The 72,089-nt window shown below is 27.4% G+C and overlaps 1 protein-coding gene across 10 annotated transcripts; it reads right to left on the reverse strand.

Annotated features, from left to right (window-relative positions):
* Window positions 1-4,083: 4,083 nt before the first annotated feature.
* On the reverse strand, window positions 4,084-36,451 carry LOC135925795 (dnaJ homolog subfamily C member 2-like). 10 transcript variants are annotated; one of them, XR_010571730.1, is made up of 16 exons: window positions 36,383-36,451; window positions 36,209-36,333; window positions 36,094-36,169; window positions 35,965-36,057; window positions 35,756-35,921; window positions 34,638-34,718; window positions 34,515-34,580; window positions 34,380-34,471; window positions 28,689-28,804; window positions 28,598-28,651; window positions 28,260-28,556; window positions 28,054-28,217; window positions 27,893-28,004; window positions 4,759-4,974; window positions 4,611-4,716; window positions 4,084-4,152 (listed from the first exon to the last, which is right to left on the reverse strand). XR_010571730.1 is itself a non-coding variant. In XM_065461280.1 (15 exons), exons 1-15 carry the CDS (start codon window positions 36,408-36,410, stop codon window positions 4,675-4,677), a joined length of 1,722 nt encoding a protein of 573 aa, XP_065317352.1. In that variant the 5' UTR covers window positions 36,411-36,451; the 3' UTR covers window positions 4,371-4,674. The 10 variants fall into 10 exon arrangements, 8 of the variants coding, with proteins under 8 accessions (XP_065317352.1, XP_065317353.1, XP_065317351.1 ...); XR_010571729.1 differs by lacking the exon at window positions 4,084-4,152 and adding an exon at window positions 4,263-4,330; XM_065461280.1 differs by lacking the exon at window positions 4,084-4,152 and having other exon boundaries at window positions 4,371-4,716; window positions 28,689-28,798.
* Window positions 36,452-72,089: the final 35,638 nt, after the last annotated feature.

Here is a 72,089-nt window from a genome sequence, read left to right on the forward strand (position 1 = left end):
TGTCATTATCATAAAGATTATTAAACCTATAACATGATAATTTTGTTAGACTTGGTTCTTGTAAGTAATGATTAATAATTCAATATTAAATTCTAAAATAATCTGTCTTTGTTTTTCCTTTTACTAAATTTAAAATTTTTTTTATTACGTATGATATGAAGTTCCAATGCTTGTTACTTGACGGAAAAAAATATATTGTGCTACTTGTAAATAAATATAATATTAAAATATATTAAATTACTTGAATTTGCTTATAAAATTATGAAGCCCAGCAGCAATGTAACAATTTAAGAAAAGAAAATCAATTTGAACCGGAAATTATAACAATCAGACATTTTCACAAAATTTTAATTTAAAAAATAAATTTAATTAAAAATTAATTTATCACAACATATTAAAAATAAAATTAATTATTTGAATATATCTTTAAAAGTAACTAGTTACTTTTGGCAGTTACATTTCAAAAATTATAACTAGTTACAGTTACTAATTACAATTTTAAAAATATAACTAGTTACAGTTATTTTTTAGCCAAAATGTAACTAGTTACCTTAACATCACTACTAATTAAACAATAAAAATATATTTACAATATATATTTAATTGTTATTTACTATTTTATTAGTTCATAAAAATATATTTCATTTTAATATCGTATATATTATTTATTTTATTTCTAAACAGTTTTTTAAATAAAATTAAAAATTTAAAACCCATTTTGGTCTGTTTTAATTACGATTTAGAAATAATCTTGGCAGTGGATGCATCTAACAAGGGGGTTGGAGGGGCATTATTGCATTTAGTTGAGGGTATGGAAAGACCAATTTTATTTTTCTCAAGAGTTTTTCGAGACGTGGAAACGAGGTATTCTGTGATTGAAAAGGAGGCCTTGGCTGTTATTTTTGGTTTGACAAAATGTCGTGAATATTTGATTGGTAAAAAATTTGTAATTTTTACCGACCATAAGCTTTTAATCCACTTATTCAAGAAGGATAATAGGGAGTTAATGTTATCTCCCCGTTTGCAAAGTTGATTGTTATTGGTAGGAAGTTTTAAAGTGGAAATTAAATATCGGAGAGGGAAAGAGAATCATTTGCCTGATATTTTGTCTAGATTAGGTTCTGGCTGTGCAGATCCTGAAGTGATAATATAAGTATTGGTAGAGAGGAGGCCTTAGTGCGTACTCTGTCATATATTTTAAAAAGAGGTCCTACCATTTGGGAGGATCTGAAAACAAATACTTTGAACGACAAGGATTTAAGTCGGGTAAAATAGAGTTTAACGGGGGAAAAACAAACATGATTCTTATAAAAAAATACAAAAGGAATTGTCAATTGTTGATGATTGTATTATGAGGGGAAACAGGGCCGTAATTCCTTGTAAATTACGTAGTAAAATTATGAATTTATTGCATGCAGGACATCAAGGTCGAGACAAGATGAAATCTTGAGTTCGGGAATATATATGGTGTCCTGGTATGGGCAATGATATTGAACGGATTACAAGGAAATTCGTTCCTTGTAATACCTGTGCCCCTATGCCCCGTAAAGAGGTAGGTCTAACGTAGAGGTAGGTCTAACGTGGCCACGATCAAAGAAACCAAGGTATTCTTAAAACCAGGTATATCATTAGGTGAAATGTAATATATTTGATATCGATAGAAGGTATTCTTAAACCCAATGATATAAGTAATTGTTAATGATTTGATAATCAAATAAAGAGGGTACTCTTAAACCCATGTATATAATTATTGAAATGGAATAGATTTGATATTGTAAGAAGGGTGTTCTTAAACCCATTTATATAAAATGATGTGATACCTAATATTGTAACGAGGGTGTCCTTAAACCCATATAGATTGGATACCTGATATTTTAACGAGGGTGTCCTTAAACCCTTTTATATAAGTAATAGTTGATGTGTTAATCGAAAGAGAACTTAATGATGTGTTAATCAAAAGAGAACTTAAATTAATTCTTGTAATTTTGACGAATTTCGTTTTGTTAAACTAATTCTTATAATTTCAAAGAATTTCGTTTTGTTAATAATACCACATTTTTTCATATAGCTGTAAAAATTTATGCAAAATTAGACAATAGTCAGACTACATGTGTCAAAAATTTATTTCCAGATCAATGTGGCTTAATTTTTTTATTAAGAAATCATCAAAAAGGATAGCAAAATTTTAATATAAAACATGTTGGTAGAAAAAATTAAATTGTTTGTACCACTGATAATAAAATGACGGTTGATATGGATAAAAAGGAAAGATTTGAAATGGATAAATAATTATAATATGTTATTTATTAAAATTAATGGTCATTGAGAAAAAATTAAATTGTGTATACCACGGATAAAATGACTGTTTATGATATAGATAAAAAAATATTTTTTTTGTTAATACAAAGAGACATTGTTGTTGAACAATGTGTAAAATTTTTAAAAAAATAAAAACTTATATAAAATGGGACATTAATGACTTGTTGTTAATTATGAATTTTTTTGTATGTATCTTATCAGTATTGTTAAGAGAATATTGAAATGTGTTGATAAAAAAAGTTTTATTATTTATATAATTGAACCTGTGTCAGTTATATTTAATTTGTTATTACAAAGTTTTTTTTTTAAATTTATTAATTGTAATAATTGATTTTTTTTAAATTCCTTAAATAATTTAAATTCCTTAAATAATTTAAATTGATATCATTCAACATGATAAAAAAGAAATAATAAAAAATGATAACAGGAAAATTCTGACGTAGATAGTCAGTAGTTTAAAATAAAAATAAAAAAATTTTTTTTTATCAATGAACGTTACCAACTATGGATCCAGCCAACAATTACCTGATGATTATCGTTATTCAATTCAAGCCAACGATTTCCTTATGACTATTGTTATTCAAATCAAGCCAAAGATTACTTGATGACTATCTTTCAGAGTTGTTAAAGGATCTAGATATAAAAATGTGGTATCTGTATCTAGATAGATTTTTGATTAAAATATCGGTATCTAGATATTATTTTAGACGATGTATCTGTATCTAGATCCATTTAAAAAGTATCTTTTAACAACTCTGCTATCTTTATTAAAATCAATCTCAAGATTATATAAATATGGGAGTAAAAATGAGGAATCCAGAATTCGAATATTAAGAAATAAAGAAAATTTATAAATTTTGTTGTAAAATGTGGATATAACAATAATTCTTATAGATATTTGTATATTTAAATTTTTGTAGGGAGTCACTGGCCCATAAAGGGGTGGTATGTCCTAGTGGGTAAGATATTTCTTTGTTTATATGAATATTTTTATATAATATCAATCATTAGTGATTGACATTTCATTTTATTATGATTTATGTAAAATGAAGTTTTTTGATTCATTATTATATTTCTCTTGACTTTTCAAAAAAGATTTTTATTATAGATTATTTTTCAAAGATAATAAAGATTTAAAAATTATTGTGAATTTGTCGAAATTAAGTTTAGCTATTAGTTTAGCAATTATTTGTTTTCCAATTTTTGTTACATCTTTGTAATATTTGTTGTGTCAATATGTTATATATTTTAATAAAAGTTTTTCAGTTATCTTATAATGAAATTAAGAGAAAGTCCAAGCCCAGAAATAAAGTTCCATGCTTATAAATAAGTACAAATTAGAAGTCAGTTTTTCAAAAAAAATCTTATAGAATTTAATTGTTTATCATTTATCTCAAAATTTCTGCAAAACTATCGATTATCTCCCTATTAATTATGCATATTATATCATATTTAGTTACGCCATTTATACTATAGTATATTGTATCGTTAATAAGTGATCATAATAGAAATATGAGCCGGGGAGGGATCTTTGACTTAAAATTTGGATAAAAGATTTGTTCTCATTTCCAAAAGAACAGGAGGTTGCTACTATAACATTAATATTCTCAATTTAAAATGAGTGCCCCCCCCCCAACAGTCATTAATAATATAAGATAAAATTATAATATATATATTATGCAAAGTAAAATATTAATTTTATTATAAAAAAAATTGTCAGGGAGATTTTATTTACAATATATAAATATTCTATTCAATAAAACTGGCATATTCAAGATTTCTGTCCTTTTTCAAACACAAATTTTATTGGATATTTATTTGTATTGAAGAAATCTGGCCGGATTACATATTTAAAAATATAATTTTAGTTTTATTTATTTTAAGAAAATTAAATATGATTTTAAAAAACACCTTTTTTTTCTCAAATTCTTAGTCATTATTTTAAAAAAAGTTTTATAATAACATATTGAATTCATTTTGGGGGAGGAGGCGGAGAAGTGTTGAAGGAAATCTTTTATTAAATAAAAATGATATTTACGAAATTTGCGAGAAATAATTTCAAACAAGATTTATTATAAACTTTAATTTGATTAACATACATTTATAAAAATATTTTAAAACTTTAATTAGATATAATAAAATAAAAATTTTAAATGAGCTTTTCAAAATGTAACTAGTAATTAAAGTCCTCAAAAAAGGTATCTAGTTGATTGAAAACAATAAATCTAATGATATAATATCAATTTATAATATAAAAGGCTATTTTTTTGACAAATAATTTTATATATAACTTGCATAATTCAAGTATCATATTTATTATTAAATGTTGAGCATTTCCACTTTTAATTAGACTCTTTAAATAGGATTTTTTCGTTTTTTGACTATTTCTGCTAATTCCTGTGATGGTAAAATGTAAAAAATATATTAAAATTAATAAACTTTGTAACGCATCATGCACTCAAGTTTAGTTTTTGATTTAACGATTTCGGCTATTTTTTGCCATCTATCATGATCTTTAAAGGATATTGTTTTTATACCTTTCTCTAGCAGTTTTTGTTCATCGCATGTCCATTTAATAGGGATTGAGTCAATTTTAATATTTTGATTTTGTTCTTTTAGAGTATTATTGGATTTTGAGGAATAGTCATCAAAAACCTTAAATATATTTATATTTAAATATTTATCAATAGGCGTATCGTTAGCTAGGTGGTGAGGCTCCTTCCCCTTCTAAAAAATAATCCGATTTTTAAAAATTAGCACCAATTTTGTAAAGGCATTATTACAATTAATTAGATTTTTTATCGGGTCGAGATGATTATGGATGATTCTATACAAATTCGATTATTTTAATAAAATTTTGCAAACTGAGAGAACACCATTAGAAAGCACTGAATTCAAAATCTTAGCCTCTTATTACTAATAGTTCCTGAGATATTAATAGTCAAAATGGCCAAAAATAACTCTTTCGAAAAATAAAAAATTTATATTATTTTGTAACTATATTAAAAGCCTTATAGTGAATATTAAAGATTTTTATAAAATTATAATGGAGCGGTTTTTATTAACGTTATAAATTTTAAACCTGAAAGTTTCAGGTGTTTGGCTTTCCAAATTTATTTAAATTTAATATTTTTTTATTCACTTACATTATATCCACTTGCAAGAAATTTTTAACTTGGACAGCCATGGATGTATTAGTTATTACGATAAAAAAAATAATTAAATATTTTTTTCAAAAATAAATGGAGCTCTATATAAAATAACGCATTTTTGTTAAAATTTTATTTTTTTAAAGATATTTTTCCATTTTCAAACATAAATAATAAGATTTTCGAGTAAAAATATTATAAAAATCTTATTTAAGTCGCCGATGAGAGACTTACTTATTATTATTATAGATAACTTGTAAAAATTTATTGTTTTTGTAATAAAGGATTAAATTTACTAAAAAGATGTTTTGAGTAATTATAAAAATAATTTTTATATTTAAATAAATTGGGGCCGGGCCGGGTCGGTAAATTTTTTAAAAAAAATTTCGGGTTCGGGCCGGCAAAACTTTTTTAAAAAAAATTTCAGGCCGGGCCGGGCTTGAAAAATTAGGCCCGATGCAGATCACTAATTAATATATCAAAGATTTCTTTTTAGAAATACCAAACTTTCCAATTTACCAGAGGTCAGCCTGCGGTGATGGTAACTGTCAATATCACCAGCTTCACTAAAAACAGATTCTGAAGAGATTATCACACTTTTATAAACAGAATGTGCAAAAAAATAATAATATGGCAGAATGTTTATTAATTAATTTTTATTATTTAAAAAATGTACATATAAATAAATTTTGATTTTATTTATAAAAAAAAATTATTTTAGATATAACTTATTTTTTAAATTTTATGATGTTAAAGACGCTATTTTATATCGGATCGGATAGGAAAATTTTATAATATTGGCCGATAATCGATATTTTAAAATGGGTGAAATATTAGCCCGATCCGAATCGGTACATCCATATTAATTATATTTTTTCATAAAATTATTGATGTATAAATATAAATGCTCAAATCCTTTTTAAAGAATCTAAGCACTTTAATTATAAAATGAATCTGCCAAAAGTTATGACATGGGTGACTCAATTTCCAAATATTAAGGCGGGAAACACTATATTTCTGATCAATGACGTAAGCGTTTAACAGTAAAAAATCTAAAAATAACAGCGAATATGAAATAAATAATATCACCACATCATCTACAATAATAGATACAAAATCAATAATACTTTAAATGAAATTGGAATATCTACTATTAATAAAAAAATACTTATTGAAAAAGAGATAGCGAAAATATCAAGTTATTTTAGAAATAAAAATTAGCAATCGAGATAAATTTTTCTTATTGTAGAAGAGAAAGACTAAATTAGTAAATCTCAATACCTGTGATATAAAAATTCATTAGTGTTTCCAATCAGTTTAACAAAGCTCAATACTTAAATTCCAATTAGCAGATGTTTGTTGTGGAGAATATAGTAAATCCATGTGAGGATCTGTTAATCGATGAAATTAGAGGATAATTGACATGTATGTAAGAAAACGATAGGTGGTTAGGATTTGTGCAAAAGGTAGATGCAAATAGAAATAAATTTTCTCCACTCTAAAGGACGAGCACATTCTTTTGTTTATCAATACCAGATCTCCTTTTAATATAAAAATATTATATTTTAACAGTGAGCCCATCAAAGACGACTGGGCGTACTTATTAATTGTAAAATGAAATTATCAAGGCGTCAAAAATATAGAAGCGCCATCTATTTTTGAAAAAATATTCTTTTTAAAAAATCGTATTAATAAAAAATCCAAGGCTGTCCTAAGTTTCAATTTTTTGCATATAATAATATAGGTGGATAATAAAATTAAATTTAAAGAAATTTGAAAAGAGAAACGCCAAGAACTTTCAGGCTCAAAATTTATAACTTAAATAAAAACCGCAAGATTATTATTTTATAAAAATCCTTAATATTTAATAAAAGACCTTTAATATAATTACAAAATGATATAAAATTCATAATTCTTATTTTTAGCATCATTATTTTTCAACTTATCTTAATTATTAAAAATAATATTTTTCAAAAAAAGGTCATTATTGTGACTTTTGACCATAGATATCTCAGAAACAATTAGTAATAGGAGGCTAAAGTTTTGGATTCGATACTTTCTAATGATGTTCATGAAATTGCCCTTATTCCTCTTTTTTTTAAAATATTGGCCGCTAATATCAAATTTATATTTTGATGCTATAACATGGCATCTTAATTTAAAAATATTATAGCATTGATATTTAATTTTTAATACTTAAGAATATATACAAGATTTCTAATTTTTATAAATTTTTTATTAAGGAATAAATTTCTCATAAATTATGGAACGAATGTGAAAAGATCAAAAAATTTTAAAAGAGAGATCAATAAAGCGCTTACAATACCAGAAAAATTTAATCCCATTTCTTATGATAAAATTAAAGCTAAATTTTATTAAATTCAACCGAATCGTAAATATTAAACAAAACATTTCACTCGATTATTAATATGAATTTAAAATATGAAAAACAAATGGATATATAGCATGAATCTATGACAATCAATAGTGAATGATTAGTGCTATGCACAAGCTGTTCAAAGTCCGAAACGAAGCTCGAGTTCGAACAATAAAGACTTTTTCTCGAAAGCACGAAAATTAAATGTTAAATATCTTCAATAATCATTATGCTTCGTCGAAATGTCAATCAATTACATATCATTTTTGATCATTTCACTTATTCATTTACGCGATTTCCATTTACCAAATTAACAATTACCTGTGATTGTGATTTATATTGTGACTAGCTAAATTCTATTACTTACATCATATTCTATCATAAAATCTGTATTAATATTTTATATTTAGCCAACATAAAATCTAAAATATTAATTTGTTAACAGTTATGAAATATTTTCATTTTGATCTATTCAATTAAATATCCTCAGATTTATATATTTATAAAAATGGGGGTTAAATATACTTATTAAAGGAGGCAATATGAATAAATACAAAATATTTTAATTTTTTCTTATAGGTATTATAATATTTAAACTCAAATGCAAATTTTTTTAAATCGAGTTCGGGTCGAACGGGGACAAAAAATTTTTTTTAAATTCGAACACGGGCTTCAAAAAGCTGGGCTTCAGACTAATAACCGGCCCAACTGGATAATGCATTGCTGAAGTTATCCATGGAAAAATATACACTTTTGCTTTATACAAGTATATTTACCTGTTAAATATATTCTAGAAATTATTTTATAAATTTGATTCAAATCCGTTTAAAGTCAAATATTTAAAATATATTTTGATAATATTTTACACGTAATTATAGATATAAAACAAAAATGAACATTTTTCAATTCATATTACTAAAAATTTATGTCATTCGATTATCAGTAAGCGGTCGGTTTTGAGTTCGGCAATCGGTCAAATCACAATTTTTAAATTATCTTATGGAATAATGCTTAACACGTAAATATACGCATATAATACAAAAATGAAAATTTCCATGGATAACGCTAGCAATGCAGTATATAGTAATTTGGTAGGGAGCTGGTTATGGGTCAAATCACGGTATTTTTGAAATATTTTTGAGATAATTATTTACACGTATATTGAGATATTAAACAAAAATGAACATTTTTCAATTGATATTACTAGAAAATTTGCTCAATCGAATATTTAATAAGCGGTCAGTTTTGAATTCGGCATTAGGTCAAATTCACAATATTTTTAAAGTATTTTTGAGACATAACATGTAGATATACGCATATAAAAAAAATAAATATTTTTACATGAATAATGCCAGCAATGCAAGATTTCGGTTATCGGTCAAATCACAATATTTTTAAAATATTTTTTAGGATAATTTTTAATATGCAATTAGAGCTGCCTACAACAAAAATAAACGTTTCAATAAATATCACCAGATGCAGCATTTGGCATCGGCCGGTTTCGAATCGGCAATCGGTTAAATCTCGTGCTGTGAAGTAACGTCAAAAAAAACGTCGTTACTAACGACTTACTTTTTTAACGACGTTACTTTTTTGAGTAACGGTAATGCAAAACGTTACTTTACTCGTTACTTTATATTTTTTCAAAAAATATCAATAAAAAGAAAAACATATTTTATTGTATTATAAAATTACTTTTATTTATTTTTTATTTTTTATGTCTTAATATTAATAATTTAAGCCGAGTTTTAATTCATATCAACCACTTCCAACATATTTTTTTTAAATTCTCGTTGTTAAATTATCTGTCGAAATTAATATTCAAAAGTAAATATAATTGTAATAGAAACAATTAGCCTCAAAGGCAATTAAATATATGATGAATTTTAAATATATATATTATTAATTGTGTACGTCGATTAAATGTTTGTTTTGTAAAAGATATATATACAGCGGTACAAAATATAAAAGAGTTAAAATTATAATAAAATTTGGTATCACTATAATGGCGCAGTCGTTTCAAATGGAGAAATATAATATAAAGGAGTGCAATATGGAAGTTTATTTATCAAAGATGGAATTCATATTTAAAATCGCAAAAATAGAAGACAAAAAATCATTTTTATTAGCGAATATTGGATTATAGGTTTATTCTAAATTATTTAATTTGTGTTTGCCAAAGACATTAGAGGAAATATCATATGACATAATTAAACTTTTAAAAAATTATTATATGAAGTGAAGAAGACGAATTTCATGTTAGAAAGATATTTTTTTTTTAAAATGGAACAAGAAAAAGATGAAACTATCGTAGAGTATATTAATAAATTAAAGATAAAGGCGAAGACGTGTGAATTTAAAGATATGTATAATACAGTATTGCGGGACAAATTAGTGTCAGGAATTAATAATGGAAAAATATTAATGAAATTAATTAACACGCAGGACTTGACATGGGAAAGTGCAATACAAATCGCGACCGCAATGGAGACTACAGAAATAATGTCGTATGAAAAATTATCTGCAGGGAAGGAGATAAATAAAATCTCAAAAACAGTAACAAGGGAGCAGTATGACAAGTACAAACCAGTATCAAAAATTATTTGCTATTGTTGTGGATTAGGAGATCACATAAAACCTAAGTGCCCTAATTTGAATGCCATCTGCCATAATTGTGGGATAAAAGGACATTTACAAAAGGTATGCAGAAGGAATCGTGGGAAGAAAGAATATATTCGAACGATAGATGTTCCAGAAAATGAGCGAGAAATTTTTGAGGATTGGGAATTTCCAGAGGAGTCTCGAGAAAAATTTGAGGTGAAATTATTGATAGATAAAATTTATATTAAATTTTTAATTGACACAGGATCGGCAGTCTCCATTTTGAATAAAGAAGACGTTTATCGTTTAAAAATACCAGTAACAAAAACGGATATTATTTTAAAATCTTATAATAATGTAATGATCAATATTAAAGGTAAATGTATATTACCCGTTAATTAAATAAAGTTATAAATCATGAATTTATTATTGTAAACAATGGGATAAATTTGATAGGTAGAAACCTAATAAACAAATTAAAATTAATAAAAATAAATCAATGTAATATAGTTAATGAGGTTTGGGAGGATAATATTGTACATAAATTTTCCTTATTATTTACTAAAAAATTAGGTTTACGAAGAGGGTTTAGTTTAAGGCCAGTTTAGCGGTAAAATCCAACCCTCAGTTTCAATGTATGAAAAGTAGACCGATACCATTTGCGTGGAAGGCAAAACTCGAAACGGAATTACAACGACTGGAATCCATGGGAGTTTTAGAAAGACTAAAATACTCGAATATCGCTTCTCCGATTGTGCCTGTATTGAAGAAAGATGGATCTTTACGAATTTGCGGTGATTTCAGACAAACGGTTAATACAAATATTTTGATAGATAAATATCCTTTACCCAGAATTAATGAATTATTAGCCACACTAGGTAATGGGTGTAAATATACAGTATTAGATTTATCCGAAGCGTATTTTCAAATAGAGCTAGATGAGGAGGCAAAAAAGCTGTTAGTAATCAACACGCCTAGTGTATTGTATCGTTTCACACGACTTCCGTTTGGGGTAGCCTCAGCGCCAGCGATTTTTCAACAAGCAATGGATTCATTATTAAAGGGATTACCTGGAGTAGCGGTATATTTGGACGATATAATAATTACGGGGGAATCAATTGAGAGTCATAAGAAAAATTTGATAAATGTATTAAAGACGTTAGAAATAAACGGTATGAAATTAAATCTAAAAAAATGTGATTTTTTTAAAGAAAAGATTGAATTCTTAGGTCATACCGTTAGCGAAGAGGGAATTACGACAACAAATAAGAATGTCAATGCAATTTTAGACGCACCGTTACCTAAAAACGTTAAACAATTACATGCTTTTATCGGTTTAATAAATTATTATCAAAAATTTATAAACAATTTTTCGACTATTGCCGCTCCATTATATAGGCTTTTAAGGAAAGATGTGCCATGGAAATGGACAAATAATGAAACAATTGTAATAAATAAATTTAAGAAATTAATATCAGAAGCACCAATTTTAACACATTATAATCCGGAAAAACCGATAATTCTAGCTGCTGATGCGTCTCAACATGGAATAGGATCAGTTATATCTCATATCATTAACAACGAGGAAAAACTGATTGGATACGCGTCTCGAACATTAAATGCTGCCGAACGAAATTACAGTCAGATAGAGCGTGAGGCTTTAGCAATTATATTTGGATTAATTAAATTTAAACAATATTTAATTGGCAGACATTTCATTATCATTACTGACCATAAACCCCTAATATCGTTACTTAATCCACATAAAAGAATAACAGATATGTCATCAAGATTAGTAAGATGGTCATTACTACTAGCAAATTATGATTATGAATTGCAACTTCGAGGGACAAAAAAAAATAGTAATGCGGATATGCTTTCCCGGTTTCCAATTGACGGTAAACCATCTGCTTGGGAAGAGTTAGATATTAATTTAATAGTATCGGATGCTCCACAATTTATTTCAGAGTTAGATATAAAAGCACACACAAGAAATGACCCGGTATTATCAAAGGTTTCACGTTACCTTACAACTGGATGGCCAAAGATAATAGAGGAAAATCTAAAACCGTTTTTTCAGCGCCGAAATGAACTCACGATGGAGGCAGGGTGTATATTATGGGGATTAAGAACCATAATTCCAAAAAAAAATTACAAGTAAATATTTTGTCTTTTTACATATGGGGCATCAGGGTTATACTGAAACAAAATTATTGGCACAAGAGAACGTTTGGTGGCCGAATATTAACGAAGATATCGAATTACACGGTAAGAATTGTGAATTATGTCAAACAAATAATCCTGGCAATAAAACTATCATAGGGAAATGGCCCTCCGCAAAAAAACCATGGGGAAGAATCAGAGTTGTTAAAGTAGCGCGCTATCTTTTTTGGTAGCTATAGCTAATAGCCGCTACTTTTTTTTAAATTATTTAATTTTTTAGCGCGCTACTTTTTTTAAAAGTAGCTAAGTAGCGCGCTACTTAGCTACTTTTAAAAAATATAATGAATGTATGTATAAACATGAAAATTTAAATATAATATCATAATTAATTATAATTTTTATAATTTATTATTTAATTTTGAAATTTAAATTTTCAATTTTTAATTTATATTTTCAATCTGTGTTAATAATCTAAAATGGCATCGCCCATGGATAACCAAATCCTTGAAAATGATTCAGACATGGAAGATTCAATGGAAGAAAATGTACTTAATAGCTCTAATAACGATTTCCCATTCCCTAGATTTGAAAAATTTTTTAAAATAAATATTAAAACAAAAACTGGATTCAAATTCCTGTGCTTAAAATGTAAAAAAAAATATCATCAAATCAATCGAGTAGCTATAACCTGAAGAAACACCTAAAGGTAAATTGTTATTTTTACATTATAATATTATTTATTTTATTAGACTTGCTATAAGGAAATAGAGAAACATATAAAAAATTTTGGTATAGGAGAATCTTCATTCAAAAAGACAAATACTATCCAAACCAAATTAACTGATAATAAACATGCCAATATTTCACAAAAATTGGCTGATAAAGTAATTGTTGATTTTATTATTGACACAGTTCATGTCCTTGGTTGCGATAGGCTAATGGCGAAGCTGAATAATCTTACTCCAACAAACATAGATTGCCGAGTATCTACCACGAAGACATCCTCAAATAATTTTTTTGAAATTAAAGATGATTTAATAGAAAATCCAATTGATCTTTTTTTTCAATCAAAAAATATTGGAATGAATATTTTTGATAATTTTTCATATATTAAAAATTTATAGATAAAATTAAATACCCCCTTGCCCTCAAGTGCTAGTGTCGAGAGATTATTTAGTAAAGCAAAGCTTATACTTTCTGATCGTCGCTCTAGACTTGGGGATGATAATATTGAAATGATATTAAAATGCAACAAATTAAAATAAATATTTATTTATATTGCTTATTTTTTTATAATCTAAACTAACTATATTTTTATATTTATAAATGTTGATTTTTAAATATTATTTATTATACATTTACATTATAAGCAAAAAAAAAAATATAAAAAAATTTGTTTCATTTTTTTCTAAATTTTTTTTTATAAAAGTAGCTAATAGCGCGCTATTTTTTTTGACAAATAGCGAAAGCCGTAACGCGCTACTTTTTTTGACAAATAGCTATATCGGTAGCGCGCTACTTTTAAAAATAGCGTTTAACAACTCTGGGAAGAATTCATTTAGATTTTGCCGGACCAATTAACGGAGATATATATCTAGTTATTATAGATAGTTTTAGTAAATGGCATGAAATACAAAAAATGACGACGAATAATTTTACTGAAGTAAGAAAATTGTTGTTAAGACTTTTTGCTATTTTCGGTTACCCCAATACGATTGTTACGGATAATGGCCCCCCATTTCAAAGTATAGAATTTAGTTTATTTTGCAAACAATTATCAATTAAAAATGTATATAGTGTCCCATACCACCCTAGAACCAACGGAGAAGCGGAGCGGTTAGTACAAACTTTTATAAATTTTTTAAAAAAACATAATGATTATAATAAAATACAAGATTTTTTGTTTAATTATCGAAATACGCCACAAATAACCATAAAACAATCACCAAGTTCAATTATGCTTAAATTTCAACCCATAGGACCTTTACAATTAATAAAACCAATTTATCCTCATCCATATTTACCTCAGTTACCAGGTTTTTTTAATATAAATGAAAAAATATATGCAAAAGATTTTAAAAAAGATAATTGGATACCAGGTATCATCGTTAAAAGAACAGGACCAATGACGTTTTTAGTTGGAACTAAATTAGGGGTATAGAGAAGACATATTAATCAGTTAAAACATAGGTTCGACAACTCTGATTTAAAAAATAGAGAGGAGGGAAGAGAAGAAGAAACGATGCAAACTACACCACAAATGAATGAAAATGATCATATACAAAATTCGATAGCAAAAGACATTGAGCCTATACAAAACTCAATGACCAAAGACATTGATTCTATACACAAATTGGTGACCAAAGACATTGACCCAATACAAGACTCAATAAACAAAGACACCATCATAAATGATAAGATGAAAATCGACAGTAATGAGCAAACGGTGGTAGAGAACGAAAATACAAGCAGCCGTTATCCAAAACGGATAAGAAAACAATTTATACCGTTTCAAATCGAGAGCCCAAAAAAGGAGAGAATAGATGTAATAGAAACAATTAGCCTCAAAGGCAATTAAATATATGATGAATTTTAAATATATATATTATTATTTGTGTACGACGATTAATTGTTTGTTTTGTAAAAGATATATATATACTGCGGTACAAAATATAAAGAGTTAAAATTATAATAAAATTTGGTATCACTATAATAATATTATCAATTAATTTATTTTAAAAGAATATTATGTCCATAGTACTTACTTCTTCAGATGAAGAAGATTTAACCCTTCCCTGGCCCCAATTTGAATACTATTTTAAACCAATTAAGAAAATTAATGGTACCAAGTTTACACTTTGTAAATGTAAATTATGTCCCAACGCAAATATTTTAACGTCAATGTCAAGTAACTCAAACTTAAAAAAACAGTAAAGAATGAATTAATATATAATTATTTTAAACATATAAAAAACTTAATCATGAAATGATTTTTAAAAAATTTATTTAAATTTCATTATAGATTTTATTATTAAAATACTATATATACAGCATCTTATTATTTAATCATGTATTTATTTTAATGATAGTACACAATAAAATAAATTTGAAATGTATAAATTTTATACAGATTATTATATTAAAAATTTAATATACATAAATATTTTTTAAAAAATAAGATTACAATAAAATTTAAGTATTCTTGTTACTCATAATGGTATTTAAAAAAATATATATAATTTAACAATTATATTTATAACTAATACAAATGAGTATATTATCAAAATATAAATAACTTTTATTGCAAATGCAATACCTTTATAAAAAACATATAAATATTATAACTAAGAGTTTATTATAATTAAGTTTTGCATATAAAAATTTTAACACTAAAAGAACATATTATAATCATATTTTAATTTTATTATTTGGATTTAAAAAGTGAGAACTCTGAGATAGATTTGGTTATTTAACCCTTTTAAAGTTGAAAATGACCTTTCTTTAGTGCACGTATTAATATGTAAGGTAATAAAATAAAATAAACAGTCTAAAGTGTAATTCACATAAAAAAGGTCTGCAAATCATTTTATGGTCTCAAAGAGTGCTCTATTCTGTCAAGATTTTTATATCAAAATTTGAAATTTTGTTTTAGAGAACTGAACCTAGATATTTTTCCTGATTCCTTTTTATATGATAATTCTGATCTGATAAAGATAAGAAATTGAAAAATTATCTTTGGCAATTATAATTTCAATTTTAATGTTTTCCAATAAGCTTAGTGAGGGATTAAAAATGGGATCTATTGTGTATCCCAAAAATTGTCTGTACAACTGTGGATTCTTAGTCAGCTTATCATTGGTATATAAAAATATATATTCTATAGATTGATAATATTGTCTTTTTAAAAAGTTCTTATTTCAGGATGACGGTACACTGGTTACACCCAGGCACTCTTGAGAGGGTTTCAGTCTGCTTAGCTTGTAGAAGGCTAAACCAAAAATATACATATGATTATCTAGCAAAAATAATCTTTGAAATTTTTACCATATATAAGATACAAAATAAAGTGACCAAATGCATTACCAATAATGCTAGAAATTATTTAAAAGCCTTCAAGTAAAAAAAATTATATAATATATTTATTAAAAATTTATTAGAGTATATGAACAAGGAGAGGAATCGGAGGATGATGAAATAGTTCCTCTGCCATTATTTGTATTTGAAGATCAAAATATTAATGATAGTATTGTATACTTACCTGAGCATCATTCCTGTTCAGCACACACTTTAAATCTTATTGCAAGTATTGACACTGAAAAGGCACTCAATTATATCCATTATAAAACCATTTCAAAAATTACATTTTCTAAATGTAAGCTTTTGTGGAATAAACATGGGCAATCTTCTAACTGTGCAGCCATTTTTAAGGAAAATATGAAAAGATATTTGATTAAACCTGTTAAAACAAGATGGAATTATTTCTATAACTCTGTAAAATTAATAAATAGTCTTAAGATGATTTACCAAAAATTTGATGAATCTTGCAACAAATCTGGATTACGGAGATTTTCAGATAACGACAAGTCGTTCATAGATGAATATTGTATGGTTAGTGTTAATTAAAATATGATATGTATATATATGATTTTATAGGTTATGGAACCGATAGCTACGGCTCTTTCAATTTTAGAGAGCGAAGAAAATATGCATTTGGGATATCTCACTCCCACTATAACCATTATAATATCAAAACTTAAAAAATTGTCTTTAAATAATTTTAATTTTTGTAAGCCGCTTATTGATTCAATCCTGGAAGCCATAGATAAAAAGTATACAGTTCAAATATTGCGTATAATTTATATTTGACTATCAAATTTCAATAGATTCAAACACATCTATGATGATGAATATATACTATCGGCAATAATTCACCCACTATTTAAATTGGATTGGCCCTGGATAAAATTAGAGGTCAATAAAGGAAGAATGCTAGAACTTATTTCCAGTTTGAGAAAAGATATTGATAAAGAAAGAACAGGCTTGATTCCTTTATACAACACACACTAGAATATTTATAGATAATGATAAAAAATTTTTTGATGAGGAAATGAATGAAGATCTCTGTGAAGATGATTTTTCAAGCTTTTTTCAAAATAAAGATATTTCCTTAAATATTTTTAATAAATTCCCCGAATTGAAATTTTTTTTTATTAAATATAACACCACTCTCCCATCCTTTGGGCCAATTGAACGTGTGATTAGCACGGCGAAAGCTGTGTTGAGTACTAAGCGCTCATGTTTATCTGATCAAAATTTTGAAAATCAATTGTTGTTAAAAATAAATAAAAAATTGTTTACATAAAGATGTTATCTTATAATATATTATTTTTGTATAATTTTATTCATATTATAATTATATATGAAAATTTTATTATAAAAAGATCTTATCATATATGTTCTTTTTGTATAGTTTTATTTTATTATATATTGTCGGAAAAAAAAATATTCTTTTGCATTATATATAACATTTAATTTTTTTAAGTAACGAGTAGCCCGTTACTTTTTTGAAAAGTCGGTAACGCGCGTTCCTTTTGTAAAATGGTAACGCTTTCCATTTTTCAGATGTAACTAGTAACGGTAACGCGTTTATTTTTTGTAGTAACGTTGCATTAGTTAAATCACAATATTTAGGATAATGTTTTACACGTAAATATAAGCATCTAAAAAACAAAAATGAAGAGATTCGATCAATAACGCCAGCAATATGTACCTTACAAGTTTGCTGTAATTTTTCAATTCTAAATCTACTCATAAATTAAATGTCAAAGAAACATTTTTTTTAATTTTTAGGTTTTCCACATGTATCTACACCCAAATACAAAAAAGTATAACCAATAATCATTCGGGTTTCTTAAAATGATATTTTCATATTTATGTATTTAACACTTTACTAACTTTTATAATTGAAAAATATTAGTTAATTTATAATTCTAATTTTATGTAATAAAAAATTGATTTAAATATACTTAAAAGTTTCGAAAATTATTTTAAAAATAAAATTATATATATTAAAATTTTGATTAATTAGTAGTGCTGTAAACGTTATTACAAAAAAGAAACGCGTTACCGTTACTCGTTACCTTTTCAAAAAAGGAACGCGCGTTACCAACTTTTCAAAAAAATAACGGGCTACTCGTTACTTAAAAAAATTAAATATATACAAAAATAATATTTATTTATATAATAAAATACAACTATACAAAATGAATATATAATATCGTCTTATAAAAAAAATATTAATATATTTAATTATAATATAAATAAAACTATACAAAAAGAATATATAAGATCGTTTTATAAAAAAAAATATTAATATATTTAATTATAATATAAATAAAATTAAACAAAAATAATATATTATAAGATAACATCTTTATGTAACAATTTTATTTATTTTTAGCAACAATTAATTTCAAAATTTTGATCAGACAAACAAGAGCACTTAGTGCTCAACACAACTGGTTAAATAATGGGATGTTATATAGTATTTTTAATAATAAATAAAATTCTCTGTAAAATTTTGTTATTGGATAAATCCTGGCTACGCCACTATATCATATATATATGGTGAATTCCATATCAAATCGACAAAAAAAAGTCAATTTTCAACCCGAACCCCTTCAATTTTTCTTAAATTTTGTATACTGATAGTATATACTATAACTAAGAAAAAAATGAAATTTTACCTTCCAAAACGTTTAACCGCTAAGATATGGCCGTTTAAAGCACCGAAAAATGGTACATTTTGACAAAATGCACCTCATTTTCAAATATCCAGAGAAATAATTATGTCAGAATATTTATCGATGAGAGCGGGTTTTCAATATCAATGAGGCGGTTATATGGATATTCATAAATAAATAAAGGCTATTAAAAACAGGGATGTGAACCCGGACCCTGAACCCTCGTATTTTGGCTGAACCCGGACCCTTTTAAAAAGTGTAGGGTCCAAGGGTTCAGGGTGTTAAAAATTTTTAACTTAAAATTTTTTTTTTTAATTAATGTAAAAATATAATTTTTAAAAAATAATATAAAATTTTTATAATTTTATTAATTTTTAAAAAAATAATATAAAATTTTTATAATTTTATTAATTTTTAAAAAATAATATAAAATTTTTATAATTTTATTAATTTTTAAAAAATAATGCAAAATTTTTATAATTTTTTTCGTGGAATCTCCGTAAAAAATAGTCACTTTAAAACTATAATTGATAAAGCAAGGGATGTTGTAAAATATTTAAGAACTCCCACAATTGTTAGAATATTAAAATCCATGAAAAGGTAAATGGCAATTTTAGATTGCACAACACGTTGGTCCTCTATGTGTATGATGCTAGAGCGATTATTAAGTTTGTAAGATTTCTGTAATGATTTTATCATAGGAGCATGTGAAATCATTTTTTCAGAAGATGATTGGAATCAAGTAAAAGAGCTTACTAGTGTGCTGGTTCCTTTAAAAATAACAACATTAAGAGTGCAAGCTGAACAATTATGTTTATCGGATTTTTATGGCATATGGTTAAGATGTCGATTAGAGTTAGGGAGATTAACAAGTTCTTTTTCAAATGAAGTAGTAAAAAATACGAAAATAAGAGAGCAACAAAATTTACAAAATAGTGTTGTATATGCTTCGATATATTTAGACCCGTGATATCAGGTTTTATTAAGTAGTGAGGAAAAACAAATGGCTATAGACCATCTTAAAGATTTATGGCATACCCAAAACTCTATTATTTACAATACATTGGTGGTTACAACAATATCTACTGGTTGTAGCGATAACAATGATAATGATAACGATATTGATGATCTGGAAATTTTACTATTAGATAGAGAAAAAAATTAAATTATCATCTGATAGAAAGGAGCAAAAATATCTATTGTATCTTTAATAGAAAAGTTCTCGGAAGTTATGAGAATAAATAGAGATGCAAACTTTTTAAAATTCTGGGAGGAAAATTCTTCAATATATCCAGAATTATATACCTTTTCTAGAATCGTCATGGCTGTACCGGCGACACAAGTACAATAATTTATGTATTATAAAAATGACTATCTATTTTAGGTAAGCGTAGAACGTGGATTTTCATCGTTGACTAATTTACGTGGAAATCTGAAGGATGATATTTTAGAAGATATCATGATTGTGCGATTGAATAAAATATTTAAAATATAAATTATCTCATTTCGAATTATAAATGTGTATATATTGAAGTATAATAAAAAATGAATGAAAATAGTCTTATTTTGAGTCATTATTTTTATGTTCCTCTTAACCCGGACCCGAACCCTGGACCCGGGTCCTTTTTAAATTTATTACCGGACCCGAACCCGGACCCTTTTTTTTGTCGAAGGGTTCACATCCCTGATTAAAAATGTTCAAGGAATAAAGACAATAAATTATACTATAATCGCGGCTCTCACAATTGCAGGAATATTTAGATTAGAAGTTCTTGATGGCCCTTGCAATGCTATATATTTTAGCAACTTTGTAAATGAAATATTAAATCATTTTGAAGAAGGTAGATTAATATGATTTTTGTAATGAATAATGTTCCATTTCATCATAATCATACAATTAAGGGAATACATTGAAATATTAACCAACTTACAGTCCGAATCTTAATCCTACTGAAAATGTGTTTTTTCAATGGAAGGATTTTGTAAGAAATCAAAATCCTAGTAACGAGGAAGAATTAATTCGTTTCATAGAGCATGGAAAAAGAGGAATATATCTGAGAAGAATGCCAAAAATAATTTTAGAAATATGGAGACCTATATTCCGAAATGTAGAAGAGGAGAAATTTTTAATAATAAAAAATTTTGCTTCTTACTATATTACATATATATCGTAATTGAAATTACATAATTTGATATGCAAAAAATTATAATAAAAAAATTGTCTACCAAAAATTTAGTGAAAATTAAATACAAGGAGAAATAAACATAAAAAGAATATTGTATGCATGATGAAAAAAAGTGAAGAATTGTTTAAAAAAATGGAGCAGAGAGGTGAAAAAAAATAACGGAAAATTTATAAATTATTTTTAAAAAGACAAAAGAATTATCAAAAATGAGAAGAAAAATAAATTAAGAAGAGATACATAAAAGTAAAGAAATCGCAAAAAGTTAGAAATAATATATGAAGGAATGACAAAAAAAATTTAAAAAATTACAACATTCCTTTAGTGAATGGAAATTTTCCTTTTTTGATTGACACTTTTCCTTTCTTTTGGGGAATTTTCCTTTTTTGATTGACACTTTTCCTCTTTTGATTGGACCTTTTCCTTTTTTGTTTGACACTTTTCCTTTTTTAATTGAACTTTTTCCTTTTTTATTTGACACTTTTTTTTTAATAGGACTTTTTCCTTTTTTTAGGAATTTTTTTTTTGATTGACACTTTTCCTTTTTTGTTTAGGCCTTTTCCTTTTTTGATTGAACCTCTTCCTTTTATGATTGACCCTTTTCCTTTTTTTGATCGGACCTTTTCCTTTTATGATTGAAACTTTTCCTTTTTTGAATGGTAAACCCTGTAATTATATATATTTTTTAATTTTATAAATAATCTAGTCCATTAACTACCAAGGTTCTTTTTTTTATTTATTAAATTTTTGTTGTTTAATTTTATACAGTTAATATTCTATAATATTATAATTTATTTTATAAAGAATATATGTCATTAGTATTATTTCTTTAGATGAAGATTTTTACCTCTGCCTTGCCCCCAGTATGAAATATTTTTTACACAAATGAATAAAATTAAAAGCATCAAGTCTACACTGTAATTGTAGATTGTGCACTAATTCAAATATTTCACACTCGATGTGCAACTCAAATCTTAAAAAACATATGAAGGTAAAATTATGCATATTCAGATTAATTCTGATAAAAAAATTTAAAAAATTGTTAACGATCTGAATAATGATTCTTGTAAAAATAATCTAATAAGTTTTTTTTGAAAATAAAGATCATTCATTAAATATTGTTAATAAATTATCCCAATTAAAATTTTTATTTAATAAATACAATACAACTCTCCCATCCTCTGCACCAGTTGAACGCGTGTTTAGCGCATCTAAAGCTATGTTGAAGCGCTCTTGTTTATTTGAATAAAATTTTGAAAATAAATTGTTGTTAAAAATAAATATTACAAAAAGATCATATCTTATAATATATTATTTGTGTAAACTTTTATTTTTATTATCTTTGAGGTAAAATTCTTTTATATATATTTATTGTTAAACTAGAGTAACCGTTCCTTTTTCACAAGATAACGAGTAATGCATTTAATTTTTGAAGTAACGTTTACAGCACTAGTCAACAAACCCTGAAACCCTTTTTAAATTTTTTATCTCTGAACTCAACCTTGAATATAATTGCAATTATGGAATTAATTACATATAGAAAGCTGAAATATTAGTTTTTATTTTAAATATTTTTATATATTAAATATGTTATCGTTGAGATTTACATTTAAAAAGAAATATTAGTTTTATATTTAAGTGTATTTGTTTGAGAATAAAAGAATAAATTGATAAAAAAAATTAATATAATGTTTTAAGAGAGGCAACTAAATAATGTACACTTATAATGCTAAAATAGGTGTAAATAATATTCATTATGTTTAGTTGACATAAAAATTAAGAAGTCTAACGACGCGCCTGACTTGTAAATATTCTGAATTTTTTATTAACGAGAAAATCTTTTCTTTCAAAACTATTCAAAAACAATTTTGACTTAAAATATAATATAATTAGAGATCTGCAAATTCCGGCTTGCGGGTCGGGTCAGGCATTTTGAATATAAAATTTTTTGGGCAGGGTCGAACATTTTATATAAAAAAAATAAGGCAGGGTCTTGCAAATCTGATTTTTCGTTAATTTTAATAGGCCAGTCAGCACGGGCATTATAATTTTGATATTTTTTAAATTTCAAGCTAATATTTTTATTGATACTATATCGCCGGGGTGACTTAATGGGTTAGATGTATGCTTGGAAACAGAACGACGCAGAGGACGCAGGTTCAATCCTGGTAAGGAGCAAAAACACTTTCAGGTTTTTCTTCGATGACTGATGTGTAAAGACAAATGGTAAGATGAATTTGGAGCTTAGAGATGACACCCCGGTCACCGACAGGCCTGGACAGCCGGGTGCTTAGGCTACTTGTCCAATAAACAAAATGAAGGAAACAAATGAAAATATGAATATGAAAACTAGGGCGTTCCCTCCAAGCGACGCGCAGGGTGTAGACCTCCATCCTGTGAAAAGTAAAGTAAAGGTCAAAGCAAATAAGACAATATTAGCAAGTTTGAATATTGGGACGCTTAATGGTAAAACGAGAGAATTGGCATCAATGTTGAACAAGAGAAAAGTTGATATAGCGTGCATACAAAAGACGAAATGGAAAGGTCAGAAGACTTTAATGATTAAAGATGGGTATAAATTGTACTATAATGCAATTGTTAGCAATAGGAACGGTGTAGGCATCATCCTCAGTCAAGATCTAACCTCCTCAGTAGTAGAAGTCAACAGGACCTCTGATAGACTAATGAAGATAAAACTGCATTGGTCAATCAATACTACATATCCTTTCAGTATATGCTCCTCAAACGGGTTCAAGGAAGAAGAGAAAGATGACTTTAGAGCTATCCTTGATGAAGCGTAATGGAAATCCCTAAGGATGATCTAGTCATAATAGGTGATGACTTAAATGCGCATGTGGGAAAAACAAGAGATAGCTACAAAAGGCATCATGGTGGTTTTGGATATGGAGAAAGGAATGATGAAGGAGGGCATGTACTGAAATTTGTGCAAGCCTTCGACCTTGCCTTAACCAACACCTATTATAGGAAAAAAGACAGTCATTTAATAACATATGAAAGTGGTACAAGGAAAACACAGATAGATTACATGCTAATCTCTTGCAGAAGATTAAAAGATGTAATAGACTGCAAAGTCATCTAAGGAGAAGATATTGCTGCGCAACACAAGCTACTAGTCATGGATTTTTACATCGCAAATAAATCCACTCAAAAAAAGATAAAACTGGAACCATGCATCAAATGGGGTAAATTAAAAACAATGATAGATGCCTTTGCAATCAATGCAAACATTGAAACAATAGATTCCTCACAAGTCAGTGAAAAAATTAGACAGACCTTTCATCCAGATTAATAGACACTGCCAAATCAACACTAGGCTTGACAAGGGGAGGTAACAAATCATACAAAGAACTATGGTGGTGGAATGAAGAGGTACAAACCACTATACAGGAGAAAAAAACCCTTTATAAAATATGGTACAAATCCAAAAACCCAGATGACAAGGCAAGATACAAAAAATCCAAGAGAATAGCTACAAAGGCGGTGGCTAGGTCAAAATCCATGGCATACGATGACATGTATGAAGAACTACATACCAAAGATGGGCAAAATAAAATATACAGATTAGCCAAACAGCTAGAAAAGAATACTAGGGATATAAACGGAGCTCCAAAAGTAATCAAGAATAAAGATGGGAAATTGATAATAAAGGAAAAAGAAATAATGAATAGATGGAAAGAATATTTTCAGGAGCTTCTCAACTTTAATCCCCACATACTATATCTAGATAAACACTCCCCATGTCAAAACCTTGTACAACCAATAACAGAACAATAAATAATTGTATGCCTCGAGCATATGATAAACAACAAAGCTAGGGGTCCAGATGATATTCTTATAGCACTAGGAGATGATGGAATACATTTCCTCACAAATCTATACAATAAAATACTTGGAAATGAAGAGGTTCCTCAAAAATGGAGGCAGAGCTATCTAGTTCCTATCTTCAAAAATAAAGGGGATCCACAAAATTGTCAAAATTACAGGGGCATAAAACTAATGTCACACTGTCTAAAACTATACGAAAAAATAATTTAAAAAAAATTAAGAGACATAATCGAAATAGGAGTGACTCAGTTTGGTTTTATGCCTGGGAGATCAACAACTGATGCTATCCACACAATTAGGCAGATGAGTGAAAAATAGAGGGAAAAGAACAAAAAGCTACACATGGTCTTTCTCGATCTAGAAAAGGCATTCCAAGAAAACTTATCTGGTGGGCGCTACGCCACAAAAAGGTTCCCGAAAAATTTATAAGAATAATACAGGATATGTATATGGGTCATATAACAATGGTCCATAGCACAACAGGTACTTCAGCAGGCTTCACAATAGCCGAATGAGTTCATCAAGAGTCGGCTCTCAGCCCACTTCTCTTCATTACAGTAATAGATGTATTAGCACAGTCTATACCTCATACAGTCCCGGGGAATATGATATTTGCAGATGATATTGTGATACTTGCCATCCAAGGATGAAATGAAAGAAAGATTGGTGAGTTGGATAAATATCCTAGAAAAGCACGGACTAAAAGTAAATAGAGAAAAGACGGAGTATATGGTGATAGGTGGAGATGAAACAGAGAGTATTGATATAAATGAATGGCAGATATCGGCAATTCAATGCAAATATTTGGGCTCCACTGTACAAACAAAAGGCACAATAGAAAAAAAGATAAAGAGTAAAATTAATCAAGGGTGGTTAAAGTGGAGATATTAATCTGGAGTGCTATTTGACAATAGAATCCCACACAAATTAAAGGAAAAAATTTACAGTTCCATAGTACAACCAACTATTCTATATAGTTCGGAAACATGGCCAACCAAGGTGAGACGAGAGAAGTCTACAAACTACTGAGGATGATTGCTGTGGTAACAAGAAAGGATAAAGTGAGACTTAGGTGGTATGGGCACACAATGAGAAGGCCTATGAACTACATAGGAAATAAGGTTGAGAGTTTGGAAGTGATGTGCAAACGTAAAAGAGGAAGGCCAAAACTTCAATGGGGCCATAAAGTTAGAGCCAATATAAAGAAGTATAAATTAGATAAAAGAGATTGTATGAATAACATAAAGTGGAGACAGAAGATGAAGGAGCTTACCACCAGAAAAGGTGAAAGCTAAAGAGAAAAAAAAAATTTTTTATTGATACTATCTAAATAAATTACAATATGCTTATTTCTTTGTATTTCAAGAGCTGTCTAACAAAAATAATAAATCTATAAATGTAGATTCACAAAATATTAAACAAGTTATTTATGATATGATCCGATTACAAATACAGATATCAAATACGATTGATTTGCAAAAAAGTTGTCTTAGAATAGGTAACCACATAGGAAAGATATAAGAGCCTTAATTGAGATTAGGAAAAAATTAGATAAAGATATCAAAAATTGATGGTCATGATTCGTCGGACAGAGGGTGGATATTTCGTAAAATATTAACGGCCGGGCTTGGAAAAAATCTTTAAAAAGCCTAAACAAGCTGGGCCTTGCAAATCTCTAATATAAATATTTAAAAAATAAATTTAAATTATAAATAATGATTAAAAAAAATATTAGCTTAGTCATGACTAGGGATGTACCGATATTATTTATCGGATCGAGCCGATATTTTACCGATTTTAAAATATCGGTTATCGGCCAATATTATAAAATTTTCCGATCCGATCCAATATAAAATGGCGTCTTTATCAAAAATAATTTTTTTTGAAAAAATTATATCTAAAATCATTTATTTTTATAAATAAAATCGAAATCTATTTTTATGTATATTTTTTTAATAATAATAATTAATCAATTAATATTCTGCCATATTGCTATTTTTTTGCACATTCTGTTTATAAAAATGTGCGATAATCTTTTCAAATCTGTTTTTAGTGAAGCTGGTGATATTGACACATCCCCGCAGGCTGATTTCTAATAAATTGGAAATTTTGTTATTTCTAAAAAGAAATCTTCGATATATTAATGTTAAATATTATTTTAAATTTCATAATATATATTAATGTTATTACTTATTATATAAAAGAAATTTAACAATAAAAATATTTTATATACTTTTAGAATTGCAATTTAATTGAATATAAACTATAACTGATCATTATAATATATTTAAATGACATAAGTTATTGTATAGTTAAATTATTGATTTTATACTAATATAAAGTGTATTAAAAATTAAAACCATTGGTATCTTTACAGAATACAAAATTAAATATGATCGGTAATCGGCCGATATCAATTTAATATCTGGAATATCGGATCGGATTGGCCTCCAAAAAGTGGTATCGGTACACCCCTAGTCATGACATTGATAAAAATATATATTTATTTACATTATTTGACTTTTCTAAACTTTTAAGTTCTTTGAATTTATCAATGATATCCTTTGAGGTTTTGGGTCTATCAATATAACGTTTGGATAAATAATGAGCTATAACTTCCCATCTAAACATATTACTTAATGATAAAACAACAGGGATATCTATAAAAAAACCTTGAAATGGTTCCTGAAGGGTATAGTTCAGTTGCCTTAATTAAGTCTTTAATTTCATGTTCAGTCCATATATGATGAGCACAATTAATATGGCTAGTATGAGCATTATTAACAGCCAAATGCTGAGTTTTTTCTTTTATAAATTCATGTGTCATATCTTTTAACTAAGTTCATAAAAGATAAAACATTGTAAAAATAAAACTAACTTTTTCTTTTAAAATTTGAACCAATGGTTCAAAATAGGTATCGTTATCTTTGAATAATTTAAATTTTCTATTAATATCGATTAAATCATCTAAAGAGAGCCAATTGGTAAGATTATCAATTTGTATTAAAAATTCAACGTTATCATGAAAACCCAAATTTTGATATAAATTAATGGTATTTGTATCCATTTGGGAATTACTTTTAGCTAATATATAATTCGTTAATAATTTTTTTTGACATTTTAAGGCTCTTTTTCTATCATTTTGAATGTCTATTTTTTGTTTTTTTTCTTCTTCCTAAAACATTAAATATTATATAAAGTTATAACTATTGGTGCCTCTTTTGAATTGTGAGCGATATCTGATTCGTCCTTAATTTCAAAATTATTAAACTATAAAAAGTAAAGTATAAATTTTATAGATTGTTACCTCTTCTGAAAATCTGGTTTTCATTGCCATTTGCTTAGCCAATTTATAAGCATTTTTTCGCTCTTTCGCTTCTAATTTTATACGTTCGATTCTAGGATCATTTTTGTATGCTATATCTTAATTATGTAAAAAGTTTAAAATATAAATTATATATCAGGCAATTAGCTAACCTTTTCAACTTTATTTTAAGATTGGTATTATATAGGAATTCCCTCCAATTTATAAGGATATACAGTATTAAAAGTTGAGATATGGGTTAAAAGTTTTTTTTAATGCAAATTTTAAAGAGTTTTTTAATGTTTTGGTATATATTGTAGAAAATTTATCATTGTGATTAAATCATTATATTGAAAAAATAGTTGAGTTTATGTCGCCATCGATTATAGTGATTGGGCTACACCCTTGATCCAGATCAGATCGAATGAAAAGTTAAAGCTGTGCGCAGAATTTGAAGTTACTCACAATCCTTGGGTTGTGGAGGTTAAATATCCACTTCCAAGAATTTAAGAAATTTTAGCAAATATTTCTCTAAAGTTGACTTCTCCACAGTTTATATAGAATTACCTCGAAGAGAGGGCATAAGTAAGCTATTTACGATAACTACTTCTAAAGGTTTATTAACCTTTTTCCGGATATCCTTTGGCCTTTGTGCCCATTTTTCAAGGCACAATGGCTTCCGTTTCCCAGTTTAGAAGGAGATCTATTACATGCATGGTGTATTGATTATAGGCATCACTCCTGAACAACATAACCATCGCTTAGGTGAGATTTTTAAACGAATTCTCTCTAAGGCTTAAGAGCCAGTCGAGAGAAGTTGTCTACTTGGGTCAAAAAATTAAAGCGGTCGAGGTAAAACCCCTAGGTAAAAAATTTTAAAGATACAGCTAACAAGCATCAACATTATTACAATAGATTTGTGAAGAGTTTGCTAAAATAGTTGATCCATTATATCAATTTAAAAGAATCTCAATTTTGAATGGAGGGAAGCCAAGCAAACTACTTTTGAGTTATTATAATAAAAATTGGTGAGGATGGTTTACCAATAATTTGGGCCGTTGATGCCTCTAATAAAGGTGTAGGCGGTGCTTCATTACATCTAATATATAATATAGAAAGACCAATTATGTTTTTCTCATGGGTTTTCTGCGATGTGGGAACACGCTATCGTTTTTGAATAGGAGGCCCTGGAGGTCATATATGAGTTAACCAAATACCGAAGGTATTTAATCAAAAATTTGTGATCTATACAGATTGTAAACCATTAATTCACTTATTTAAACGTGATAATAAGGAATTAATGTTATAACCGGCACCTTAGTGGTGGTTATTGCTCGTAGGGCGTTTCAATTTTATTTAAATATCAGCAACGTAAGGAAAATTGCTTGTGGTATTTTATACAGGTTAGGACTGGGCAGTGAAATAACAAATATTTGCAAATGGGGAGGCTGTGTTAATTCATTCCTTATCACATATGGTAAAAGGTGGTCCCACTACCTCGAATGAACTTAAAACACATAGTTTGAAAGATAAAAATCAAATTGATTAAAATTATGTTCAACACTAGAAAAGAGTCAAAATAATTATATAAAAAATACAGAATTGTCTATAGTGGACTATTGTATAACGTAAGGTAACCGAGTCGTTATTCCATGGAAAACTAAATAAAATATTAATTATTACATGCAGGTCATCAAGGTATAGAAATGAAACAATAGACCAGCGAATATATATGTTGTCCTGGCATGAATAACAACAATTACAAAAAAATGTATTTCCTGTAATACCTATACCACCATGCTTCATAAAGATGTGAACAGTATTTGGCCAAATAGATGGGAACGAATTCACGTCGATTTTCTTATTTAAACTTTCCTAGTCGTAGATTAATATTCAAAATGAATTTAATATGAAGGTGTCCGTGGCTTAACAAGCATTTTTTATGAAAAATATTACAAAATTTATGGGTCAAATTCGGTCCGAAACCATAGTCTCTTATAGAGGTCCAACTTTCATTCGCAAAAGCTTTAAATAGTTCTGTAAAGAAAAAAGCAAAACATATTTTGATGCCACCATATCAACTTAGCTCTAATGGGCAGGCTGAGAGAATGGTTGCCATTGCTGAAAAGGCAGAATATGAAAATGGCGAGGTTTGGATCACTAATTTATATTACAATAATTCTAAAAACAGCGAGAGTGTTACTCTGACTAAAAAAAATTGGGTTGAAGAACCCGAGTTTTTTTTTTAATCTAGTAAAACTAAAGGGCGGTATTAATGCTCTTCCCAAGGTAGACAAAGGGCTAAAATATACAATCGGCCAAATAGAATGGGTAAAATTTAATAATAATAATATAATAAATCATGAGAAAAGGGTAACATAATTGAAAAATTAGGTAATAAGTTATATCCAGTTTGAAGATGGGATGAAAGGTATTCGTCACCATGATCAAACTAAACACTGTATAAAATAAATAAAATGTTTTTTATAAATTAAACATAATGTCTGAATTACTAAGGAAAGCTTAATGAGCATTGTATAAATTAATCTTTAAAACATAGGTATAATAAATATAAGACGTATGGTCTTCATATGTTATATTGGTGTTCAGTTATAATGGTGGAAAACTACTCAATGAACATTTGGACAGACATTGCTTAAATATTTGGATAATGTTCAATCAAGCCACCTCTTATTATGTGGACCATAATTTACAATCAAATCAAGCGCTCATATATTTGGACAACTATTATTAAGCAGCCACCACCAATGTATTTGATCTAAGATGTTCCAGACACTGCTCATGGTTGTGGTCCATGATGTCCAAACTAAGATGCTGCGAAGCAACAAATGCCCAAATATTTATGAGATTATAGTGGCCAACAAACCCTGGTGCAAAAAGAAGATACAAATTTAAATTAAAAAATAAATTATTATGTAATAGGCAAATTGTACCATTTTATGGAATATTTTGGCCTGTTATGGGTAGGCGTGTTGTATTTGTTTATACATTGTATTTTATTGATTAAAGGGATAAATGTCATATTTTTTAGTCCATTGATTGGTTTTATAGCTATCAATATTTTATAAATTGAATACAGGAAAATGAACATGTCGTCTTGTAGTTATTTTTGGATATTATTTTTTTATTATAACATATTGCAGCTAAAGTCATTATTGTTTTTGTTGATGAATTTATTTTTATAGAAGACAATATTATATAAACTGATATATAGAAATATTTCATCCAAAATAAACTACTTTTACACTTTGTACATACACTCATAACTATAAATACAAGTGCTGTAAAATAATGTCGTTACCTTTTTTGAGGAAAAGGAACGCCATTCGTTACTCGTGCTGAGTTTTTTTCTTCAGATAACATCAAGGTTTTTCATTTTTATTTTAACTACATTTTTGTTGTTGAATTTTATAGTCAGTTAATCTAATTAATAATAAATCAATCAAGGTATCGTGGGTCTAGAATTGGGGTGCTCCACTTGATATTTCTAAGATTTTTGAGTTAGGGGGTGGATTTTAATTGATTAATTTCCAATAAATATATAAATACTAGATTTAAAAATATTGACTTCTGGACTAAAACACCTGCAATTTTGAGTCATTTTTGTAATTTTTGCTATATAAGCACTATATATGATATTATAATATTTTATAATAAACTGTTGTGCACATTTAAAAGAAAAATTTTTAATATGTAAATTTTTATATTCAAATTCAATATTAAAAAAAGATTACATTAAGATAAATTTTTGATTAGAAATATAAACATAACATATCTATATAATAAAAATATATTTTTAAAAGAACAATAATAATATTTAAAAAGGAAAGAAAACTTTAAAAAAATATATATTCAGGTTAGGTTGGCCTTTCTCATAGGTAAAACCTTCCTTTGGATCACCTGTGATAAAAAGGTAACCTTTGCCTATTGTTTTGAATAATTAGGCTTGAGGTTCAAATGAACCACAGTGTCTGAAACTATTGGAATGAACAAAGGATTGTTTAGGTGGCGATATATATTTATCTTTGTGTTTTTTGCCTTTATGATGGAATTGACAGAAAAAAATCTGGTAAAAGGAACTACACATGTATAATCCCATGCGAGGACTATAAAATATGAATGAAAAAAATTATCAGTTAAAAATTATAATTTTTTATTCAGTTAAATTATTACTTCTAATAATAAATTAGAATTAAATAGATTGTCTATATTATATAATATGATGATTTATAATAGTTAACTCCATTTATTTTGCTTTTATTTAAATTCTCATAAATAAAATTGATAAGAAATATTTTGAACAAAAATATAATTCATAAAATGTGTATTTTGATTTTATTAAATAAAATTATCATGCAATAATTTTTTAGACTATAACTTGTTTAACTTATATTTTATATTTAAATGTAAACTTTAAAATCGTTTTTCCCAGTTTTAACAATTTTGAAGTGAACCAGTATAAAACATTTTTTAAAAGAAAATTAAGGATATTAAATCTACATTTTGAAAGTGTAGATTGTGATTTCAAATACATCAATTTCCAGCAGCTCAAACCTAAAAACATATATGAAAGCAAAGATATGAATTTAGATAAAATTATGATAAAAATAAATTTTATGAGGATATGACATGAAGCCTAATTCAATTCAATTGAAAGTATGTTTAGCACAGCAAAAGCTATGTTGAACTTAATAAGTGCTCTGTTGATCTGATCATAATTTTTAAAATCAATTGTTAAAAATAAATATAAATGAATACAAAAAGAACTTTCTTAAATATATTATTTTTGATTCTCAATTGAGCTATGTTAAACTTAATAAGTGCTCTGTTGATCTGATCAAAAATTTCAAAATCAATTGTTAAAATAAATATAAATTAATACAAAAAGAACTTTAAATATATTATTTTTGAATAATTTATTTTTATTATCTATGGCAAAAAAAAGATAAATAAAAAGAAAATTTATATATTTTGTATATGTTAAATAACAAGTAATATGTAATTTTTTGATAGTAAGTAATGTTTTCCTTTTTTTACAAGGTGATGAGTAATGGTAATATGTTCCTTTTTTGAACTAACATGCACCAATAAATATTTCAATAATATTTCCCAATGTAGTTTGTATAAAAAAAATAAGTAATATTAAATGATTTATCGTTATTTTAAGAATAATAGTCCTTATTTTTAATAAGAAAACTTAATGACAATATAATGTAAAATTAAGTTATATTAATTATTTCTTTCGTTATTTTAAGAATAATGATTTTTAGTATGAAAATTTAATGATGCTATCATGTAAAAATTAAGGAATATTTAAACACATGCCCATAAATTATAATTAATAATTTAAAAAATTATGAATAATATTACCTAATTTATTCATTTATATTATTCATTTACTATTATATAACACATATATTTATTATTCTAATCTGCTTATTCATCATAAAAATTATCAAAATACAATTCTAGGTCAAATCCAATAAAAATATACAATTTCTGAACCTGTGTCTCCCTAAGAAAATTATTCTAGTTATGTCCCTGATATAAATAATCAATAAATTGCAATACTATGCCACAATGACCATAAATAGAATAAATAATAAATTTCCCTAGAAGTTTATTCTCTTATAATACTAACTAGAAACATATTCTGCTTAAAAAAAAATGTACCAACTAATTTTCTAATCCGATTAATTTCATCTTTTTTTAATTTTTGTCTATCAATTTTGTTTTGTTTTTCAATCCATTTCCTTTCATCACGACTTTAATAATCATTATTTTAAATATTAAAACAATATATTTTACTTTTCTCCTTTCGTTTTATCTTCCTTATCTAAATATGAAAATTCTCTCCATGATTGAAAATCGTACCTATACATTTTAAAGTTTTATGCATATAAATATTAAAAAATGTATTAGCACAAATACCAAAAGGAATAAAAATTGTTGACTTCTTCACTTGAGGCATTGATATATTTTAAAGTTGGTACAGGTTGTATTGTTGACCATCTATATTTCATTATCATATTAATTGGAAATTATAAAAATATTTAAAAAGTTTTAGGTCAATTATATCCCTAAATTATATATAAAAAATTGGCCAGATTTATAAAGTAGTTAATATTTAATATATGTAGCACTGGTTAGAAAGAATTATTTAGGGTAGTTATGCATCTGTATTATTCAATGTATATATACTTAGTCAGTGGCGTAGCTACGGGGGTGGTTTTCAGGTTTGGACCCCTCCCAGAGCAAAATTATTTTTTTAGATTATACGTTCAAAAGACTTAAAAGTGACTTTATATCAAATAAATACCATTAATATTTATATTTTTTGGTTTTGATGTTTGTGAAAGGATAATATATTACTATTGAAATTATTCTGGGTAGTATTATTATAAAGTCATGAGAATAATCTACTAAATTATAATAACATATTATTGATGCAGTTAAAAAATATATTTATTATATATTATCGAAGATATGGTTATGATTTTTAAGATAAACCCGGCCGAAGGCTGGGCAAAAGGGCTGAAGGCCCGTTAAAGGGGGTCTGGGGGCAAAGCCCACCAGGCATTTATATGTATGGACCCCCTCTAAGGAAAATTTCTAGCTACACCACTGTACTTAGTCATCTTATTGATGGAGTTTATTTATGCATAAATTATTCTTAGTTTTATATCATTAATCCATGTATTTATTCCTTTATTTGATAATATTAATTATTTTAGTTTTGACTTTTGGTGTTAAACACCTACATTTTGTGTTTTTTGTTAATAAGTAATCTAAAAACTTAAATCCTCATCATTATTGGTTATTTGTTTATAGGATATTTCTGGAGTTTAGCCAGGCCAAGTAACCTTAGTAAATAATTTGAATTGGGAAGGCCAGATATAAATTTGGGCCATGCCAGGCAAAAATGAAATCCTAAATAGGTAAGGTACAAAAATGTTGTTATTGATAGACCTTTATTATAAAAATTTTAAATGATATAAATTTTAAAATTTATATTTACTAAAATTATAAAATATAAAAGAATGTAAAACCTGGAATTTCTATTAAAAACAGGATCAAATACATTTAAAAAGTGATCATATTGACAAGAAATATCATTATGTATAGGCATAAATGTTTCAGGTATATCATTATTAAATAATGGGTCAACACTATCATATGATCTTCTTTTAATTGGATCACTTAAAATTTCAAAAGCTATAAAATAAAATATAAGAATAAACATTTTTAAAAAAAATACCTTTTATGATACATGGAAAATAATCATTTGAATCATGTTTAATGTTATGTTTATACCTTTTATCTGGATGGTGATTTAAGGCTTTTTTTTTATCTTAAACAAATATATAATAATTTTAAAATAAATTACAAGCTTTTTTGATATCTTCTTCTGTTGAATTATAACGCATATCTTCTAAACCTAAAATTTTATAATGATCTTGATTCTATAATTAAATATATAAAAAATACAATTCGTTTCATACCTTCCAATTTTTTGGATCAAGGCTTAAAAGATATAATAATTCTTCATTAATAAAATTTTTAACATATTTTTCTGAATATATATTATGTAACATTAAAGAAAAAGGAATTTTCTCTAATATATCCCCTTAATGTAGACAAATAAATTATTATATAATTCAATCATAATAAAATACTATATTGCTCGTAAGGAAAAATTTCCATTTAAGAATAAATAAAATTTTTGATAAAATAGTGAATATTGGTTGGCATACAGAAATGTCAAATATGTGACGTTATCAATGACATAATAAAATGTCATTGGACGTTTTATAATTAAAAATATTTAGAAATTTAAAAGCTCCAATTACCTCCATCACCCTACAAAATAATAAAGTATTAATTAATAAAGATTAACGAATAGCGTATTTTATTATCTGGGCATTTTTGAATCTATATAACCTAAAATAGTGAGCAGGGTAGTTTTAATATATAGTTGAGTTCATTCGACTCCGACTCAGAGCCGATGGTGGCTATGACAGCTAGCTTAGTTCCAACTCGAGTCGTAGACTCTAGTTTTGAATAGGATTAGTTATTCGTTAACTCGTGTAATGAAACAATGACATATTCTATAAAAAACTTAATTTTATATTGTGAACTAGAGTTGTTTAATTCAGAATTAAAAAAATATCCTTAAGCACCTATATTTAACCATTTACTGCCTAAGTGCACAAACAGGGGCGTAGCTAGCCTTTACTATCTCAGGGGGCTCAACTAAAAAATCTTATGGGGGGGGGGGGGGGGCTTCGCCTCCATACCCCCCAATTTGTTTTATATTAATATATTATACTTTTTAAAAATTTACTAACTCTAAATAATTATTCTGAATGTCATTTATTATATTTTGTATGCAAAATAAACTAGCATATAAATCATTAAAATAATACAAGACATATCTAAAAATAATATTTTTTAATAAAAAATCTATTTATTACAGTATAAAATATTTTCGATTGCTGATATAAAAAAATTTGAGTCTAAAGAATTACAAGTGATAAAAGAGGTTAATTTATTCATATATATGCGTCGATTGATAATAGTTTTTAAAAATTACATAAAGCAATAATATAATTCTTAGCAACTTACATTGACAAAAGCTTATGAAACTAATATAACTTCTGTTACCATTTTAGACAATGATTTATAGAATGGACTAATAAGGAAAAATTTATAGGCCTAAACTAAATCAACAATTCTTGAAGAAGAAAGTATAAATGACTAATCAAAACCATAAAAAAAATATGGTGATGAGAGCTTCCTCTTAGATGACATGATGGAAGCTAGATAAGTAATCGAGAAAATTAATGTGAGATATCAAATTTCTAAAAGATTATTTTCCATTTAATGATATATAAACGACTACACAGTTGACCATTATTGCTTATCTAAAATATACTAGCAGCTATAGTAATAATCTTAAATTACATAGCCACACAATAAATAAATGCTAATTAATTTACAGTCATAGCGATGACACCCACGAATATTTATATCAGAATTTATTATGTTAGATAAATTGTAAAACAAAAACACTTTAATAATATCGAAAATATACTTGTATTAAAATAACTTTTGGAAAAAGAAAATAATAGCTTTCCTAAAAACACGTAAAAAAGAGAAGAAAAGTTATCTAATTTATTACATCCATTGTAGGATGAATAATAAAATGTTTCGTTTTAAAATAATTTTAATCAATAGATGGCGTTAAATACTTGAATTCAAATTGTTATAATATTTATTATCAAAAGCATTAATTAGTAAAATTATTATAATAATATCTGTAATATATTATATAACTCTCAAATACGTCTATAAAAGGGGCATTTTATCTAATATTTTATAATCAACTGTATATAATAGAGGATAATAAACTATACTAGTAGAAAGCCCGTCAAAAATGACGGAGAATGAGAATTTTATTCGTTTTTTTAAGAAAGATGTTACCTTTTATTTAAAAATCATATCCAATTTATATAATTTTTAAACCCCCCCCCTCCCCATTCATGTCAAGTCCAAGCAATGTCATTGAGTCCAACCCATTAGGACTAAGAGTGGAAACTATTATTTGAGTCAAAATATATTTAAATGAGCTTGTACCCAATACCAAAATTCTTTGTAAATATATTACTGGTTACATAAGACTAACATTTAACATTAAAAATTTCAAGCCAGGTCCAAGCTCATAATATTTGGGAAAAATTTCCACGCGTTCAAGACCTTATAATTTATAAAAAAAAATCTCAAGCCTAGCTCAACCCATAATTATTTTGAAAATTTTTTCCTAGCTCGGCCCATAATAATTTGTATAAGATATTCCCAAGTCAGGTGCAAGCAAATATTAATCTTGAGGAATATTTTTCAAGCCCAGTCCATCCCATATTAAGTTTCAAAACTATTTCCCAAACCCGGAGATAGTTAAATTTCTAAATAATTTATTACACATGAAGGGGAAATCTCGGATTTACCAATTAGTGGGTTAACTCCTTTTATCAAAAAATTTGATAAGGGCTATATATATCTTTTGTTAAGTACAAAAAAATGCTATTTATTTAAATTACAAAAATGCGATTCAATACTAATGAAACTTATATGCAATTTATTTATATATTTTTTAAGAAATTTGTTTTTCTTGCCATATAAATTTAGGTAATTTTTTTAAAAAATGATGAGGAATAATTATTACTCTGTGTGTCTGGTAAAATTAAGTGCAAATCCTTTCAGTCGTCTGCAGAAGGAAAAATTAATGTATAATATCATCCCATTTAGGGTTGTAGGTGAAAGTAATGAATAATGACGGATTACCAAAGCAGTGTACAACACCCATTGCGTCCTGATAAAGCTGAGGCCCTGGGCTACTGGTAAAAGAAGAACGCAAAATGATATTTCTGCCAAAGTGTCAGTTTTGGTATCCCCCTCTAAAATAGAATCATGAACGACATTGTCAACTCAACCATAAAACGGTCGTAAGTATTGTTATAAAGGCCATGACAAAACTACCGCATATTTTCCCATTAATAATGTTAATGAAATTGGCCGCACTACACATTCAGGTTTGAACATCTCTCTAAATATTCATGAAAGTTCCTCAGGGAATCGGATAAAGTATTATTTATAATAACTCCTAATGAGGTAAATGAGAGTGGAATTAAATGCTTTTATTTATTAAAAATTAGGCAGAGGTGGCATAGGGATTGTAGTAGTGGTGATAGAAATATCATTTGGAGGCAACTGGGTGTATAAAATAAACATATAGATATAAAACATTAGATAAAAAACAAAATAAACCTCCAGAGAAGTTCACAGTGCCTTATTATCTTGGCCACCAGTAACTCTAGAACGGGTAAGGCGATTGTTGAATCGCCATTTTTTTCTTTGCTTATCTTTAATAAAAGATTCATCATGTTTGGTAGCAATGTGAGGGATTAGGGTTAGCCTAGACAAATAAAGAAATCAGGCAAAAATATAAATATACTATTGTTGAAATTAAACAAACATTAAAATAATGTAAAACCGGTAGAAGGGTCAATATTAGATGCATATTTCTAATAAGTTGGAGGGCTATCATCAAATAAAATTTTTAGGGGACTAATCAAGTCTATTATGATATTCTAAAAGTTAAAAAATAACATGATAAATGTAATGATCCAAGCATCCAAGATCTTAATATTTAAAAAGATTTTCTCAAGTCCACCTTCCCTAATAATTTTAAAATCAAGCCCAGAGATATTAAATTTATAACATAAGACTAACATTTAACATTAAACAATCCTAATATAGGTTCTACCCTACAATATCTGGAAAAAATATCCAAGTATCCAAGACGAACATTTAATAATAAAAATCCCAATATAGGTTAAACTGGATAAAATATCCAAGCATCCAAGATCTTAATATTTAAAAAGATTTTCTCAGCCCACCTTCCCTAATAATTTTGAAATCAAGCCCAGAGATATTAAATTTATAATTAATGAAGAGGAAATATCTGATTTACCAATTAGTCAACAGGTAAAATATATTACTTTATAAAAAGAATAACATAAGACTAACATTTAACATGGAAAAAATATCCAAGCATCCAAGACTAACATTTAACATTAAAAAACCCCAATATAGGTTCACGAAAAAAGCATCCAAGATCTTAATATTTAAAAAGAATTTCTCTAACCCACCTTCCCTAATAATTTTGAAACCAAGCCCAGAGATATTAAATAAGACTAACATTTAACATTAAAAAAATCCCAATATAGGTTCAAGCCTACAATATCTGGAAAAAATATCCAAGCATCCAAGACTAACCTTTAACATTAAAAAATCCCAATATAGGTTCAAGCCTACAATATCTGGATAAAATACCCAAGCATCCAAGATCTTAATATTTAAAAAGATTTTCTCAAGGCCACCTTCCCTAATAATTTTGAAATCAAGCCCAGAGATATTAAATTTATAACATAAGACTAACATTTAACATTAAAAAATCCTAATATAGGTTCTACCCTACAATATCTGGAAAAAATATTCAAGCATCCAAAACTAACATTTAACGTTAAAAAATCCCAATATAGATTAGAAAAAAGCATCCAAGATCTTAATTTAAAAAAAATTTCTCTAACCCACCTTCCCTAATAATTTTGAAACCAAGCCAAAAATTTATAATTAATGAAGAGGAAATCTCTAATTTACCAATTATTCTACAGGTAAAATATATTACTTTAAAGACTAACATTTACCATTAAAAAATCCCAATATAATTTTGAGAAAAATTATACTTGATAAATAAGAGAATGTTCTATTTTGTAGGTCCTCGCTATCCCTAGTGCGTTTCTTTTTTTGATTGATCTGCCATCTTTTTCTTTTATTAATGACAGAATCACCACCTGTACAATCATTAACTGAGGTTAGGACATGGCTTGTTATCTAAAATAGAAACAAAAGAATAAATGAAAAAAATAAATGCATTGAACTTGATGAGGAGTCAATATACCACTTGTACAATAATTAAATATGGGTAAGACAGGGCTTGTTATCTAAAATAAAAACAAAGAATAATATAAAGAATATAAATGCAATGAACCTGAAAAGGAGTCAATATTATGTTTAACTCCCTAGAAATAGTTGGGACATTATCAGAAGCTAAAATAGATGTATTCTATAATATAAAAGAGTATAAAAAAAATATATATATAAGGCTAACTTTATTTTGAGTTGTTAGATTTTGTAGGGCCTCGCTATCCCTAGTGCGTTTCTTTTTTTGATTGATCTGCCATCTTTTTCTTTTACTAATGATGGATAAATCACCACCTGTACAATCATTACCTGAGGTTAGGACATGGTTTGTTACCTAAAATAAAAACAGAAGAATAAATAAAAAAAATAAATGCATTGAACCTGATGAGGAGTCAATATACCACCTGTACAATCATTAAGTGAGGTTGGGACATGGCTTGTTATCTAAAATTAAAACAAAAGAATAAATAAAAAATATATTAATGTATTAAACCTGAAGAGGAGTCAATATTAGGTTAACCTCTCTAGAAATAGTGCGAATATCATCCATCATAAGCTAAGTATTCTAAAATGAAAAGTATAAGCCTTTTTAGTATATATAGATGAATAATTTATTTTGCATTTGGTAGATTTTATTGGGCTTCATGTCTAAAAATATTTTCTATAAAAAAAATAAAATAAAATCAATAAAAAAATAAAAATAAAAATAAGTACGTACCGATGACATGACGTAGCGATGACATGACGTAGCGATGACGTAGTGAGGACATCGGAAAATTATAATATAGATGTCTATACTCACTTTTTATAAAATCTCATACTTATTTGGACCTTGAGAATATTATTAGGAATAGGTATGATAATTTAATTTAAAAATAAATATATAGTTGATTAGTCTTTTTGAACTCGGCTAATTACAATATTAAATTTGTTAATTTTCAATTAATAAATGATTATATTTATTTAATTAGGGTTATATAATAATTTAAATAATAAAAGTCAATTAAGCGTCAACTGTTAATGTAAAATTAATATTTAGTGAGTGATATTGATATTCTATTTTTAACACAGAATTTGATTGCAAGCTGACAGAGTGAACATATAATTTATATGTATTAATCTAATCTAATAATTAAATTAGTATTTGTCATAAATGAGTGACATATTTGATAATTTTGAAAATATTTATTGCGTGAATATTAATAAATAAATTGTGCAGGTTCATTATTAAACCTTATTTTAATATTTTGTTTTATTTTATTTTTAAATATAGAAATTAAATTTTGTTGAATCATGATGAAATTGTATTTATGCGCTTCCCTATAAAAGGGAAGCGAAATATTGTAATTATTACTATTTTTGTTTTTGGTTTTTGATTATAAAATTATTTTTCTTGTTTGGTGAATAAAATTTATTCTATTATTGGATCATCATACTAATATTCTTAAAAACCGGTCACAACGTGATAGTATTCATTTTATAAAAATTTAGATAGTTTTATTAATTTTTAAATAATAAAATTAAATCTATATATTACTCAATAGAATTATAAAAGAAATCGTTCAGGGGGCCATTAAAATAATTTATTTTTTGTTTAAGTGGATATTAAGGAGCAATTTAAAAAAATTCTTGCTTCAAGGGGCTTTTCAAATTTTTCAAGTGGCTCGAGCCCCTGCGCGCCCCCTAGCGACGCCACTGTATGGCATCCTTACCATGTTAATAACTCAAGGCTTCAATATATTCGCATAATTATTTCTTCAAAGATTTTTAGTGTTTTTATTTTATCAATTTATCTAACATAATAAATTCTGATATGAGTTTACAACGTAAGTGTCATGTCATGGCTATGACTGCAAAGTTATATCATTGAGTTAGGCCTAAAAAAATTTCCTTATTAATCCAATCTACATTCTATAAAACATTATCTAAAATGGTAATATTACGTTATATTATTTTCTTGACCTTTGTCAAAGTAGGTTGATAAGAATTGATTATTCAGACTCAGAGTTTAAGGGTTTGCAAATTTCAATTTAAAAAGAATAATATATTACATAAAACCCAGCCGAAGGCCCTTGTATAACTTATATTTGACACAGGGCGGTCACCCAGAATTTTTTTTTTAAAATATAGCAATAAGATCTTGTTCGTTCCTTTTTTTGCTACAACAAAGTGACTATCTCTTGCTAGCATTCTCCTGATGTTGATATGTTATTAAAATTAACAAATAAATACCTATTTAAAATTTATAGATTACTAATAAAAATCTTAATTTATTGACCAAATAAATAAAACACTACCACAAAGTGCCTGCATTCTATTGATGCTGATATGTTATTAAAATTTAAAAATATAAGAATACCTATTTAACAGTTTGAATAAGTGAAAATTTAAAAATACTATAAGAATAATACCTATATAAAATTTATTGATAATTAATATAAACTAGAGATTTTTATTCATATTTTACGATAGATGTCATGCCAGGTTCAAGCTCACAATATTAGGAAGCATCCAAGATCTTATAATTTTAAAAAAATTCTGTAAAAGATATTCCCAAGTCAGGTGCAAGCTAATATTAATTTTGAGGTTCCAAGCCCAGTCCTACCTATAATAATTTTGAAAATTTTTTCCCGCCTCGTAGATAGTTAAATTTTTAATTGATTTATCATCACATGAAGGGGAAATATCTGATTTACCAATTAGTCTAATATGCAAATTATACATATTCCGTATTAAGGGAAACTGGGAAGCCCTGGGCAAACCACTTATTAGAGAATCATGACAAATAAAATTAAAATAACCGACTCTTATACTTTTTTGTAATATGATCAATTAAAATTATAACTAAAAAATAAATTGTTGTTTATTATATAGGGTTATTGTTGTTTTCAGATAAATTTAATGTATGTCTTGCATTTCTGAAATTATTTGTCAAAGAATTTGATAAGGGATATATATATTTTTATGTTAAGTAAAAAAAAATAATATATTATTTATATATTTTTTAAGATATTTTTTTTTATTGACATATAAATTTAGGCTAATTTTTTTAAAAAATAATGAGGAATAATTATTATGTTGTGTATTTGATAAAATTAAGAGCAAATCATTGTTGACATTTTTATTTTTGATGGAAAAAGCAACAAAATAAATCTGGAAGGTTGTCTGGAAAGGAAATAATTAATGTACAATTTTATATCATTTAGGGTTGTAGATGAAAGTAGTGACGGATTACCAAAGCAGTGTACAAAACACAATACGTCCTGATAAAGATGAGTCATATGCACATGCCTTGGGATACTGGTAAAAGAAGAACCAAAAATGATATTTCTGTCAATATCAGCATTGGTAGCCCCCTTTAAAATAGAATCATGAACGACAATGTTAACTCAACCATAAAAAGGTAGTAAGAATTGTTATAAAGGCCACGACAGAACTACTGCATATTTTTCCATTAATATAGTTGATGAAAATGGCCGTACTGCACATTCAAGTTTGAACATTCCTCTAAATAATCATGAAAGTTTCTCAAAGAATCAGATAAAGTAATATTTATAATAACTCCTAGTGAAGTGAATGATAGTTCGGAATTGAATGCTTATATTTGTTGAAAAATAGGCAGAGGTGGCATAGGGGTAGTGGTGATAGAAATATCATTTGGAGGCAACTGGGTGAAAATAAAAAACATAAATATAAATCATAAGATAAAAAAAATAATAAACCTTCAGAGGAGTTAATTTTAAGCGTAGTTTTTTATTATTTTGGCTACCAGTAACTCTAGAACGGGCAAGGCGCTGGTTTATTCGTCATTATTTTCTTTGCTCTTTAATAGATTTATATGTGAGGGATTAAGGTTGGGTTAGCCTAGACAAATAAAGAAATCAGGCAAAAATATAAATAAACTATTGTTGAAATTAAACAAACATTAAAATAATGTAAACCAGTAGATGGGTCAATATTAGATGCATATTTCTAGTAGTTGGAGGGTTATCATCAAAAAAAATTTTTGGGGGACTTATCAAGTCTATTATGATATTCTAAAGGTTTATTACTGAGTTGATAAAGATATATTTTAATAGTAGGGTAAGAATTAGAAATTTATATTTAGTAAGAAAAAAAGGTGTTATTATATATGTGTATATAAGAAAGAAATAAGTAATAGTGATATAGGTAATAGAAGTAGACTAAAAGGAAAAAATTGGTAATTTGAGAAAAGATTTTAAATTAAATTGAAAATTAAGATTTGGTATTTGTTAGGTACTAGAAAAAGAAAGCAGACGATTTGATAAATTGATAAAAGAGATGGGAAAAAGCTGACAATTTAGTTTAAGGTTAAAAAATAACACGATGAATGTAATGTTATTAAGATTAAGGTTAATTAATTGTAAGGTAATCAAAAAATAAGACTAAAAAAAGAGGGGAAAAAAGAAGGTATAAATTATTATATTATAAAAATAATAAAAATTAAATTAAATTAAAGGAATTGATAAGGTTTTGAGAAGTAGTGGTTAATAAATAAAAGAGATAGGAAGAAAAGAATGAGATAATAAAATTTAGTGATAAATAAATTCACTAAGGGAGGGGAAAAAAAGGGGGAGATTATAAGTAGGTTAGGATAAGAATATTTAAATATTTGAATATACTTGGTTATCTTCTTAATTATTGGTTATGAAAGAAAAATATGAGTATAAAAAATTGTGATGTAAGTACTGACAAAAATTGTGAGTATGTTCAAAATAAATATATATGTTGAGTATCTTGTAGAGGAAAATCACATTAATGTGTAATTGATGACATTGAAATTTGAATTATTTTTTTATTCACATCATTTATTTCATTCATATTCAGAAAGTTGAGGGAATATTGTTTATATCAATTTAACATCATCCATTTTTCCACAGACGATTTTCCAGTCCAAAAAATCTCCATCTGTTTGTATAAAATAAATAAATATCAACAAATAAAAATAAAAACGTACCGATGACATGACGTCACGATGACGTAGTGAGGACATCGGAAAATTATAATATAGATAGTGTGTGCCTGTTTATTTCCAATATCTTATAGATGGTTAGATGTAGAAGGAATAAAACTTAGTTAGCTCGTGTTCCCTTTTCTTGCGACAGTAGCATGCCTGTCTACTCCTAGCATCATAGCAATGCTGGTCACTTATAATTAAATCTATCTTGATTAAATAATTTGAAATAATATATTAATCCTATATAAGTAAGAAAGAAAAATGGTTATTGTTATAAAATGATAACAGGGCACCATGTTATAAAATGATAACTATGGTTGCGGGGAGCTATATAATTTTATTCTAAATATTAATTGTAACTAAATTTTCTCTTAAAATGTTTATAATTTTTAAAAATATTTAACTACAATTTAACTGAAAAATTATAATAAATTTATCCTTTATATATAAAATAATACTATTAAATAATTAAATGAAACCATTAAGTAAAGTTAAATTGTGTAAATTAATAAATACAACATACAAAAATTTGCGCTATATAATAACCATTAAAATAAAATAATAATCCATGTTTAACATTCCACCCTCTAAAGGAACCCCGCCTAGGTTTTCTTTAAACGTAAATCTTTCGTGTTCAAGGAGTCCCATCTATTTTGATCATAAAATCTGTCATAGTTTCGTCTTGGTAAATGATAGTTATTTTGGTTGTAAAACCATTGGTTGCTATAATATGGTCGAGTCTGCCATGGTTGTCTAAACTGATGTTTGTAATTATTATCATAATGTCTGTTGTTCTCAATATATGGCATCATCTGGGTATTGTCATATCTAATATAAGTTGATTTTTGTTCGTAAAGTTTCTTATCTTGTCTTACTCCCTTTAAATATTTGAAAAACGGTTTAGTTGTTCATATGATTTGACTTTGTCATCCTGATGTTAATTATTATCATTGTTTGTTATTAAATATATATGCGAAGATTTTGAATAATTTAAGAATGTAGGTATTATTGAATAACGTCGTAATAAAATAAGAATCATCGAACATCGAAATAGAATTAATTTAATGAATATCGAATTTGATTAAGAATAATTGAAGTAGAATAAATTAATCAAATATTGAATAATCGAAATAAAATGAATGATTGGTCGCGTTTTATTTTTATTTTATATTATACTAGTAGAAAGCCCGTCAAAAATGACGGGGAATGAGATTTTTATTCATTTTTATAGATGTCATGCCAGATCCAAGCTCACAATAAGAGGAAGCATATAATTATTAAAAAGTTTATCCAGACCAACTCAACCCTTAATAATTTGTTAAGATATTCCCATGTCAGGTGCAAGCTAATATTAATTTTGAGGTTCCAAGCCCAGTCGTATCCAATATAATTTTGGAAATTTTTTCCCACCTCGGAAATAGTTAAATTTTTAATTGATTTATCATCATATGAAGGGGAATTATCTGATTTACCAATTAGTTTAAGATGTAAAAAAAAACATGTGAACTCCGTATTAAGGGAAACTGGGATGGGAAGGCCTGGGCAAACTACTTATTAGAGAATCATGACAAATAAAATAAAAATAACCGACTCTTTTACTTTTTGGTAATATGATCAATTATAATTATATATAAAAAATAAATTGTTGTTTATTATATAGGGTTATTGTAGCTTTTCGGATAAATTTAATGTATGCTTGCATTTCCCAAATTATTTGTCTATATTTTATGTTAAGTAAAAAAAAATGCTATCTATTTAAATAAAAAAAATGACATTAAACACTAATAAAACTTATATGCAAATTAAAAATACTATAAGAATTCCTATATAAAATTTATTGATAATTAATATAAACTAGTAGAAAGCCCGTCATAAATGACGGGGAATGAGATTTTTATTCATTTTTATAGATGTCATGCCAGATCCAAGCTCACAATAAGAGGAAGCATATAATTATTAAAAAGTTTATCCAGACCAACTCAACCCTTAATAATTTGTTAAGATATTCCCATGTCAGGTGCAAGCTAATATTAATTTTGAGGTTCCAAGCCCAGTCGTATCCAATATAATTTTGGAAATTTTTTCCCACCTCGGAAATAGTTAAATTTTTAATTGATTTATCATCATATGAAGGGGAATTATCTGATTTACCAATTAGTTTAAGATGTAAAAAAAAACATGTGAACTCCGTATTAAGGGAAACTGGGATGGGAAGGCCTGGGCAAACTACTTATTAGAGAATCATGACAAATAAAATAAAAATAACCGACTCTTTTACTTTTTGGTAATATGATCAATTATAATTATATATAAAAAATAAATTGTTGTTTATTATATAGGGTTATTGTAGCTTTTCGGATAAATTTAATGTATGCTTGCATTTCCCAAATTATTTGTCTATATTTTATGTTAAGTAAAAAAAAATGCTATCTATTTAAATAAAAAAAATGACATTAAACACTAATAAAACTTATATGCAAATTAAAAATACTATAAGAATTCCTATATAAAATTTATTGATAATTAATATAAACTAGTAGAAAGCCCGTCATAAATGACGGGGAATGAGATTTTTATTCATTTTTATAGATGTCATGCCAGATCCAAGCTCACAATAAGAGGAAGCATATAATTATTAAAAAGTTTATCCAGACCAGCTCAACCCTTAATAATTTGTTAAGATATTCCCATGTCAGGTGCAAGCTAATATTAATTTTGAGGTTCCAAGCCCAGTCGTATCCAATATAATTTTGGAAATTTTTTCCCACCTCGGAAATAGTTAAATTTTTAATTGATTTATCATCATATGAAGGGGAATTATCTGATTTACCAATTAGTTTAAGATGTAAAAAAAAACATGTGAACTCCGTATTAAGGGAAACTGGGATGGGAAGGCCTGGGCAAACTACTTATTAGAGAATCATGACAAATAAAATAAAAATAACCGACTCTTTTACTTTTTGGTAATATGATCAATTATAATTATATATAAAAAATAAATTGTTGTTTATTATATAGGGTTATTGTAGCTTTTCGGATAAATTTAATGTATGCTTGCATTTCCCAAATTATTTGTCTATATTTTATGTTAAGTAAAAAAAAATGCTATCTATTTAAATAAAAAAAATGACATTAAACACTAATAAAACTTATATGCAAATTAAAAATACTATAAGAATTCCTATATAAAATTTATTGATAATTAATATAAACTAGTAGAAAGCCCGTCATAAATGACGGGGAATGAGATTTTTATTCATTTTTATAGATGTCATGCCAGATCCAAGCTCACAATAAGAGGAAGCATATAATTATTAAAAAGTTTATCCAGACCAGCTCAACCCTTAATAATTTGTTAAGATATTCCCATGTCAGGTGCAAGCTAATATTAATTTTGAGGTTCCAAGCCCAGTCGTATCCAATATAATTTTGGAAATTTTTTCCCACCTCGGAAATAGTTAAATTTTTAATTGATTTATCATCATATGAAGGGGAATTATCTGATTTACCAATTAGTTTAAGATGTAAAAAAAAACATGTGAACTCCGTATTAAGGGAAACTGGGATGGGAAGGCCTGGGCAAACTACTTATTAGAGAATCATGACAAATAAATAAAAATAACCGACTCTTTTACTTTTTGGTAATATGATCAATTATAATTATATATAAAAAATAAATTGTTGTTTATTATATAGGGTTATTGTAGCTTTTCGGATAAATTTAATGTATGCTTGCATTTCCCAAATTATTTGTCTATATTTTATGTTAAGTAAAAAAAAATGCTATCTATTTAAATAAAAAAAATGACATTAAACACTAATAAAACTTATATGCAAATTAAAAATACTATAAGAATTCCTATATAAAATTTATTGATAATTAATATAAACTAGTAGAAAGCCCGTCATAAATGACGGGAAATGAAATTTTTATTCATTTTTTACTATAGATGTCATGCCAGGTTCAAGCTCACAATATTAGGAAGCATCCAAAAGTTTATCAAGCCCAGCTCAACCCTTAATAATTTGTAAAAGATATTCCCAAGGTGCAAGCTAATATTAATTTTGAGGTTCCAGCCCAGTCTTACCCATTATAATTTTGAAAATTTTTTCCCGCCTCGTAGATAGTTAAATTTTTAATTGATTTATCATCACATGAAGGGGGAATATTTGATTTGCCAATTAGTCTAACTCTAATATGCAAAATATACATATTCCGTATTAAGGGAAACTGGGAAGCCCTGGGCAAACCACTTATTAGAGAATCATGACAAATAAAATAAAAATCGACTCTTATACTTTTTTGTAATATGATCAATTAAAATTATATCTAAAAAATAAATTGTTGTTTATTATATAGGGTTATTGTTATTTTCAGATAGATTTAATGTATGTCTTGCATTTCTGAAATTATTTGTCAAAGAATTTGATAAGGGATATATATTTTTATGTTAAGTATAAAAAAAATGATATCTATTTAAATTACAAAAATGCCATTAAACACTAATGAAACTTATATGCAAATTATTTATATATTTTTTAAGATATTTTTTTTATTGACATATAAATTTAGGCTAATTTTTTTTTTAAAATAATGAGGAATAATTATTATGTTGTGTATTTGATAAAATTAAGAGCAAATCCTTGTTGACATTTTTATTTTTGATGGAAAAAGCGACAAAATAAATCTGGAAGGTTGTCTGAAAAGGAAATAATTAATGTACAATTTCACATCATTTAGGGTAAGAGGTCTGCATTGGGCGGGTTTTTGGATAATATGCCCGCCCACTAAATGTTTAAAAAAATTTTTAACCTGCCCGCCCGCCCATTAGTCAGAAATTTTTTACCCGCCAGCCCATTATTTATAAAAAATTTTTTTACCCAAGCCCGCTATTTTAAGCATCTAATGACGAAATTCAGATAATTTTAAGTATTCTGGCGGGATCCTCCTATATAGGTCATCAAAATGACGTGTCACTTAGTCTTCCAGCTGATTTACATTCAACGACGCTTTATAATGCATTATTATGAATGAATCGTCAGTCTAATTATTGTCATACGTCATTGAATGGGATATTCCAATTCCTGGGGATTCGGAATGCCTTGGATTTATATCATTTGTCTTAAAGATGACGAACACGTGAGCAATGAATTGCAGACAATTTCCCTCTTTTTGCTTAAAAATTATATAAAAACGGGTGTATAAATTTTAAAGTGTTTCAACATTTTCGAGCAAAATTTATTCAAATGATATGCCAATTTTTGGCTCCCTCGCTACCTTCCGTATCCGACACCTATGTTAAAAAACGATCCTTGCTAGCATTTTAAGTATTTTATTTAAATAGGGGCTATATCCGCCCGGTCTCTCTTGGTCCAATTTAACCCTAACGAGCATATGAAATGTTTGGACACTGGACTCCTAGCAGATCTTTAAGGATATTTTCCCGCACTTGGCACCCTTGTGGAAGCAATGAGTACATGTATAAGTTCGAACTGATGATTGGAAATTGCTTAGAATATGATTAAGTGAAAAGGCTATTTTTTGGGACGATTATTGGAAAGGAAACCCTATATTCCAAAAACACACACACACACACACACACACACACACACACACACACACACACACACACACATTTTGCGTCTTTTAAAATCCTTTTTTTTTATTGCAGTTGAATTGAAAGATACGAAATGATTCAAGTATGCACTTATTTCGGCACAATTTTAAAAACACTTTTTGTAAATGAAAAATTTGAAACAAAAGCTTATTTCCCCCTTTTGTTTGTTTTGTTATAATAAAGAAAAGGGAAGTATTTTTTTTTTAAATACTGGATTTAAAAACAGGAAATACCTAAAAGCTTTTTTTTCCCCTTCATTTCTTCTTACAGTATATAATAATATTTGTGACAACTTGCTTAAAAAATTAGTTTAACTTGCTGTAATTATTATTATTTTTTAAAATTGTTATCAGTATGTAATTCTTACGATAATTACGGCAAGTCAAACATGGTTATTTAATGAAGGAAGATGATTTTTTAGTTTGAAAATTGCGATTTTAATTTAAAATAATATTACATTATATAAATGTGCTATATACATTCTCTTTCCTGTATATAAAAATAGTAGTGCATTACGAAATGATATTACACATGTGGACATTTAATACTTTGAGAAAAAAAGGATTAAAATATAAATATATTCGTAAGGTATATTATAGGAAATAAGTGTAGAAATAAATAATAAGGGCAAGTTTAAATTCTGCTTGATTCTTGACCCCAGAGATCTTGACTTGATAGGAGTCTAAATGTAGAATCTTATCAATTACCATCTCCTCTCCTTCTTACACAAAGATTTAACCTAAGACCACGCAAAATTGTGGATCCAGCTAGAGGTCTGCTATGAGCGGCCTTTTAGCCAAAAAGCCCTTCCACTCGTTGTTTTTATGGCTGGTTTGGCTATTTAAACATATAATACGCAATATTATAAAATAAAACTTATTTAAAAAAATTTACCCGCTCACGCCCGCTATAAAATTTTTTTTAACGCGCCCGTCACCAGCCCAAAACTCGACCGTGCCCATTCAAAATATGGGCACTGGGCTAAAAACCCGCTCGATGCAGGCTTCTAGTTCCAGCTTCCTGCTTCTCCAGTACTGCTGCTCGGGTCAGTATTTCTTAAATTAAACCAATCAGAGCCCAAGTTTTGGGCCGAGCAGCACTTCTCTGGGTTTCGTTAATTTTTACCAGTAGGCAACCATTAAAATTATAAGTTTTTTCTCCCCTAACCTTTTGTTTAGTTTTTTTTAAACCCTCTCACAAAACGAACAATAAAAATGTTTTTTTTAATTCTTATTTCATAATTTTTAAAAACGTTTTTATTATGAAAAGCATTTATTTTTTAAAAAAAATTATAATTTTTAAAAACGCAACTTGAATGGCCGGCCATAAGTTAAATATTTATCAATTTTTTTAAGAAAAATATTTAAAAATCGCATTATAAATTTATTTTTTTTTGAGCTGTTATGTTTAATGTAAAATTAAATTAAATTTATTCGTAGATATATATATAATGTTAATTTAATTTATGCGTTAATGCGATGTTATACAGGGAAAAGGGAGAACGGGGTCATTATAGTCCATTCCGTTTCCAAGAAACAGAGATTTATATAAAAAAAAAGTGATTAATATTGGATTGGATTTACATTATTATATTTAAAATTTATAAAAATTTATTGGTTTTTGGAATTCATAAAAGAAGAGATTTATTACGTCATTTTTCAAAATTATGTTCGGCTCGAGGTCATTATTTCCAACATGTATGTATTTTTTAAAATTCAAAATATACGTTGTTTGTAATGTAATTAAAGTTTTTTTTTTGTTATATATAATTCAGAGTTGTTAAAAGATACTTTTTAAATGGATCTAGATACAGATACATCGTCTAAAATAATATCTAGATACAGATACTTTAATCAAAAATCTATCTAGATACAGATAAGATACCACATTTTTATATCTAGATACAGGATCTAGATACAAGTATCTAGATCCTTTAACAACTCTGATATATTTTGACGAATTGTCAACATTTTGTCGATCATTATTGGATTCGGAATTTATGGATGGTGGAATCTTTGATACCTTTGTTTAGCGAGTATTAAATATATCAGCGACCTTTACAGAGATATCATTTTGCACGGTCCGGCCCGAATTTTTTTTTTAAAAACATATTATTTTTAATTTTTATAGCTAATAATAGCGATTTTAAAATATTCGGTTATAAAAATATACGGCCCGGCCCAGCTCGGGTATATTTAAAAAAAGTTAAAATATGGGCCTGTAGGTCTCTGAAATATATTATATCCAAGAATTAACCTAAAATAGTGTCTTTATCCAATCCAATGGATTTCAAGAACATTAGCTAAGTCTTACTCAATAATAAGAACAATTTTTTTTATTTTCTCAAAAAAAAAAGAAATAAATCTTGTCGGTAAATAGCTTCAGACGCGTAGCCATTGGTGGAAGGGAGAAATTCCTTTCCATCGCCAATTTGCCTGTTCTCGTAAATATCATTTTAAGCTAATAAAAATTTTCAGCCATCACACCCTTCCCACCAGCTCTCCTCCCAAAAATTTATACTATATATCATCATTATAGGAAAGAATTTGAAAAGAAAAATTAATAATTTTTTAACATAACGACTTATAATTCAAAGTGAAACCACTAAATTGTTAAGGCCTACACTAAGTGGACTTAATGATCTGCCACAAAATTTATGAGGAAAAAAATTCGCCTAGTAGTGTCCCCGCCTCCCTTAGCAAAATCCTGGATACACCAGTGAATTGCCTCATAAAAAAATCATTTTAACTTTGTCATATAAAGAAATCGACACAGTGGCGTATTGGGTGGGTAGGGAGTTAAGTATGAAATCCCCTTCCTCATGGAAAATTCTAAAGTCTAACTCTTTTTTAAATCGTTTAAAGATACAAATTCTTTATCCTATCCGAGGGAAAAGACTACGCATCTACGGCTTCTAATCAAGAAGAACGTTATTGACTCTGATCAGTTAGGATTTTCTTGCTAATTTTTTTTTAATTTCGGGTTTAACTCAAATTTGATTTTGGGGCAACCCTGATCCCATTGCGTCTAATAAGAATACGGAACACTTGAGTATTTTATTTTGTAATAATAATATATAGATATATACAATATATATTTTAAAATCAATAATCCTTTTAATTTCTGAACTCGTAAAAAGAGAATGATTTTAATAGACCAATCTTAATCTCAACATGGGAAAAGGAGGAAAAAATAAAATATGATTATCATTAAAAAAAATAATAATATATTTTATTATTATTACAGTATGTAGAAAATGATTAATCATTAAAGATTAAGATGATTATTATTTTTAAAAAAATATCGCGAAATAAACGCTTTATTATTTATTACGCAACATTTTTATAATTGAAATATTGATCTCCCCTCCCACCCCCCACCAATGCCACTCATTATTTTAATCTTTTTCTATGTCATCCAGCCCCGCTAGGAAACTTGTGTGATTTTAATGAATTTAAAATTAGGTTTTCTCGTTTGCCCTTAAATCACGGGAGAAATGAAACTACCGGGTTTTTGACTAGAGATGTGCAAAAGTATGCCCGGCTCGAACGGGTTTCGGGCCGGGTCGGGTCGGGCCTTAGAAATTTTTTAAAATATATCTAATTTATCAATTTTATGTTGAATTTTCTTATGCTAAATAAAAATGTGTGATTTTATTTATAGAAAGTAGCCATATAACATGTATCGTTTATTTTGAGTAATTATAAAATTATTTCTATATTTAAATAAATTAGGGCCAGGCCGGCAAAATTTTTTTAAAAAAATTTGGGGTTCGGGCCGGGTCGGATTCGGAAAAATAAAAATTCGATCCGGTAAGTTAGGGGAGGGTAAGGGGTTCGGTTCGAGATAATGTTTTTCCCCTTTTATTTTTGTGCCGTAGAGAAAATTAAAAGGCATAAAATAATGATTATGACGATAATAAATAAAAGTTATAAAATCATAAAATGATATTATCCATATAGTAATTTATCGCAATTGGCAAGTTATTTGATGTTTTTTTAAAAAAATTTTTTTTATATCTATCACATTCACAGTGAAATGTAATGTATTATATAATAATTATAATTGATTATTTGATTAACGATGTTAATAACATTAAAAAGTATCTAATTCACAATGAGCGAAGATCTTTTGATCTAATACAAATAATATATTTTTTCCTTATTTCTTATACACATCTCATAAGTAGGCTAGGCAAATGGAAAAAATTTTGAAATTTTTTTCGAAATCGAATAAAGAATAGTAAATTTTAAGAGATCTTGCGAACTCTCGTCATTGTTTATAATAATAGTTATATCATGTAGACCACCTAACCCCAGTTCACGTAAGGTCCCTCATCCACACATCACGAAGCATGATGTAAGGGAATGAATAACCCCCCCCCCCCCTTAACTTTAGAAAAATAGAACGAAATATATGCGTGACCTCTAATTTATTCCCTTTATCTCTTTAATTCAAAGACGGGCAAAAACCTGGCCCGTTACATTTTATAGCCTCATATAAAAAAATTATCGATATTCGGTTACAATATAAGGCAGGGCCTAATATTGACCAGTTAATTTAGCGTGTATGGTCACCTGATATTGGCTAGGTCCCTACATTGTAACGCTAAATTTGTTTAAGGCTACAAAATATTTTTGTGCTATATGATTAGTATCTACCTCCGAAATATCTTCGTGCTACTATTTACAGACTGCACTTTTGTGTATCGAGAATATTTGTAAATAAATGTATGCGATTTTATTTCCTTTATTAACGGCACCAAAAAAAATGGCTTAATTTTTTTTTATATATATATAACAGTGAACAATCGATCGTGGCCGTGAAGGCCAGCGTAATGTTGTACGACGACGGCGTTAAAAAATGGACCCATTGCGGAACGTGCCCCGGTATCTCCAAGGTTCAAGTGTACCATCATTCGATTCATAACTCCTTCCGGGTCGTGGGAAGAAAGATCAACGATCACGAAGTAAATCTCTCAATATTACATGTCATTTTGCGCGCCATTTTGAGTTGAACCTTAGCGAATAACGCGGATTTTGGGAAAGTTAAATTGAGACCGGGACATAGTTAACGGCGGTAGTTAACATGTTATCGCGGACCGGGCTAAATTTGTTAAAGATTAGATGTTTAACTTTGAAGAGCTCGCTGCCTCAGTCAGCGAAAATCGCCAATACCTCTTCCCCGTAGTTGTTGATGGCTAGAGTGTGGTATATAAATCCTTCTATTTACGCCTGCGATAAACTCCAATTTTTTTTTGACTGTCATACCGTAAACGACGCGAATGTTGATTAGCGGATAGTTAGAATAAGCTCTTTTTACCGAAAAATAATATAAATGTCCAGCAATAGCTAGGACATTTTTAAAGGGCTAATTCTCATTCTTGGCTCTATGAAATTTTTAACCAGACACCTCTTTGCCTAAATATGACGGGTCCAAATTAATATTTATATTTGTATCGTAGATCATTTTTTAAAATCTGATTTATCGAATTGGTCAATTTAGCTATTACATTACAACCCGATAACCGATATTTTAAAATACAAAAAATAAGATTCGATACATGTCTAGTTGAATTTACGTGTGTGTGACACTTAAATCTAATTTAATTTTTAATGAATATATACATGAATGGAATGGATCCACCTCCCAGGGATTAGGAAGGAATTGATGAAAGTTAAAGAGGATTGGATTTAAAAAGCGAAGTAATAAGTAAGTAACAGATTAAAATAAATCTGTATGCATTTTAAAAAAAAAATAAAATAAGTTTTAGTTAATAAATTGATATGTAATAGGATTAAATGTGAATGAAATTTTCATTGTCATCTTTCCTCCTATAAAAGTGGGTCGCATGTTGGTAAAAAAAAGATCTTCTCCCTATAAATTAAGTGTTTGACATTGATAATTTAAATAGGATGAATACATTTTAAATTCTTTGTAATAGAATGCATTATCCTCCGCTAGAGTTACTCATAGATTAAAAACCTATCAGCGGCAGGCAATATATATTTGTAAACTAAGATTTGAATATCTATTAACAAATTCTCGAGGTTTGCATAATATTATTTTGGTTCATATCTTAATTTAAAATCGATCAAATCGCGTTAAACCACACCTACTAGTCATAACTGTCTCGGCTCGGCTGACCTTCGCTTAAAAAAATGACCTTTATTATAATGGATTTTATTCCCCTTCCATCCAATCTTCTCCTTATGGCTTATTCACGCGAAAACATTTTTGTCATTCATATGTTATATATTAAAAACGTGAAGAATATTGTAGTATCCCCTTTTTCATTATAACCAAAAATTTGATCAATAATTTATGACTCGAAAAAATCCCTTTACAAACTAATTTACATCTGGAAATTATTAGCTTCAAAATAATAGCTTTTATGAATTACATGATTTATGAAGGATATCATATCATATCATTACTAAAATACTTATTTATTACTCGCCTTATAAAATAATAATTAAATTAATGGGATCTAAAAACAAAAAATTTTTTGAAATTTGATAAGTCAAAATTAAAGGCACAATTATGTTAATTTTCCAAAAAAAAATTCGATAATGTTTTGTTTTTTGGCATATTTGCAATTCCACTGCTGCGGAGCATGGATATGGGAGTGGGATAGTGCCAATTAGTGGAATTAGTGTTGTCGAAAATCTCGATTTATTCGTTCAACGCGGAAATATATTTCTCGGATTATCGCGTCGCCTAGCTTTTTATCATTTACGCGTGGTTCTAACATTAGATTTGGTCGTGGCATTGCTCACACCATTCTTTTGCCAACACCCAAGTGGTCTTCCTTGGTCCTGAATTTGGTTGCACTTTTGTCACTTGATGATATTTGTAAAGTTTAAATCTTTTAGGGCATCATTTTATACTTATAAAATACAATATTGTTTTGTACATTCTTTTCACCCTTACGTTTTTCTACATTCACCCAATACCCCCTAGATTCTCCTCGAGTGAATGACACTGATTCATGATTCATATATGGCTAGAAGGGTATCTCCTCCTACTGGGATCCCCTCTCCCCTAGTGTTAGAGGTCCCTACATTTATCGCTATAAGTTTCAACCTTTTTTTTTAATCGTTAGAATTTTATTTTTTTTAAAAAAAATGTAATTTATGTTTAATTTTTTTTTTTAAAATGAGTAATTTCAAATCCGTAATACCTGCCATTGTTTTTATATGAATCATTACCAGAAATAACGTAACGCTATAAGCTTCGCCTTCTATAAAGGCGTAACACGTAAGGCACGCCTTTTCCTTCTTTTATTCGTTATTTTTTTGTAAAAAAATATATGATTATATAAGCAACAAAAAATATCTTTTTTAAATGAAATGAAGAATGAGAAGAAGAAAAAAATTTAAAAATCGTTTAGTTTAAAAGTGGCCGGTCGCCTTTTAACAACTTATTATTGCGTAAATACAAAGATGCAAAATATAATTTTTGAAATATTATTTTTAAAAAAAATTTTAAAAACAAAAGTTCATATTTTTGGATTAAAAAACAAATAAATAGTTTCAACATTACATCTCTATAAGTTTTATAATTTAGGAAATTACTATATTAAGCTTAAAAAATATTCAATTTAAATTATGGATAATTTATTTTATCAAATAAAATATTTATAAAATATAAATATAAAATAAATATTATAGTAATTATAATGCAAAAATAATAATGAATCCACATTTTCGGGATTCAAACACGTTCTTCTTTGTTCTAAAAACCTTCCGGCAATGCTAAATCCTCTTTCTAGTTGCAGGAATTGCTAATATTTTTCTTGCTAATCTTGATAGCTTTGGCAAATCTTTTTCTTGTCGTTTCCACCATAGTAGGACATCCTTTTGAAGTATATCCTCTTCCTCAATTGAAATCTTTAAATAAAAGTGTATCAATAATAATAAATTTATAAAAGTAATTTAAATTTATATTAATTGTAATATATGCATCTTAAAATTATGCTAAATTATACTTATCAAAAATGGTTACTTTAAGATTTAAATATTTTGTTATGTCATTATGTAGGGTACTATCCTCAGTAACAACCTCATCCTCCCATCTGTTGGGGTTTAATTTTGATGTGGATGCTATTTATTTCAAATATTACATTTAATAAGTAACTAAACGAATTTATAATTTATTAATACCTTTTAATTGAATTCTCTTTGCTTTTGGGGAAATGGGTAAAATCAAATTTTCATCTATGTCGATGTTACATTCTTCTATGCAAATCAAATCTAACAAGTTTTCAATATGTTTTTTTACTTCATTAATTTCTTCCGACGACAACATTCTCATTTGTCGGAACTTTGGTATTAAAAATGTTGAAACTTTATGGAGCATATGAATTTTAAATTTTTCAATTATAAAATTTTTAGCTCTTTTCTTTATTATATCTATTTCTTTTTCGCATTTTGTTTTTCTCTCCATTATATTCATATTTATTTCATTATGCTCATGTAGAAGATTATACCAAATTTTTTTATAAATAAAGAAAAAATGGGCATAAATCCTAAAATATTAATTTTCATATCATATAAGAACGTTCTGTAGTGTAGGTCTGCAATCAGCCTCAAGAGCATTATTTGCATCTTTATATGGTTCCAAATAATCTATCAGTGTTTTAAATCTTCCTTTCCCATAGATCCCATTTTTTCAGTCACATCACGAGATTGTTAGAATAAAAAAATCTCATCATACATTATATAAATGCTTTGTAGCATATTATTCTTTGTATTCCATCTTATATCAATATTTTGCAGTAACGTCTTGCTTAGATATTTTACGTTGCCACTTTGTTTGAAATAAGTCGTCAATGATTTTGCAGTTACCAAAATATTATTAATCTCGGGAGCATTTTCTAAAATAAAAGTTGACTGGAAGGTATTATGAAGTATTGTGTATTAAACCTAATATTTGAAAAAATAAAAGGAAAATATAGTTCTTTAAATATGAATGTTTTTTCTTTAGGTGTATACAAAATCTCAGAAATTATTATAATATCTACCTAATAATTAAATTTTATTTAATAAAAAATTTACCCTTCCAAAGCTTTTTTAATATTTGCTCCTTGATCCGTAACAAAAATGAGCTTGGAAAAATATTCTCGGGGAACACTTTTTAAATTTTTTTTAATAATTCTTTAAGAATATTTTCTCCTTTCTTTTTTTTCATCTTGAAATAAAAAGATATTTTTTTTCTAATTTCCAATTATGTATATAATGGATTGATAGAGATATGTAATCGGTTTTGGTAAATTCTTCACACTACATATCAGTAGTACGGAAAATGGAATTTTTTATCATTTCTACGATTTTAGGTAATAATATTTCCTTAAGATCCTCAGTAACTTAGGATACGTTGCGGCTAACTGTTGTAGCACAAGGGATGATCTTATTAACATCCAATTTACCATATGTTGCCCTTAAGTCGGCAAATCTTTGTAAAATATTTATAAATCCAGGTCCTTGAACTGCTTGAAATGGCCTAAAAAAGATAAAAGAATAATTTATTAAATTAAAATACCTAATGTCTCTAGCGCAATATTCTACAAAATTCGCTATTAGCCCAGATTTTATCGTTTTGTTTAATTGAGAATTGTCTTTTTCAAAATATCCAGTTATTTTTTTATTATCTATCAAATCTTCATAATTTGCAGATCAAAATTGATGCCGAAGGAAGAAGGAGGTGCCACTTTTGCTATTATATTTAAAGATGGACTCGCAATCATTGCAGCGAATCCAATCTAGCTTTTTGTCATTTTCATCAAAAATAATTTTAATTTGTTTCCACATAGACGATTTAAGTTTATTATTATTATCTTCATTGTTTTTTATCTTATAAAAATTATTTTTTATTTTCTTAGCAATCAATTCTTTATTCATATTTTAAAATTAAATTTAAAAATATTATTTTGTTAAAATTATGTTATAAAAAATAAAATTTATTTAATATAAGAAAATAAAAATGAAAATAAATAGGGCAATATAAAGATAAACAATCATTACTAAAATAAAATAATACAATGGAGTAATTTCATTATTCCCAAAAAAAGGAAATTTTAATTTTTAATATCTAAAAAATTATATATTTTAAGGAAAAAGTTTTATTTCATTACCATAAAAGGAGATTTTAATTTGTTTATAGAAAAAAGTTAGTTTTTATCTGTAGAAAAAGTTTATTATTGAAGAAAAAAGTTGATTTATTTTATAAAAAGTTATACCAGAAAAAGCTTTTTATTTTTTAAATTCGTAAGAACAATTTTTTATTAATTGAAATAAAAATTTTTATTTTTTTTAACCCGCCCGCCCATTGTTTAAATTTCTTAACCCGCCCGCCCCACCCCCCATTGTTAAAATTTTTTTAACCCGCCCGCCTCCCCGTTCTTAAAAAAATTTTACCCACCCGCCCGCCCATCGGCGGGCAGTAAACCCGACCAATGCAGACCTCTAATTTAGGGTTGTAGATGAAAGTAATGACGGATTACCAAAGCAGTGTACAAAACACAATACATCCTGATAAAGATGAGTCATATGTATATGCCTTGGGATACTGGTAAAAGAAGAACGCAAAATGATATTTCTGTCAATGTCAGCATTGGTAGCCCCCTCTAAAATAGTATCATGAACGACAATGTTAACTCAATTATAAAAAGGTAGTAAGAATTGTTATAAAGGCCACGACAGAACTAATATTTTTCCATAAATAAAGTTGATGATAATGGCCGTACTGCACATTCAAGTTTGAACATTCCTCTAAATAATCATGAAAGTTTCTCAGAGAATCAGAAAAAGTAATATTTATAATAACTCCTAGTGAAGTGAATGATAGTACGGAATTGAATGCTTATATTTGTTAAAAAATAGGCAGAGGTGGCATAGGGATTGTGGTAGTGGTGATAGAAATATCATTTGAAGGCAACTGGGTGAAAATTAAATAAACATATAAATATAAAACATAAGATAAAAAAAATAATAAACCTCCAGAGGAGTTAATTTCAAGCGTAGTTTTTTATTATTTTGGCTACCAGTAACTCTATAACGGGCAAGGCGTTTGTTTATTCGTCATTATTTTCTTTGCTTATCTTTAATAGATTCATATGTGAGGGATTATGGTTGGGTTAGCCTAGACAAATAAAGAAATCAGGCAAAAATATAAATAAACATTATTATTGAAATAAAACGAACATTAAAATACTAAACCAGTAGATGGGTCAATATTAGATGCATATATCTAGTAGTTGTAGGGGTATCATCAAAAAAAAATTTTTTTTTTTTTGGGGGGGGGGACTTATCAAGCCTATTTTTTTTTTCTCTTTAACTTTCACCTTTTCTGGTGGTAAGCTCCTTCAACATCTCTCTCCACTTTATGTTATTAATACATCTCTTTTATCTAATTTATACTTCTTTATATTGCTAACTTTATGGCCCCATTGAAGTTTTGGCCTTCCTCTTTTACGTTTGCCCATCACTTCCAAACTCTTAACTTTATTTCCTATGTAGTTCATAGGCCTTCTCATTGTGTGCCCATACCACCTAAGTCTGTTTACCATTAACTTAGTCTTAATGGGTACTACCTTTAAACTACTTAGTATTCTTGTACTGCGCACTTTATTCTTTCTTGTTACCCCAGCAATCATCCTCAGCATTCTCATCTCCATGGTTTGTAGACTTCTCTCGTCTGATTCTTTAGTTGGCCATGTTTCCGAACTATATAGAATAGTTGGTTATACTATGGAACTGTAAATTTTTCCCTTTAATTTGTGTGGGATTCTTTTATCAAATAGCACTCCAGATAAAGATCTCCACTTTAGCCACCCTTGATTAATCTTACTCTTTATCTCTTTTTCTATTGTGCCGTTTGTTTGTATAGTGGAGCCTAAATATTTGCAGCTTTCAATTGCCGATATCTGCCATTCATTTATAACAATACTCTCTGTTTCATCTCCTCCTATCACCGTATACTCCGTCTTTTCTCTATTTACTTTTAATCCGTGCGTTTCTAAGATATTTATCCAACTCACTAGTCTTTCTTTCATTTCATCCTTAGATTCGGCAAGTATCACAATATCATCTGCAAATATCATATTCCACGGGACTGTTTGAGGTATAGACTGTGCTAATACATCTATTACTGTAATGAAGAGAAGTGGGCTGAGAGCCGACCCTTGATGAACTCCTTCGGCTATTGTGAAGCCTGCTGAAGTACCTGTTGTACTACGGACCAATGTTGTATGGCCCATATACATATCCTGTATTATTCTTATATATTTTTCGGGAACATTTTTTTGGCGTAGCGCCCACCAGATAAGTTTTCTTGGGATTCTATCAAAGGCCTTTTCTAGATCGAGAAAGACCATGTGTAGCTTTTTGTTCTTTTCCCTGTATTTTTCACTCATTTGCCTAATTGCGTGGATAGCATCGGTTGTTGATCTTCCAGGCATAAAGCCAAACTGAGTCTCTCCTATTTCAATTATATCTCTTAATCTTTTTTCTATTATTTTTTCGTATAGTTTTAGACAGTGTGACATTAGTTTTATGCCCCTTTAATTTTGACAATTATGTGGATCCCCTTTATTTTTGAAGATAGGAACTAGATAGCTCTGCCTCCATTTTTGGGGAACCTCTTCATTTCCAAGTTTTATTGTATAGATTTGTGAGGAGATGTATTCCATCATCTCCTAGTGTTTTAAGGCTTTCTATTGGAATATCGTCTGGACCCCTAGCTTTGTTGTTTTTCATATGCTTGAGGCATGTGATTATTTCTTGTTGTGTTATAGGTTGTACAAGGTTTTAACATGGGGAGTGTTCGTCTAGATGCAGTATGTGCGGATAAAAGTTGAGAAGCTCCTGAAAATATTCTCTCCATCTACTCATTATTTCTTTATCCTTATTAATTTCCCATCTTTATTTTTGATTACTTTCGGAGCGCCGTTTATATCCCTAGAGTTCTTTTCTCGCTGTTTGGCTAATCTGTATATTTTATTTTGCCCTTCTTTGGTATGTAGATCTTCGTACATGTCATCGTATGCCATAGATTTGGCTCTAGCCACCGCTTTTGTAGCTAATCTCTTGGATTTTTTGTATCTTGTCTTGTCATCTGCGTTTTTGAATTTGTACCATATTTTATAAAGGGCTTTCTTCTCCTGTATAGTGGTTTGTACCTCTTCATTCCACCACCATAGTTCTTTGTATGATTTGTTACCCCCCCTTGTCAAGCCTAGTGTTGATTTGGCAGTGTCTATTAATCTGGATGAAAGGTCTGTCTAATTTTTTCACTGACTTGTGAGGAATCTATTGTTTCAATGTTTGCATTGATTGCAAAGGCATCTATCATTGTTTTTAATTTACCCCATTTGATGCATGGTTCCAGTTTTATCTTTTTTTGAGTGGATTTATTTGCGATGTAAAAATCCATGACTAGTAGCTTGTGTTGCGCAGCAATATCTTCTCCTTGGATGACTTTGCAGTCTATTACATCTTTTAGTCTTCTGCAAGAGATTAGCATGTAATCTATCTGTGTTTTCCTTGTACCACTTTCATATGTTATTAAATGACTGTCTTTTTTCCTATAATAGGTGTTGGTTAAGGCAAGGTCGAAGGCTTGCACAAATTTCAGTACATGCCCTCCTTCATCATTTCTTTCTCCATATCCAAAACCACCATGATGCCTTTTGTAGCTATCTCTTGCTTTCCCCACATGCGCATTTAAGTCACCACCAATTATGAATAGGTCATCCTTAGGGATTTCCATTACAGCTTCATCGAGGATAGCTCTAAAATCATCTTTCTCTTCTTCCTTGCAACCCGTTTGAGGAGCATATACTGAAAGGATGTGTAGTATTGATTGACCAATGCAGAGTTTTATCTTCATTAGTCTATCAGAGATCCTGTTGACTTCTACAACTGAGGAGGTAAGATCTTGACTGAGGATGATGCCGACACCGTTCCTATTGCTAACAAGTCCATTATAGTACAATTTATACCCATCTCCAATCATCAAAGTCTTCTGTCCTTTCCATTTTGTCTCTTGTATGCAAGCTATATCAACTTTTCTCTTGTTCAACATTGATGCCAATTCTCTCGTCTTACCTTTAAGCGTCCTAATATTCAAACTTGCTAATCTTGTTTTTTCTTTGCTTTGACCTTTACTTTACTTTTCACAGGATGAAGGTCTACACCCTGTGCGTCGCTTGGAGGGAACGCCCTAGCTTTCATATTCATATTTCCATTTGTTTTCTTCATTTTGTTTATTGGACAGGTATCCTTAGCACTCGGCTGTCCAGGCCTGTCGGTGACCGGGGTGTCATCTCTAAGCTCCGAAATTCATCTTACCATATGTCTTTACACATCAGTCATCGAAGAAAAACTTGAAAGTTTTTATGGTTCTTACCAGGATTGAACCTGCGTCCTTGTTCATACTCGTGTTTCCAAGCGTACATCTTACCCATTAGGCCACCCCGGCGAGACTTATCAAGCCTATTATGATATTCTAAAGGTATTTTGCATTTGTTCATTATTAATGGCTGATATATCAATATTTGAACAATTATAAAGAGGAAATAAGATGGGGAAAATTCTCAAGTTGATTTTATAAGGTAGGAATAAATAAAATACCATTCGGAGAGATCAATTGGCAAACTTTAAAAAAAAATAGGATCCTTGTTAATAAGTATAGAATAATTTAAATAATATATAAATACTGTTTCAAAACCAAGCCAATATAAATATGAGATATATTTTTTAAGCCCAGTCCAACCCATAATAATTTTGAAAAAATTTTCCCAAGCCAAGAGATATTAAATTTATAATTAATAAAGGTGAAATCTCTGATTTACCAATTAGTCTACAGGTAAAAGAAATTTCTTTATAAAAATATTAACATATGACCAACATTTAACATTAAAAAATCCCAATATAGGTTCAAGCCTACAACATTTGGAAAAAATTTCCAAGCATCCAAGATTTAAATAATTTAAAAAGATTTTCTCAAGCTCACCTCAATCCTTAATAATTTTGAAAACCAAACAATATTAATTTTGAGAAATTTTTTTTTAAGCCTAGTCCAACATATTAACATAAGACTAACATTTAACATTAAAAAATCCCAATATAGGTTCAAGCCTACAATATTTGGAAAAAATTTCCAAGCATACAAAATCTTAATAATTTAAAAAGATTTTCTCAAGCCCATTTCAATCCCTAATAATTTTTGAAAACCAACCCAATATTAATTTTGCGAAATATTTTTTAAGCCCAGTCCAACCCATAATAATTTTAAAAAAATTTTCCCACGCCTAGAGATATTAAATTTATTGAATTAACTCAGTTATGAATTTCTATATAAATATTAATAATTTGTAATATTTAGTAAATAATGTATTACTTTGACAATTGGTTTTAATATGGCCTCCTACAGTTGCACTAATTTTAAAATATCATGTGAATTGGTAATAAGGGAAACTGAGAAAGCCCGAACAAAGCACTTATTAGAGAATCATGACAAAATAAGGTCTGCCCTAATATTATTTATGTTTTTTTTTACATTTTAAACTGATTTCATGTGATGATAAATCAATTAAAAATATAACTATCTCCGAGGTGGGAAAAAATTTTCAAAATTATATTGGATACGACTGTGCTTGGAACCTCAAAATTTATATTAGCTTGCACCTGACATGGGAATATCTTTTACAAATTATTAAGGCTTGAGCTGGGCTTGATAATTTTTATATTATATGCTTCCTAATATTGTGAGCTTGGACCTGGCATGACACTATCGTAAAAAATGAATAAAAATCTCATTCCCCGTCATTTTTGATGGGCTTTCTTAATAATTTGTAATATTTAGTAAATAATGTATTACTTTCCTATGTATAAACATTGGTATTAAAGAGAATCATGACAAAATAAGGTCTGCCCTAATATTATTTGTTTTTTTTTTACATTTTAAAATAATTGGTAAATCAGATATTTACCCTTCATGTGATGATAAATCAATTAAAAGTATAACTATCTCCGAGGTGGGAAAAAATTTTCAAAATTATATTGGATACGACTGGGCTTGGAACCTCAAAATTTATATTAGCTTGCACCTGACATGGGAATATCTTTTACAAATTATTAAGGGTTGAGCTGGGCTGGATAAACTTTTTAATAATTATATGCTTCCTAATATTGTGAGTTTGGACCTGGCATGACAGTATCGTAAAAAATGAATAAAAATCTCATTCTCCATCATTGGGCTTTCTTAATAATTTGTGATATTTAGTAAATAATGTATTACTTTCCTATGTATAAACATTGGTATAAACTCAAGACTTGATCAATGGACATGGGAATATCTTTTACAAATTATTAAGGGTAGCTGGGCTTGATAAACTTTTTTATAATTATATGCTTCCTAATATTGTGCCTCCTACAGTTGCATTAATTTTGGAAATATATATTTTTGGCATTTTGTCAACATTCACACTATTAATTTTGGTGTTAATCGAAATTAAGTAACAATTAAACACCACCCGAGTACTATATAGTTATTTTTTCACCGGAGTATTGAAGGTTTAAGATACAAAAGTTAATTTGGGGGAACGATAAGATTTAAAATATTACTTGATGCAGTGTGTATACTGAAGTTTTTTGAACATATTGTACATTTTCTTTTTGTTTTTTGTGGTGACAATTGAAAAATCGTTTTTATATTAATGAAAGTGGAAATATTATTTTGAGATGTGCATGAGGTGTTCGATATTTCGGATATTTGACTTGAATTAAAATCTTCAGCTATATTATCTTCGCTATATGTTAAGTCAGTCTACATGTATTTTAAATATACAACTATGGAAAAAATATATAATTTTACCTCTGAATCACGGTCTATATCATCAGGCTTAAGGTAAATGTCGTCCTCCTCACTTTCTTTACAATTATTCATATTTTCGGAGTATGTATTTACAGATTCGAATATGTAGTTTACATATTTAGAAGACATACAAAATTTTTTAATACAAGATTAACTAATAAAAATAAAAATGAAAAATGTTTAAATTTAAATTATAATAAAATATATCATTCATATTTTGCGATTTTATTTATTAAATATTTAATATTTTTTATAATTATTATTTTTAAAAATAAATAACCAATCCCTCCTTCATCTCTCTCTCTCTAATCTTATTTAAAATTTATTACATTAAAAAAATATAAAAAGCTTATTTTTTTATACCAAAGTACCACTAAATTTAGCAAGAAGGCTTATTTATTTCTTATTTTAAGTTGATTTTGCGCCTCGCTGGCACCTTTTGTGTTTTCTTTTGATTATTTTATATGAAATAACCTTTTATTTTAAGTCTATATAATATTCAATGAATATACAATTTTGAACTTTTTTGAGATATAAAAACATTGCATTCCATAAAATAACTTTGGATTGGAACCGGAGTTTTATTTATGGCAAAGATTAAGAAAATTTTAGACGAGGCTTCCAAAAATCATCATGATAGTGATATTAAAAATGCGGCAAGTAAAAAAGTTGATAAAATGTGCAACATATAAAAACTACATGAGTACATTCAGCAATTATATAGCTACCATGTTAGATTAGCCCCCCCCCCAATAAACTCAGATGGTGTCTATGTCTAAATGCCAGGAAAGAGGTAATTAATGATATGTGGGGAGTGGATATATTTATGATTTCTATAATTATATTAAAATGTCTAAGTTGCAAATTTAAAACTCTTTTTAAATTTTATAATTATATTTTATTATTTATAGTAGAATATTAATAAAATGAAATTTTTTTTATTTTTGCATTATCAATAATGAATATATGCGATGTAAAATAAATTATATAATTGATAGATATAATTTTATTCGTTAGTGGTTAGTAAATATAATAATAATATTTGTAATTCTTGTCAGAAATATTTCAATAATTTTATACTTTCCTGATGGAGCTGTTGTTACCCAAGTATAAAAACGAAAAAAAAGATATATTATAGGATAACAGGTATTTATTAAGTTAAATAATAATCTTCTTTAAATTTCTGAAATTTATTATAATATTTTAATTTTTAGTAAGAAAATAGTTTTTGAGTTCTAAATAACTTATAAAAATTATATTAGCTATATTAGCTATATTTAATACGTTTGAAGAAATAAATATAAAAATAAGGTATAAAAAATATTGTATTAGCAGAAAATAATCTAAAAATAAGGTATAAAAAATATTGTATTAGCAGAAAATAATCTAGGTTGTATGTTTAGCCGCAATTTAAACAAGATTGTCTGATGAATATAGACAAAAAAAATAATTTATATATTAGGATTAGATATTATCATATAAATTTTATATATTTATTTCTTTCCCGATGACGGGGTAATAAAATGCCAATTTGCCCCGGCTTCTGGGGATAAATCATGTTTATAGAATTCGAAATCTTAAAATAAAATTTATAGGATATCTAGTAATTTTTACTAATATTTTATTTTAACATATTTACAGTATATATATTTACCTATTTGCGTCAAAAAATTTCAAACAACTATAGAAATAACGATTATGATAATCGTCACTTATCTAAGGTACATCTTCACTGAAATATCAATTTAACATATTTACACTATATATTTTTACCTATTTCCGTCAAAATATTCAAAAAATTTTAAAAATGAAGATTATAATCTATGGTACATCTTCACTGAGTTTTTAATTAAACGTTTTACAATCTATATTTTTACCTATGTGCGTCAAAAAAATTTAAAAAACTTTAGAAATAACGATTATGACAATTGTCACTCATCTAGTGTACCTTCACTGAAATTTTAATTTAACATATTTACATTCTATATTTTACCTATTTACGTCCAAAAATTCAAGAAACTTTAAAAATAACGATTATGATATGACAATTGTCACTTTTCTATGGTACATCTTTACTTAAATTTTAATTTAACATATTTACAATATATATTTTTACCTATTTACTTTAAAAAAATTCAAAAAAGTTCAAAAATAACGATTATGACAATTGTCACTTCCTATGGCACATCTTCATTGAAATTTTAATTTAACATGTTTACAATATATATTTTTACCGATTTACTTTAAAGTTCAAAAATAACGATTATGACAATTATCACTTTTCTATGGTATATATATCTTCGCTGAAATTTTAATTTAACATATTTACAATCTATATTTTTACCTATTTGCGTCAAAAAAATTCATAAAAGTTAAAAATAACAATTATGACAATTGTCACTTTTCTATGGTACATCTTCACTGAAATTTTATTTTAACATGTTTACAATATATATTTTTACCCATATGCTTTAAAAAAATTCAAAAAAATTCAAAAATAACGATTATGACAATTGTCACTTTTCTATGGTACATCTTTACTAAAATTTTAATTTAACATATTTACAATATATATTTTTACCAATTTACTTTAAAAAAATTCAAAAAAGTTCAAAAATAACGATTATGACAATTGTCACATATCTATGGTACATCTTCACTGAATTTTTAATTAAACGTATTTACAGCCTATATTTTTACTTATTAACGTCAAAAAATTTCAAAAACTATAAAAATAACGATTATGACATTTTTCACTTATCTATGGGAGATTTTCACTGAAATTTTAATTTAACATATTTACAATCTATATTTTTAATTATTAGCGTCAAAAATAAACTAATACGTTTTAAAATACAGATTATGATATTTGTCATTTTTACAAAAGAGCATCATCAATGAATTTATTATATAAAATATTTATAATATAAATTATATTTTTATCCTTTTGTGCCAAAAATTTCAAAAATGTTAAAAAATAATATGACAATCGTCACATTAAAATATTATAAGACGATCATGTAAAATAACATATAAAAATTTAATATAAATATTTAAAAATAAATTATTTAAACTAGTTCTTTTAATATACAAAAAAAAAATAGATAATTATACAAAAATAATAAAAAATAAACCTATAAAAGATTTCAACTAAAAGATTTCAACTAAAAGATTAATAATTCACATAAAAAATTAATTAAAAAAGAAGATTTTAAATTCTTATCAATTCAAATTTTGCTTAAATTTTTTGCATGAAAACCATAAATTAATTGTAACAAAAATAATATTATATACCTATTCGAAATATTCGTCCTCTAATCGACTTAAGTTCATGACTCAAGTGGAAAACTCATGTTCTCGACTCAA

This window comes from Gordionus sp. m RMFG-2023, chromosome 3 (assembly GCF_954871325.1).
Source record: "Gordionus sp. m RMFG-2023 chromosome 3, tfGorSpeb1-WG-v2, whole genome shotgun sequence".
NCBI classification, from domain to species: Eukaryota; Metazoa; Nematomorpha; class Gordioida; order Chordodea; family Parachordodidae; genus Gordionus; species Gordionus sp. m RMFG-2023.

Bases quoted from the DNA above. Each gene is read 5' to 3' on its own strand.
- LOC135925795 (XM_065461279.1), bottom strand. From the start codon at position 36,410: ATGGAAATTTTTCCTTACGAGCAATATA. The intron at 35,922-35,964 runs GTATTTTTTTTA...TTTATTTTATAG, and splicing joins TTTTCCATGTATCATAAAAG to CTTTTGAAATTTTAAGTGAT. The intron at 4,975-27,892 runs GTAAATAAATAT...AATATATTTAAG, and splicing joins GTTTAGAAAAGTCAAATAAT to GTTTTTGATGACTATTCCTC.